The sequence below is a fragment of the Lolium perenne genome, chromosome 2, assembly GCF_019359855.2.
Source record: "Lolium perenne isolate Kyuss_39 chromosome 2, Kyuss_2.0, whole genome shotgun sequence".
In the NCBI taxonomy this organism is placed as follows: domain Eukaryota; kingdom Viridiplantae; phylum Streptophyta; class Magnoliopsida; order Poales; family Poaceae; genus Lolium; species Lolium perenne.
In genome coordinates, this window is record NC_067245.2 from 129,476,001 (window position 1) to 129,547,445 (window position 71,445).

Below are 71,445 nucleotides of genomic sequence, written 5' to 3' on the forward strand. Positions count from 1 at the left end.
GGAATTCCCCGGCAGATTTCAGCCTGCCGGGGAGCTCTTTTCTCTCTGGTGTTTTCCGCCCCGCAGAGGCGGCTGTGACTCTTTGTGACTATCCCCTCGAGCTTAGGTTTTCGGGACGAAGAAGTACGCGAAGGAGAGGAGGCCAGAGGGGGCTGTGGGCCCCCTCCCCACATGGCGGCGCGGCCAGGCCAGGGCCCGCGCCGGCCTATGGGGGGGCCATGGCGGCCCTCCTCGGCTCCTCCTTTTGGCTACCTTCGTCTTCTGGAAAATAGGATTTTCAGTATAATTTCCGTCAATTGTTGATCTTCCGAAATATTGCATTCTGACGGCGCTTTTTCCAGCAGAGTCCTGACTCCGGTGCGCGATTCTCCAATATCCATGAAACATGCAAAATAGATGAAATAACATAAGTATCACCTCTAAATATGAAATATATCAATGAATAACAGTAAATTATGATATAAAATAGTGATGCAAAATGGACGTATCAACGTCCCCGGGCGGCGATGCGCTGTTGTGGCTCGAGCGCGTCGGGGACTCTGGCCACGATGACCACTAGGCCTCTTCCCAGGCCGAGTGGGGGTCCGGAACCGCCCGCAGCAGCAGCCCGCAGCTCCGCCTCCTCCCTAAGGCGGAGCTGCCTCTCCTGCTCCGCCAGGCGCCTGGCCTCTTGGCGCATGTCCTACTCGTGCCGGCTCCTGGCCTCCTGGCGCATGGCCTCCTCCTGCTGGAGCCTGGCCTCGTCGCGCCGGCGGCAGGCCTCCTCCTCCTGGCAGGCCTGGCCGAGCAACGCCTAGGCCTCGGCATCCTCGACCGCCTACCGGGCCTCCTCCTCCATCACGTAGGAGCGGATCACCGCCGTGAACTGCGTCCAATTGGCCTCCTCTGTGATGGACAGCGCCAGAGCAGCGCGCAAGTCCGGGCCGTCGCCCTCCTCCGGCTTCGGCACCAGCGGCGCGAGTTGCGCCAATGCCACGCCGACACGGCCCGCATCCCCGATGTAGAGACCGCCGCCGGCGATTCGCCGGCTGCTGCCGGCCTTGTCGTCATTGGTGCCGGGAGCGAAAGCTCTCTTCGAGGCCATGGCGACGGAGTGGGGCGCGTGGGGTGGAGTGTGCTAGTGGGGAAGTGGACTAGATAGGAACAGTCCCCTCCTAGTCCACATTTAATAAGACAAGCGCCCCCATCGACAGCTGGGCGCAGGGATGCAAGCAAGCGAGCATGCGGACGCGCGAGGACACCACGTGCCATCCGCGGCCACACAAAACCTGGCCCATATTTAGGCCGGGTTTGGGTCGTCCTGGACACCGTGGCCATCCGCATTTGGGATGCGTGGCCGCGTTGGACCGCGACTTTGTCCGCCGCGACCCATCCGGACGCGCGGCCACGGGATGGGTCGCCGCGTTGGATGGCCTTAGAGCATCTCCAGTCGCGTCCCCCAAAGCGTGCCCAAAGGGATTTGGGGCGCACCAAACCAAAAAATCGTTCCCAGTCGCGTGCCCCAAAGCCTCTTTTTGTCCGGCGTGGCCCAATACGGTTTCCGACGCCCCGAGCCCGTCCCCGCTACACAGGGGACGCTCCGGGCACGCCGGACACAATGAAAAGCGACGCGGGGAGACGCGGGCCTGATGCGTCAGCGGCTCGGAAGCCTAAAACCCCGTCGCCTACCATTGGTCAAGCAACGATAATGGCGTCCCAGATTTCCCAGGTGATGCAGGGACGCGTCTCGTCGTGCATGACCACGTGGCTGTCCGCGCCGACGTTATTGTGTCCAACGACCCACTGCCGCTTTGCCTACCTGTCGTCGCTATACATTAAGAGCGCCCCTGCGGTTCTTGTTGATCCCAATCTCTCGCCACTCCCAACCTCTATCCAATGTTCTCGTCCTCCCGTAAGATCGCCGCTGCGAAAGGCTTCGGTCGCGGCAGCCTCACCGTGGCGGAGGCGTGGGCGCTGTACCGCGCGAGATATCCCATCCCGCTGGACATGCGCCTGCCAAGTAGCGGTGGGTGGAGGATGGCCGTCAATGGCATAGGTGTCCCGCCGCCGCCAGGCACGGATCGCTGGAGGGATGCCATCAGGGTCGGCTGTCTGGCCTCACCGCCGACGAGCGGGCCGATCCGACCTGGGCGCCCACCGGCAACGACGCCTGGTGGTTCGCCTACTTCCAGGCGCAGTACGACATGGAGATAAACAACACCACCAACCTCGCGGCCGATAGACGCGTCCTCTTCTGGGGCGTTCTGGGGCGCACCCTGGAGAATGTCGTCAACGACATCCACAACGGCCCTCCAAGGTTGGAGACGTCGTCGCCGCCACCACCATCTCCCGCAGCACGCTGGCAGCCAAGGAGGACGTACTCGTCCTCCTCCAACTCTTCCTCATCAGGGCCGGTGCGATCGGCGTCTTCCTCGTCGCACCGCACCGCGCCCTACACCGTCCCCAAGCGCGAGGTGAAGAAGGAGGAGTCGCAGTTCACGATGCCGCCACTCATCCCGAGTCACGGTGGCAGCGCCCTCCTCATCCCGAAGCCGGATGTGAAGGAGGAGCATGACGACGAGGCAATCGGGAAGGCGGCACTGCTAGCAGAGTACGAGCGGCAGCATTGCCTCATCGCGAGCAGCGACGATCCCGAGGACTGCCCAGGGTTGCGAGCGGCGTGCTTGGCATCGCTGAACGACAAGGACAACTGGGGGGGCGACCTCGACGCGACGATCGCCATGTCCATCCGCGACACTGGGAAGCTGCTCGTGGACCTCATCGACGATGGCGAGGCTGGACCAAGCGGCGCGGTGAAGGACGAGCCCGTCGACGAGCCCGAGGAGCGCGGCAAGGAAGAGGTCGTCACCGGCGACATGTATAACTTCCACCAGTACTACGACGCCCCCAGCCGCCGCAAATACTACTAGACTAGATTTAGTTTAAATTTCATCGAATTTTATTCGATCTATGTAATATATAGCAAGTTTATAAATTTGCTTAATATATAAAATTTTGGAGAGCAACGTCGCCACAAACACGTCCAAAACAAAAACAGGTCCCGCTCGGCACCCCGTGGACACGTGGGGTCTGCAGGACCACCCAGCTCCACCGTCGCACGCGGGCCAGGTCCAGCGCCACACCACTGCCCCCTTTCTCCCTCGTTCGTCGTTCATCGCCCCGAGGACTCCGCGCCGCACACAAAATGGCTAACGACACGTTAATTAGCAAGTTCAACCTTCGGGATGTTTCTCTCTTCCGTCTTTTCTCCTGTTCTCTCTCCCTTCCCGCGCGCGGACGCGTTCAGCTTCACCCAGCTGGCTTTGTCTCTCTCTGGTGCGTCTCCTGCCTTCGATGAGGTAATGTTTCTCTCTCCTCCTTTTCACATTGTTCCTCTAGCCACATTCAAATACAAGGTCTTGGCTAGATTATTGCTTGAATTAGTTAAACACACCTACTATCTTCTAGCCTTTTTTCATATGAAATTGAATGTTTTCACGAAATGAAAATCTAATAGAGTATTTGAAATTTTTGCCCGCTACCCCGTTGATATTTCCGGTATAACCACGAATCTTGGCGAGCCCATTTTCTGTTGTTGAAGTTTAATCTATTTTTCGCCATTGTCTTGATTGAACAAAAATGAATAGCCTGGATTTAATCTTTTATCAAATTAATAGATTGTGAGCACACGACATCAATCGAACAAAAAATTCGACTGGGCAAATTTTCATTTTATACAAACGGGGCATGGCGAGAGCGCTTACATGAGGGTGTTGGTTTTGTTGAAGCTTGTGAATTTTCAAGTATAACTTACTATGGTGTCATATCCAGTGGATCTTCTAGCAAGCTACAAAGTAATTCTACAAGAGACAAAAATTGCATAATGAGCCCATGTACTCCTAAGGGCATGTACAATGGGGTGATGTCAGCCTTCCCTTACGGATGACACGTCAGATTTTTGCCTAGTTGGAGGAGAAAGATTGAAGAAAGAGAAGGCTGCCTTCCCTTAGCTAAGGGATGATCCCTTATGAAATAAGAGAAGGCTATTTTCTCAATTGTATCATTTGTCTTCCCTTAGCAATCCAATTTACTTCTTAAATTTAATTGATTCTTAATTATTGCTAGGGATGACAATAAGAGATAATACATTGTACCACTTATATTTAGTGTTTTCTCTAGATAAGACATGCTTTCCCTACCATTGTACATGCCCTAACGGTACTTGAATCCAAAATAGACACATCTTTTTATTTGAAGTAGAGAATAATTGACTATCACTACCCAAACAAGGGATTCCAGAGTATTGTTGTGAACATTAGGGCATCTCTAGCCGATCTGATTTAGCCCTGATTTAGCCCCCTATCTGGGCGGACATCTTTTAACTCTTAGATCATCTCTAGCCGATCCCCTAAAATATAGAGGAGCAAACGGCGCCGCAAAATAGATGAGCAAAAATTTGCTCCTCTAAACGGTGGCCACCAGATCCGATTCCCTGTATTTCAATGCCGCATTTCACAAATTTCATAGAAATGAACTAAAACTTGCACATAATTCATACATTTCACACATAGTTCATACAAACAAACTGAACTTAACCGAAAATTTAAACTAAAACTTAAATGTAGCGGCCGTCATCGTCGAAGACGGAAAAGTAGAGGTCGTCGTCGGCGCCGCCGCCTCCTCCATTGCAGCGCAGCTCCTCGTACCTCGTGAAGTCCGCCGCCTCCTCGGCGACGCGCTCGGGGTTGTTGCAGCAGAGGTTTGCCATGTACACCTCGAGGCGTTCCTGGGCCTCGCGGTCCTCCCATGCGAGCTGCACGACGTGGCCGGGGGTAGGAGGCGCGACGAGCTCCGGAATAGGCTCGTCGGTGCCGAGGGGGAAGTTTAGCTCCCCACAGCCGCCACCGTGGAGGCGGACATTCACAATGTCGTGCCTCCACACCGCCTACATCGCCAACTGGAACGTCCCCAGCCAGATCCGGCGGCTAGTGTTCCGGTCGGTGATCTCGGAAACCCACGTCCCCAACTCGCGCTGCCGCACGCCATGGTAGCAGGTGTGCGGTGGCGGCGGGAGGTCGATGGGGTGGTGAGTACAGCCCTCTGCGCGCCGCGGTTGCCGCCGGCGCTGTGGATGAGCGGAGGGGAATGACGGCGGGAAGAACCTGCCATTTTTCGCGGCGCCCGAGAGGTGAATCGCAGCGGCGATGCGGATGGGGGAGGATATGCGAGTTGCACGGCCGCCGAGCAAATTGGCTTGCTCGGCTGTATATGCGCCGCTAACCGTTTCAGGGTTTCGGCTAGAGGTGGCCCAAACGGTTAGTGCCGCATATTTCCTCCTCTAAGTCTTTTTTGCAGTTCTGCTACAGATGCTCTTATATCTGCTCCTCTAAATAAAATGGGCTCCTAGCTGATCCCCTAAACTTAACTCCTTAAAAAAATTGTGCATACAAATCAATAGCAGAGTAATACAATCTACAGCATAGTCAACAAATCAATAGCTTAGTCTTATATTGCATAGATCATAAAACAAATCGATGGCATAGATCATAGTGCTCTAAACTCCAACATTGGAACGCACAACAAGAATATGCCACCTATTTAAGAGTGATGCTAGTGATCTACCTTCTCCACTTGTGTTGGACTTGAAACGGTCATGAAGTTGTTGCCAAAATTCCTCGAACGGTTGCTTTCCAGTTTTCACGTACAATGCCTCTTCAAGAAGATTTTGATCATTCCATGCGAAATACAATGCATTGTCCTCGTCCTCGGTCCATTCAAGTTGTCTCCTTCTGGACTTCACGGGATTACGGATTTCAAATGAAAATTTGTAAAAACGTCTGCATATATCCCCTAGCTCATTCACAAGAAGAAAAAAAGGCAAACAATACCTTGTAGGCATTGTGCCAAACGCCATTGGTGTGGCCTCGGGATGAGAAGGGAAGGACGCCGCTGACGCCAGATCCGGTGCTCCAATGATGGCGAGAGCTTTTTACTTCAACCGGCTCGGCCTCCTCCATATCCATATAACGGAACAACCGGCTGATGGGTATATGGTAAAGACTCGGGGTCTACCAGGCAACGAACGTAGGTTGTAGGGGTGGAAGGGAGGAGGACGTGGTGAGGCTCGCGGTCGCCGGCGTCTAGGCGCCGTCTCGCGCGAGGAAGGAGGAGGCGCTGGAAGAGGTGGCGGCAGGGTTTGGGGAGCCGACTCCTGAGGGAGTCGGGCAATGAACGTATGTTTATTGCTTGCCTCTTCACGTGAGTTTACAGAGGTATTTATAAGCTGAAAACCTAAAGATAAATGGGCTAAGCCCCTAATTTAGGCCCACTAATGGGCTTTTTTCTGCTATAGGCCAAACCGGTCATAACATCTCTCCCCGCCTTCTCAAACAGCTCGTCCTCGAGCTGAACGTCTGGAAACTGCTGGCGGAATTCCTCGAGCTTCTCCCAAGTAGCCTCCTCTTCGGGCAGACCGGTCCAGTGCACCAGAACATGCCACACGCCGCGACGCTGCTGCGCCTGCATCACCTTAGCCACTTTGGCTGGAGCTGGCAGAAGACGACCATCTGCAGTAGGGGGAAGGTCTGGCGTTACTGCCGGCGGGTCCCCGCGGTAGGCCTTGAGTAGGCCGACATGGAAGACGTCATGTAGGCGCGATGCAGCCGGCAACTCCAAGCAGTATGCGAGGGTGCCAACGCGTTCCAGCACGCGAAAAGGACCGGCGTAGCGGGGTCCCAACTTGCGCTTGGAGCGTGGGTCCAGGGACTGCGTGGTCCTGTGAAGGAGGCGCAGCCAGACCCAATCGCCCACCGCAAATTCCGCCTCGCGGTGATGAGCATCATAGTACTTCCGGGCCAGCTGCTGTGCTTGGAGAAGACGCTGACGCGCCTCAGTCAGTATCTCGTCGCGGGTGCGAAGCAGGTCGCCCGCTGTCTCGGTTTGAGCCGTGCCCGGTTCATAAGGAAGCATCGCCGGCGGCGGTCGCCCGTAGACCACCTCAAAAGGCGTGGCATGCAGGGCGGAGTGATAGGAGGTGTTGTAGCAGTACTCCGCCCATGGGAGCCAATCCACCCAAGCTCGTGGTCGATCGCCCGTCACGCATCGCAAATACATGGCGATCACCTTGTTGACCACCTCGGACTGGCCGTCGGTCTGAGGGTGGAATGCCGTGCTCATGCGGAGCTTCACGCCGGCCATCCGAAAGAGATCCCGCCAGACGTGACCAGTGAACACAGGGTCATGATCGCTGACGATGGATGACGGAAATCCGTGGAGGCGGACGATACCGTCGAAGAAGGCCCGCGCCACGGACGCAGCTGCATATGGGTGGCCGAGGGCGATGAAATGCGCGTACTTGGAGAAGCGGTCGACCACCGTGAGGATGACGGACTTGCCGCCCACCTTGGGAAGGCCCTCGATGAAGTCCATGGAGATATCTGCCCACACCTGGGAGGGCACGTCCAGCGGCTGGAGCATACCTGCTGGGCGCAGCGTCTCAGTCTTGTTCCGCTGGCACGTCACGCATGAGCGCACCAAGTCGCGAACAAGCGCACCATCCCCGGGGATGTAGAAATCAGCACGGAGGCGATGTAGGGTTTTCTGCACGCCCTCATGGCCGGTGGAGTGTGCCAGCGATAGGGCCTGTTGGCGGAGGTCGCCGTGGGCGGGCACGAAGATGCGGCGGCCGTGCAGCAGGAGACCGTCGTCAAGGCGCCACGGCGCCCCCAAGTCGCCATCGGCGAGGCGCCCGCGGAGTGTCTGGGCGTCCGCGGCCGTGGCCGTCGCGCGGCGAACGTCGTCGATGAAGGCGAAAGACGGCCCTGAACGGATGCACAGGGCGGCGCCTGCCGGTGCCGCGTCGTCGACAACATCCTCAGTGTCACGGCAGGATAGGGCGTCGGCCACAGTATTGAGGCGGCCGGGCCGGTACTCCACGGTGAAGTCGAAGCCGAAGAGCTTGCTGATCCACTGGTGCTGCGGAACTGTGGAGAGGCGCTGGTCCAGCAAGAACTTGAGGCTGTAGTGGTCCGTGCGCACCCGGAACGACCGTCCCCAGAGGTAAGGGCGCCAGTGGCGCACAGCCTGGACCAGCCCGATCAGCTCGCGCTCGTATGCCGCAAGCTTGTGGTGGTGAGGGGCGAAGGGTCGGCTGAAGAAAGCGAGCGGCCCCTCGCCTTGGTGGAGGACGGCGCCGAAGCCAATGCCCGAGGCGTCGCAGTCCACGACGAACGGCATGTCGAAGTCCGGCATCTGGAGGACGGGGCCTGTCGTGAGGGCCCGCTGCAGGGCCTGGAAGGCCGTCGTCGCCTCCTCGTCCCAGGAGAAGGCATCGCGGCGAAGGAGACGCGTCAGAGGCGCGGCGATGATGCCGAAGTCCCGGATGTACTTCCGGTAGTACCCGGCGAGGTCCAAGAAGCCGCGGAGAGCCCGCGGAGACTGCGGGGTTGGCCACGCAGCGACGGCGGCGACCTTGTCGGCGTCCATCGCAACACCGTCCGCCGAGATGACGTGGCCCAAGTATGCGACGGAGGTTGTGCCAAACGAGCACTTCGAGCGCTTGAGGTGGAGGCGGTGCGCTCGAAGCTCGTTGAAGATGATGGCCACGTGTTGTAGGTGCTCCGCCCACGATGCACTGTATATAAGAATGTCATCAAAGAAAACAAGCACAAAGCGGCGTAAGTAGGGGCTGAGCACGTCGTTCATCAAGGCCTGGAAAGTCGCCGGCGCGTTGGAGAGGCCGAAAGGCATCACCAAAAACTCGAAGTGGCCATGATGAGTCCGGAACGCCGTCTTCTCGATGTCGTCCGCATGCATCCGCACCTGGTGATAGCCAGAGCGCAGGTCCAGCTTGGTGAAGAAGCGCGCGCCGTGTAGCTCGTCCAAGAGTTCATCCACGACGGGGATGGGAAACTTGTCCTTGGACGTCAGGGTGTTGAGTGCGCGATAGTCGATGCAGAAGCGCCAGGTGCCGTCGGACTTGCGCACGAGGAGCACCGGGGCGGAGAATGGCGACGTTGAGATCCGAATAATGCCCTGTGCGAGCATGACCGCCACCTACCGCTCGAGCTCGTCCTTCTGCAGCTGAGGGTAGCGGTACGGGCGCACGGCGACAGGTGCCGTGTCGGGCAGCAGGTGGATGCGGTGGTCACATGGCCGCGCCGGTGGGAGGCCCTGTGGCTCGTCGAAGATGTCGCTGTGCTGCTGCAGGAGGTCGGCCAGGAGGGGGTGCGCCTCGTCGAGAGCTGCCGCCATCAGCTGAAGCTGGGGCGTCGTAGGAGTGGTGCCGCCGATGCCCGTCCACTGGACGCGATGGCCGCCCCCGCGCCAGAAGATGAGGCTCAGCGCGTCGAAGTCCCAAAGTATAGGACCGAGTGTGGACAGGAAGTCGACGCCGAGGATGAAGTCGTAGCAGCCCAAGTCGATGCCGACGCAGTCGATGGAGAAGTGCTCGTCGCCGATGAGGATGGGAACCTGCCGTGCCACACCCTGGCAGGCCAGGCGGTCCCCGTTGGCAACGGTGACGCTGAGAGTGTCGGTGCCGGAGGGCGGTAAGGCGAGGCGGCGCATGGCAGCCCCAGACAGGAAGTTATGCGTCGAGCCCGTGTCGACGAGCGCGGTGAGGCGCTCCCCGTTGATGGTCACCGGAAGCAGCATGGTCTTTGGCGTCTTGATACCCGCCAGCGCGTGGAGGGAGACGACGAAGGCGGTAGCGTCGACCGGCCCGTAGGTCGTGACACCGGACTCGGAGAGCGTCGACGCCGCGAGCTCGGTGGTGAGGGTCTCCACGTCCCCGTCGTCGACGGTCTCTAAGTAGAAGAGACGGGCGCACACGTGGCCGGGCGCGTATGTCTCATCGCAGTTGAAACACAGGCCCTTGCGGCGCCGCTCGAGCTGCTCGGCCGATGTCAAGCGGCGGAAGGGCCGTGTTGGGGCAGGGGCGCCCCCGATGGTGCGGCTGGCAGGGCCGGGCGTGGCGGAGCGGAGGCTGCCGGGGCCGGGGCAGCGCGTGGTGGTGGTCGCACGCCGCGACCGTGGAGCGTCTGCTGCAGGGCGAGGGCGCGGTGCTCGTATGCGCGGGCGTAGTACATGGCGGTCTGCAGGTCCGGGGTGTCACGCATCTCGACGTCCACGCGGATGTGGTCGGGAAGACCGCCGACGAAGAGCTCGGCGCGCTGGCGAGCCGTGACGCCCGGAGCGTGGCAGGCCAGCGTCTGGAAGCGGTCGGCGAAGTCCTGCATGGAGGTGGTGAAGGGTAGGCGACCGAGCTCGGCAAGGCGGCTGCCACGGATGGGCGGGCCGAACCGAAGGAGGCACAAGTCGCGAAAGCGCTCCCACGGCGGCATCCCGCCCTCGTCCTGCTCGAGGGCGTAATACCATGTCTGGGCGGCGCCTCGGAGGTGGTACGAGGCGATCCAAGTGCGGTCGGACGCCAAGGTCCGCTGCCCCCTGAAAAACTGGTCGCACTGATTGAGCCAGTTCAGGGGGTCGACGGTGCCGTCGTACGTGGCGAACTCCATCTTGGTGAAGCGCGGAGGCTGCGGGGCGGGCGGCGTGGTGGTGAAGGGCCCTCCCGCAAACGGGTCGATGCACCCGGCGAAGCCCCCCAGGGCTGTCGTGGACGCCGGAACCTGCAAAACAGTGGGTTGGGGCGCCGCCGTAGTGAAGATGGGGGCTCGGCCCACGATGGAATCGGCGATGGCGAGGGCGGAAAACGAATCTGGGTGATCAGCACCCCCTGCGGGTAGACGGAGGTGGGCGGCGGCGGCGGTGGTGGGGCGACCGGTCCCTGCAGGTACGTCCGCAGGTTCGAAACCGCCAGGGAGAGGTCGCGGACGGCCGCGGAGAGTTCCGCTGGGGAGAGGACGGGGGCGTAGCGGCGCTGCGGCGCAGCGACGCCCTCGGCGGCGACAGAGGCCGGTGGCAGCCCGGCGGTGGAGGCCATGGGCGGCCCGGCGGTGGTGACGACGGTGGCGGCGGGCGGGCTCGAAGACATGATCGAAACCGTAGAATCTGATACCAAATTGGTAGAGACTCGGGGTCTACCAGGCAACGAACGTAGGTTGTAGGGGTGGAAGGGAGGAGGACGTGGTGAGGCTCGCGGTCGCCGGCGGCTAGGCGCCGTCTCGCGCGAGGAAGGAGGAGGCGCTGGAAGAGGTGGCGGCAGGGTTTGGGGAGCCGACTCCCGAGGGAGTCGGGCAATGAACGTATGTTTATTGCTTGCCTCTTCACGTGAGTTTACAGAGGTATTTATAAGCTGAAAACCTAAAGATAAATGGGCTAAGCCCCTAATTTAGGCCCACTAATGGGCTTCTTTCTGCTATAGGCCAAACCGGTCATAACAGTATAATTTTTACTCCTCTAAACCGTATAGGGGTTTGACTACGTGCACCGCTAGGTGCAGTTTAGAAGAGTAAAACCGCAATTTTACTCCTCTAACCGTTTATAGGGGATCGTCTAGAAATGCTCTTTTATAATTTATTCATAATTTTTATGCCTTATTATGAAATTGTTTTCTCAAAGATTCATGTCCCTCTCCAGGTATTTTTTGGATCATCCAATAATGTGATTTGGATTGCAAAGGATGTCCTCTTCAGGAGAATGGTAGTATAGCTTCTGGTTCACCTTATTGTGGTGTTTTTTCTCATCCCTCATACAATGGGGAAACATGCTGCTGAATCAGGGACTAGTTTGCTCCTACATGGAGACTTGGACATACAGATAGTGGAAGCAAAATGTCTTCCCAATATGGATCTCATGACCGAAAGGATGCGGAAATGCTTCACTGGCTATGGTGCTTGCAGGACTGACTGCGGGAACTCTGATGCACATCCAGACGTGAGGAAGATCATCACTAGTGATCCCTATGTTTCGGTTTGCCTCTCGGGGGCAACAGTGGCACAAACTAGAGTCATTGCGAATTCAGAGAATCCTAAATGGGATGAACACTTCTATGTTCAGGTTGCTCATTCAGTTAGCAGACTCGAGTTTCATGTAAAGGACAATGATGTCTTCGGGGCTGAGCTTATCGGTGTTGCTTCAATACCGGTTGAACAGATCACACCAGGGGATATGGTCAGTGGCTGGTTTCCAATCTCTGGTCACTATAGTAATCATATGAAGGCATCCCCTGAACTGCATCTGTCTATCCAGTATAAGCCATTTGACCAGAATCCATTGTACAAGGATGGAGTTGGTGCTGATGGTACTGAGAATATTGGCGTGCCAAATGCTTATTTTCCTCTTCGCAAGGGTGGTAGGGTTAGTCTTTATCAAGATGCCCATGTTCCTGATGAATTTCGTCCTAACATTGAAATTGAAGGTGGGAGGGCATATGAACAAAATAGATGCTGGGAAGACATTTGTCATGCCATTGTTGAGGCACATCACCTTATTTATGTAATCGGGTGGTCTTTATATCACCCTATCAAGCTTCTAAGAGAATCAACAAAGCCTTTGCCCAATGGAGTCCCGCAGACCGTTGGGGAGGTTTTGAAGAGCAAGGTTCAGGAGGGAGTCCGTGTTATCGTGTTGCTTTGGGATGACAAAACATCACATGACAAATTTCTCTTGAAAACGGTAGGCTTTATTCCGCATTGTCTATTTTCTCACCCTTGAACCTCTTCATTTGCTGCTTGCCTGAAATGGCTATGTTTCAAAATCATGTTACTGCTTTGAACTGTTTGGCATTACATTTGTAGTTAAAATAACAAGAATGAACTGAACGATCTTTTCTAATATGTCGTTACTGGTTTGGGAGTTCTGAAGAATTGGGTGAATGATGCGTAGTTTCTGTTGTGTGTGGGTAATCTCTTGGTAGCCTCCGGCGTAGGGGTTACAAAGGACTCAGCTTTGGCATGCATTGTGCTTGGCAACATGCCATGAAATGTTCCCTTTCCTTTTCTTCCCGTGTTTATCGAATTTGTGCCAGAATCTTAGTTAACTTTTTTTTTGTCTCTCCTTGTTTTTTTTCCTTATGTTTCCATTGGGTTTCATATCTAGCCTACCCCAATTTGCGTGGCAAAAAGGATTTGATGTTGTTGTTGTTGTTGTTGTTGTCATCGAATTTGTAATAATATGGTTGTATGCATTCTTAGTTTGTGCAGAGGCTGGTGGTAATGAAAGCTTTCAATTTCTAAAACTGATAATTAATAACTTAGAAGATAGAATTTTTTTATACGCAACTATCTTCCCTCTTGTTTGATGTATCTGGTGTAAGTATAATCACTTGAACTTAGATAAGATTGTTGTCAACATAAATATTTAGGGAGCAAGAACCTGCAAATGCCTGTTGTCATTGTAGCTCTATACTTAAATAAGTTTTTTGACTAGGCAAATATCCAATTCGGGAACAAATCCATATGTCCAGATTGTTATGTCATTCTGAATACATGAACTTGTTGTTTTCTTCAGAAAAAGAATAGTCTGATAGAAATGGTGTAGGCTGCATGCAGGATGGACTCATGCATACACATGATGAGGAAGCTCGGAAGTTTTTCAGGCATTCAGGTGTCCATTGTGTGTTGGCTCCTCGGTATGCTAGCAACAAAATGAGCATTTTCAAGCAGCAGGTGTGGATGTTGCGTCTCCCTTCCCTTTTCACATAAATAAACTGTATCTGGAATCTGCATTTTTGCATATGAAGCTGTCACTTTAATTTACTGTCATGTGCGTTGACATATTAGATAGTCAAATAAATAAAACATCTTATTTGAGGTTGATGTAAGTTTCTATATTTTTTTGCAAACAAAGGAAATTGTATTGATTAAATCATGGGAGTACAATCTGGCAGCAGAGGTCCAGGACTTCATCGGGTCTTGAACGAGGCCAACACATAGTTCTAGTCGATGAACTGCCAAAGTTTCTCTATATAAGGGGACAGACATCGCATGTATCAATATATCAAGCTAATCAACTAGAACATCTCCTTCCTTGTTCATTGCCCTAACCTCTGTGCTACCACATTCCCTTACTTGTGATGTTCAGCTATTCCGATGGTGGTAGTTATTCCGTTATGGCTTAACCACCCATGGATGCATACATTTACTATGTGGGATATTTATTTTCTTCTTATATATTTATCTTGCAAGTCCTAAACATCTTGCATGTTATCCTATTGAGAAAGTTGCAGAACATCCCTACTTACCAAGAATATGCATTGCCATGCATCACAAGTGTAATGAATTCTTTTTTTTTTGCTCGATTCGGAGAGGCCTATATTAGACTCATTGCATGTAAAATTATTTTCATATTATGTTCATAATTCAAAAAATGAGAGTTGAACCTTGAAATATGTTGTCACTTTGAAAAATACTCAAATAGATGTTTCAGAATATTCTGTACAAAACATAGGGTAGAGTGATCACAGTAAAATCTATCTCCAAACTATCTCCACAAGGCCAGATTATCTATGCACGGTGGACTTGATTTGATGTGACCATATGAACAGGCTGCATAGGTACCACTGGTATGTCTTCATAACTTAATTTGACAAAATGAACATTCATAATGTAGTTGGTTCGGACACAGAAAATGTGTGGGCGCATTTGGGTGTGTGCTCATTCCCAACTTTTGAAAATTTCGAAGAATAATCATATGCTTACATTGTTGGATGAACTGGGAATTTTAAAATTATGTGTTTCATGTCTGGTCAGTTTGTTGCTCTATGGCGCATCTGTTTAAAAGGACGTACCCAGTGCTGAGAGCTCCCGCACTGTGCGGGGTCTGGGGAAGGTGTTAGTGGCAAGCCTTACCCTCACGAAGTGCAATGTGAGGAGACCGCGACTCGTCTATGGCACATCTGTTTATTTGCTAAAAAAATAAAAATATATATAACAATGTAGTCAGTTTACTTGCTCGGAAATGGTAACAGAATGTGGAAATGAAAAAAAAATTAACCAAGGGGAAGCGAGTTGATAGAGAGAAGTTTGGATTGAGATAGTGGTAGATTCAGACTAACAAGAGAAAAGGCGTACTGTGGGAGAAAATAATAAGGTTGGGCAAATAGTTGATGAGAGCAGAGAGATGAAACATCTGAGATAAGGATTGAAGGAACATATCTGCCTAACAAAGAGGAATGGTAGGATATACCTGAATACACAAGCCTAAATCAGTTCTGGGTCCACTCTCAATGGTTGAGCAAAGTGTCTTCAACTCTCTTGATCTCACATAGGCCCCATCATTTATAGGTTCACATATCATCCAACAATTCATATAAAAAATCTTCAAAATATCTCTGAACTTCGGTGTATGCTTTTTTGCTTTGTTCTCGAAGCACCTAGGTCCATGTGCACAGTTTGCGCTTGTTCAGAGTTATAATTCATGATACAACTTATCTACAACGAACCTTATGTATTCTGGGTTTCTAAAGCAAATTCTGTTCTCCAGGTTGTAGGAACTTTATTTACGCACCATCAGAAATGTGTCATTGTAGACACTCAAGCCACAGGAAACAATCGAAAAATAACAGCTTTTATTGGTGGTCTTGACTTGTGTGACGGCAGATATGATACACCAGAACACAGGATTTTCAAGGACCTTAACACTGTCTTCAAGGATGATTTCCATAACCCCACATTCCCTGTAATTTCTCTAACATCTGACTCATGTTTGTTCCCTCACTATGTTTCCAATTCTTCTAAGCATAAACCCTAGCCACAGCTAAGAAAACATCCTTTTGACATGCCTAATATAAAACATCCTTCTTTCCACATTTGCAGGTTAGTAAGTCTGATGGACCGAGACAGCCATGGCATGATTTACATTGCAAAATCGAGGGTCCAGCTGCATATGACATACTTACAAACTTCGAACAGCGATGGAGAAAATCTGCAAAATGGAAAGTCAGTGTCAGAAGAGCTGTAAGTTGGCATCATGATACCTTGGTCAAAATAAACCGGATGTCATGGATTGTTTCGCCCTCCGCAGATGAGTTAAATGCGCATGTTTGTGATGAAAAGGACCCAGAAAACTGGCATGTACAGGTATTATTCGTTATGCATACGTAAAAGTCATAGATGAATTACCTTTGTGCAATTACTCCTTTCTATTAGTCTATTAGATAAATCTCTACAACTTCATTTATTTTGGCTAGATTTTCCGATCCATTGATTCAGGATCAGTGAAGGGATTTCCTAAACTTGTTCAAGAAGCCGAGTCACAGGTAGTGCCTATTTTACCGGCCAGAATAGCTATGTAATATGATATGTTCATTTTCTTAAAAAAAAAGCTTGGATTTTCAACTTATCTAAACTTCAAGCTTTTTGTCAGAAGGTGTGTCTTAGCACTTGGGTTGCTCATTTATCCTTTGTTATGCAGAACCTTGTCTGTGCAAAGAATCTGCAGATAGACAAGAGCATACACAATGCATATGTAAAAGCCATCAGATCTGCACAGCACTTTATTTACATTGAAAACCAGTATTTTATTGGATCTTCATACTACTGGTCTTCACATAGAAGCGCAGGTAATGAAGTTGTTTCAGTTATGTTAATCTCATTCAAATGTTAAATAATTGAGTCACCATTCTTTCTGCATTGTTACATGATTTGGGTTGTGGAATCTTTCAGGCTTCACATGTTGCAGTACTAGAAGCATTGTTTAGTTCTATGATGAGGCTTGAGCCTCTAGTTGTTGTCCCAAATCACGAATTGACCCAAGATTAGTGGATGAGGGGATGGGAAAAGAGGGGAAATAAAACTCCAAAAGCAAAACACACTCACACAACCCAGATACAAGCCAAATTGAACTCCCTTAGCTGGTTAGACTAAACCAATAGAATCATCCCATGAAAAGACACAAAGGTAGAATTCATTGGGTGAGAGATTGGTGTAGGAATCAAACCCTAGAACATGAATGAAAGAGTGGATGCACTAGAATCATTCATGCGGAAAGTTGGATCCACAAGAGTAGCCTTGATTACATAGGATTTAGGGATCCCAGAGGTATATGAGACAAAGCTCAAGAGTAATCACAAATCTTAGTCTAGCCCTAGGAAATGGGGATACATGAGCAAATATAGCCCAGATTCAGTCAAGGGTAGTTTGGTAAAAGTGCTACTTAAGTTACAGCCACTCAGATGATGATCAACGGTCCAGATCTGAGCTCGAAATGCATGGAGTGGTAGTCTCGGCGGTACTACTGGTGAGAGTACCGGTAAACAACAACTCCTCGCGAAAACATACTCTAGGCTTGGTCGGGCGAGCGGTACCACGGCCGGTGGTACCGGCCATCGCCCGGCGGTAGTACCGGTCGTGGGTGGCCGATAGTACCGGTCTTGCTCAGCGCGCGCGGGCGACGTGGAGGTTTGGTGGAGTCTGGCCGGTAGTACCGGTCCTCGGTGGCTCCTGGCTTGCTGCCGGCCACCCTCTTCTCTTCATCTCCTCTCTTCTTGTCTTCTTCTCTTCTCTTCTTCTTCCTTGAGAATGGTGAGTTCCTCCTTTGCTGAATCTTTTCGAAGCTTGTACCTAACCACACATATAGCACATCGGCACGAGGTAGTATACCATTCAAGTTTGTGTCGAGGTCGAGTGTAGAGAGGATTGAGTTCACCTTGTCGTGTATAGCTTTCACTCGGGCTCGTGTCATCGGTCCACTTGGCATTGGTGTAGTGTCGTCCTTGGTGGGGCTACATCATCTCCACCCCCCTTGGGAAAGAGTGTCCTCGACTCTAGTTCCTCCTCATCTCCATGATAAGGTGAGAGATCCGATATGTTGAAGGTGTTCCTCACCAAATACTTTGACGTTGGTATGTCGATGACGTAGGCGTTGTTGTTGATGCGCTTGAGCACCTTGAAGGGATCATCTCCTCGTGGCTTGAGCTTGGAGTTGTGTTCATGTGAGAACCTTTCCTTCTGGAGGTGTATCCAAATGAGGTCATCTTCTTCGAATTCCTATCTTGTTGGTGTTGAGTCTTGTCGCTTTGCAAAGTACATGTTCTTGTATTGTTGCACTTGTATCTTCATGGAGTTTCTTCATGTTCAGGGCACGCTTGTCGAAGTCCATGTTGGTTCTCTCATGAAGTGGTAGAGGATGTCGAGTGTCGTTGATGGTTCGAAGCCATAGACGATAATGAATGGACTCCTTAATGCTGTTGAATGCTTTGCTCGGTTGTATGCAAACTCCGCATGAGGGAGACATTCTTCCCAAGTCTTCAAGTTCTTCTTCACGAGCGCTCAGAGTAGAGTGGAGGGGTTACGGTTGACAACTTCCGTTTGTCCATCCGTTTGTGGGTGTGAGGATTAAGAAAACAAGAGCTTGATTCCGAACTTGGCCATGAGAGACTTGCAAAGATAGCTCATGAACTTGACGTCTCTATCCGAGACGATGCTTGCGGGTATCCCATGTAGAGGAACAACTTCCCTAAAAAACAAAGTAGCAACATGTGAAGCATCGTCGATCTTATTGCATGGTATAAAGTGAGTCATCTTAGAGAAACGATCAACGACAACAAAAATGGAGTCATGACCATATCTAGTGCGTGGTAAGCCTAGTACGAAATCCATGCTAATATCGGACCAAGGAGCATATGGAATTGGTAAAGGGGTGTAAAGGCCATAGGAGTTTGTGGTAGACTTAGCTTGTAGGCACGTGGTGCAACGGTTGCAAGTCGTTCCACGTCTCGCTTCGTCTTGGGCCAATAGTAATGGGTGGAGAGCATGGAAAGAGTCTTGTGACGCCCGAAGTGTTCCATGAGTCCACCACCATGTGACTCTTGCAAAAACAACTTTCGAAGAGAAGACTCGGGTATGCAAATTTTATTAGCTTTGGACAAGAAACCATCATGCAAATATAAATCATCAAATCATTTTTCAATGTAACACTTGGCAACAATGGGGCCAAAGAATGTGTCGGTGGGGTGAAGTTCCTTTATCTCATCAAGTCCAACACATGAAAATCCAAATGAGTAAGCAAAAGGTTATTCTTGGGGAAAGAGCATTCGCCACTACATTGTTTTTTTCCTTTTTGTATTTGATTACATAAGAGAAAGACTCAATGAATTCAATCCATTTAGCATGCCTTTTGTTCAAATTGGCTTGGCTTTTCAAATATTTCAAAGATTAATGGTCGGAGTGAATAACAAATTCTTTTGGCCAAAGATAATGTTGCCAAACTTCAAGAACACGAACTAGTGCATAAAGCTCCTTGTCATATATAGGGTACTTTAGACGAGCACCGTCTAACTTTTCGCTATGATATGAAACGAGTTTGCCATCTTGCATAAGCACTCCACCAATTCCAAGTCCACTTGCATCACATTCAATCTCAAATGTTTTTGCAAAATTTGGTAGAACAATGATTGGTGCCTCGGTAAGTCTCTTTTTCAATTCATCAAAAGCGTGTTGTTGAGCCTTGCTCCAAACAAACGGAACATTATACTTAGTTAGTTCATTCAAGGGGCAAGAAGTGGTGCTAAAGTCTTTCACAAAGCGACGATAGAAATCGGCAAGGCCATGGAAACTTCAAACTTGGCCAATGGTGGTTGGCGTAGGCCAATTATGAATATCCTCAACTTTCGAAGAATCCACTTCAATGTCATTGGAGGAAACAACAAATCCAAGGAAGATCAACTTGTTTTGTGTAAAAATGCTTTTAGGAAGATTGGCATAGAGTTTCTCATTGCGTAAGATGCATAAGACTGCTCTCACATGTTGAACATGGTCCTCAAGATTTTTGCTATAAATGAGGATATTATCAAAATACACAACACCACTCTTGCAAAATGAGGTCTCAAGATATGGTTCATAAGACGCATAAAGGTTGAAGGAGCATTGGAAAGACCGAAGGGCATGACAAGCCATTCATAGAGACCAAGCTTGGTCTTGAATGCCGTCTTTCATTCGTCACCAATGGCCATTGATGTCTACGCACGCTTCTATTCTTGTAGACAGTGTTGGGCCTCCAAGTGCAGAGGTTTGTAGAACAGCAACAAGTTTTCTTTAAGTGGAGGGTGATCGAACTAAGAGAGGTGGACGTCAAAGATATCCCTCTCAAGCAACCCTGCAATTAAGATACAAGAAGTCTCTTGTGTCCCCAACACACTCAATACACTTGTCAGGTATATAGGTGCACTAGTTCGGCGAAAAGATAGTGAAATACAAATAATATGGATGATCGTAAGTAGTAATTGCAATCTGAAATAAAAATGGCAGCAAGCAAATATGTAGCAGAACTGGTTGTAAACGGTGTTTCGATGCTTGGAAACAAGGTCTAGGGATCATACTTTCACTGGTGGACACTCTCAACAATGATACCATAATTGAATACATAGATATTATTACTTCACTATGCTACTCTGAACCACTCTCCAAACACAAATTCACTGCGTAGGTCTGCATAAGCATTCTTTAAAGTTCGCATTCCCAATATATGGACGCCCCACGCTGTCACTTTGAGCATACAAAGATGGTACTAACTAGTCACCACAATTCATAAGTATTTCTATAAATTAAGCTTAAGAAGCAAACACGGTGTGCACACTGTCACCTTCACATCATTGGACAAGGTGTTCCTGGAGATCACATAATAAAACCACTTGAGTAGCACAATAGTTGAAGAATGACATCTACTTATTCAACTAGATTACAATGCTCATGATCATATAAAGATCATACATGGAGAGGTAGATAGACCACATAGCTACCGGTAAAGCCCTCAGCCTCGGGGGAGAACTACTCACTCCCCATCATGGGAGTCAGCAATGGCGATGAAGATGGCGGTGGAGTCGATGGAGATGGCTCCGGGGGCAATTCCCCATCCCGGCAGGGTGCCGGAACAGAGACTTCTATCCCCTGGATCTTGTCTTCGGCGACGGCGGAGCTACAGAATCTTTCGTGGACGAAGGCTGATTGATTTAGGGTTCACACGGTCGGAAGGCTTCTTATAGGCGGAAGGGAGAGGTCGGTGGAGGCCAGGTGGCCCCACACCACCCCTAGGCGCGGACAGAGGCTAGGCCGCGCCTAGGGTAGGTCTGGCCACCCCTGTTGCCTTTCTCCATCTCCCCTGTGGACTTTGTCTTCGTTATGGAAAAATATTGACTTCGGTTTTTATTTCTTCCAATTCTGAGAATATTTCATGTACAACTTTTCTGAAATACAAAACAACAGAAAACAGGGAACTGGCGCTGTGGCATCTTGTTAATATGTTAGTGCCGAAAAATGTATAAATATGCAACAAAGTGTGAGCAAAATATATAGGAATTGGTGCAAAACAAACATGGAGCATAAAAAATTATAGATACGTTTGCGACGTATCAGCATCCCCAAACTTAACTCCTGCTCGCCCTCGAGTAGGTAAGTGATAACAAAATAATTTTTGAGGTGACATGAAGCTAACACAATCTTGATCAAGTTATTGTAAGCATTGTGAGAAAGTACTCTAAACATAAACATGATAGATATAATTCTAACAATAGAACTTAGAAATTATGTTACAACATGAGAAGTAACTCAAACAAAGGATCATGAATAATTGTGCATTGAAAGCAACTGTTTGTTTATGAGCATAGAGAAAACATAACAAAGTGGTACTCAACATGTCCTTTATGAAGTAGCAAAACAGAAATGCTAGGACACCTTCAAGTTCAAAGGGTGACTAGATACAAGTAATTTAAGAACAAACAATAGCATAATCATGAATCAATCAATAATAATTTTGGAACTATGCACATTGCACTAAGAATAACAACTATGCTCTCTTAATTGGTGCATAAGGAAGAAGGTGAAGACTCAACATAAAAGTAAAAGAAAGACTCTTTGCAGAGTAGGCAAGATTAACAAGTTAAACCTTTCAAAAAATAAGATACTTATTAGCTTTGAGCTCTCATTGCCCCTATCATAAGCATCTTGAATGGTTAAAGTTAATGTGATGGCAAATATGAGCTATATGCTTGATAAATCACAAGTTGAAAATCTTGTGCCCCTTGAATATGAGTACCTAAACCTCATGCTACTCGACTTAGGTCCCAAATTAGTTCTTGTCATTGTAAGTATACATGTACATCGAGAACCGCCAACGGGGTACCTCTTGCGCCATGATATGGAAGTACTTTTGTAGGAGCAATCCCATGCCAAAATGAAAAACAGACAATGAGCATCTCAGCAATCTTTTTATTTACTATGGATATAGCTTTTTTTATTGAAAATGCTTCATAGAATGCTCACTATGGTTCGCTGTAAATTACCACCATGAATGATGCAATGGCTTAGATTGGCGGCCCAGGCGTTTCTCTAACACATATACAAACCCCATGGACGTACATGTTTCCATTTTGTTTCGTACCGCTAGGCATCCATAAACAAAAGAACATGACGTCAACTAAATATGAATAAGTACAATGTTGAAAGTGTTTCCCATGAAAGCATGGTTGTGCTAACTACCAACTCGCAATTTGCAAACATATAAATGTCATAAGATAGTCACAATGATCAAGTTTATTAAGTGCAAGAAAGTATATGTGCCATCAAGTTCGTGAGAGCTTTACTAACTTATTTTCTCATGAAAAAATTTAAGTTGAAAGATAAATAAAAACATGATTGATATACTTGAAATAGCAATAATGCTAGTAGGTAGATGTCGTTGCCTAATCGACGGTGCCTCGGAGGAGGGATCCTCACGAGGGGGAGAAGAAGTTGGGGTCATAGGACGGAGTGCACACGGGACGGTGGTACGCGATTTACCCAGCTTCGGAACACCTGCACGATGACAGGGCCTACTGCTGCTTGTCTGGAATTATCTGGGCGCTTTCGCGATGTTACAATGAGTTGTGGTTGTCTCGCTTCTAGCTCGAGATCTCCCCTCAGGGCTCCCGGGATCCGGCTTATATAGGCGTCCGGATCTAGGGTTTCTACGGAGAGTCCTACCCGGAATACAAGTTGCCTAACTACGGAATATTACATTGCCGTGTACGTCAAGGATCCACCTATTCCTAACTTGTCGTCATGGATCCGGCTTCCTTCATGGGCCTGCACGGATCTGACTCCTGGCATAGACCTCTTCGGATCCGGGTACCTCTGTAGGTCGGTTCGGATCCGGGTACCTCCGTAGGGCGGTTCTGATCCGGGTACCTTCGTAGGGCGGTTCGGATCCGGCTACCTTCGTAGGGCGGTTCGGATCCGGCTACCTTCGTAGGGTGGTTCGGATCCTGCTACCTCATAGGTCGGTTGGGATCCGAACCCTTGTTCCTGGGTTGGACATCTTCCATCTTGATCGACAACAACTGGGCCGCTCGGTGGGCCATATGCCATCACCACCATCCGTGGGCCACCCGGGCTTGCCGGAATCGGACCATGTCGATGGTATACCTATGAAGTATATCCACAACAGTAGATATGGTGAACATATTTGGCAAACTTTGGTTTTTGGGAGTTGGATGCACGAGTAGAGATCACACACAGTATAGACGAAGGCTAGCAAAAGACTGGGAGCGGTCAACTAAGAGAGCAATATGCATAGCGACAAACCATTATTACTCAAAGCAGAAAGTGATATTACAAGTCAAAAACTAAATGATCATAGAGGCTTTAGTTGACTGGTTTGTAGTCATAACATGATATAAGCATGTGCCAAGTCAACCCAATAAAGCATCAAAGGAGAATACCATAATATTATGCTTTGTATGATGGAAACAACACATGATTCTTTCAATAGCACATTATGCACTCTCAGCTATTTGAGACAAGTCATGCTACAACAATAAATACTAAGCATATAATAAGAATAACATCCAACATGACATTGCCAAAGTCTATGCCACAGTCTAGACAAGCTTCCTTTTGCATCACTATAAACATGAAACATTTTACTCGTCTCCAACACCAATCAACTTATTTGAAATAACTCTCAGTGATGAAAATCAATATGGACCAGAGAGATAATCATACATAAATAAAGAAAACTAACGAGCTCTGAACATAATTCGAGTGAAAGAACAAGAGCTAAACGCAGTAGTAGAAAACTAGAACACTCGCAGAACAATACGAGCGAAAACTAGAGCGTTCTATGCAATTAAAATAGAGCGTGTCTCTCTCCAAAATAAATATGCCGGGATCCAACCGTATGATACAGCAAACAAAACTAAACTAAACTAAAAACAAAAATAAAGACGCTTCACGAACAACACATAGTGCATGAAGCAATAAAAATATAGCGCATGGAGAGATGACCTGTTGCTTTGTTGATGAAGAGGGGCATCCCCAAGCTTTAACGCTTGTACCTCTTGGATATTTCTTGGGGTGACATGGTCATCCCTAAGCTTGAGCTTTTGTCCATTCTTCATCTCATTACATCAATCTTCTCTCCCTACACTTGAAAACTTCCTTTATACAAAACTTCACACAATTCTTTATTAGCAGAATTAGTACAATCAAAATAAACGAATCCTATTGGGTTCATTTCTAACATATATCAAACATCTATTAAAGCACTAGCTACTGTAGCAACCTCTTCAAAAATCCTTTGCTCAAAAGAACTAAAAAAGGAAGAGATTAAGAGGCAAACGCAAATAGTGGCAGAAATCTGTCAAAACAGAACAGCAGGGTAAATATCGATTTTTTCGAAAATCTTCTGTTGCTCAGCTCGAAAAGTGTACAACTGACGAAAGTTAGATAATAACCTGGGGCATATTCACCAAAATTGGCAGCTTAAAATTCCGCTCTGGCTGTTCATACGAATTTTTATGGTGACAGCATGGAATCTGTTTTCAGGACAACAACTTCCCCAAATCATACTTTCTTCCAATTAGAGGCTATTCTTGGCACAAAAACGAAAAAAATGATAAGGAGAGGTTATTACAGAGGTAAAAACTTCCAAGACTCAACAAAAGAAAAATTATAGAAATTAAAAATGGGTTATCTCCCAAGAGTGTTTTTTTAATTCCTTTTAGCTAGGCTTGTAGTTTGAGAAGATGCTCACATAAGAATAGAAAATGAAGCAAAAGGAGCATCAAGGAGCAAATATGAAACACATTTAAATCTAACTCACTTCCTCATATGAATCTTGTACATAAATAAATTCACAAAGAACAAAGTGACAAGCATAAGAAGATAAAACAAGAGTAACTTCAAAACTTTCAGCATATAGAGAGGTGTTCTAGTACCATTAAAACTTCTACAACCATATTTTCCTCTCTCATAATAACTTTCAGTAGCATCATAAATAAACTCAACAATATAACTATCACATAAAACATTCTTATCATGAGCCACATGCATAAAATAATTATTACTCCCCACATAAGCATAATCATTCCTGTTAATTGTAGTGGGAGCAAATTCAACAAAATAGCTATCATTATTATTCTCATCACCATAATTATCAAAGGAGCCGTATTGTAATCATAATTAATTTTCTCCTCAATAGTAGGTGGACTGAAAATAACATAATCATCATATATTGGAGGCATAGTATCATCATAGCAAATTTCCTCCTCTAAAGCTGGGGAACTAAAAAGATCATTTTCATAAAAACTAGCTTCCCCAAGCTTAGACTTTCCATAGCATTAGCAATAATGGTGTTCAAAGAATTCATACTAATAACATTGCTACTAGCATGCAAGTAAAGTTCTATAGGTTTTTTAATTTTCTCTTTGAACACCTCATGTCCTAATTCAAGATAAATACTATAAAGCTCTCTATTTTTTGTTGTTGTTTTCCATTAAGCCTAACTAGTGAAAATAAAAACCAGAAACAAAAAGATGTAATTGCAGAATCTAAAGGAAATAACTTTGAGCACTCACCAGCAACTAAAAGACTTAGTAGTCAGAGGATGCGAGTATCTTTTACCTTACCTCCCCGGCAATAACGCTTGAAAAGAGCTTGATGTCTACGCACGCTTCCATTCTTGTAGATAGTGTTGGGCCTCCAAGTGCAGAGGTTTGTAGAACAGCAACAATTTTTCCCTTAAGTCGACCACCCAAGGTTTATCGAACTCAGGGAGGTAGAGGTCAAATATATCACTCTCAAGCAACCCTACAATTACGATACAAGAAGTCTCTTGTGTCCCCGACACACCCAATACACTTTTCAGGTGCATAGGTGCACTAGTTCGGCGAAGAGATAGTGAAATACAAGTAATATGGATGATTGTAAGTAGTAATTGCAATCTGAAATAAGAATATCAGCAAGCAAGCATGTAGCAGAATTGGTTGTAAACGGTGTTTCGATGCTTGGAAACAAGGCCTAGGGATCATACTTTCACTGGTGGACACTCTCAACAATGATACCATAATTGAATACATAGATATTATCACTTCACTATGCTACTCTGAACCACTCTCCGGTTTGATAATAAACACAAATTCACTGCGTAAGTCTGCATAAGCATTCCTTAAAGTTCGCGTTCCCAATCTATGGATGCCTCACGCTGTCACTTTGAGCTAACTAGTCACCACAATTCATAAGTATTTCTATAAATTAAGCTTAAGAAGCAAACACGGTGTGCACACTGTCACCTTCACACCGTTTGACAAGGTATCCCCGGAGATCACATAATAAAACCACTTAAGTAGCACAATAGTTGAAGAATAACATCTACTTATTCAACTAGATTACAATGCTCATGATCACATAAAGATCATACATGGAGAGATAAATAGACCACATAGCTACCGGTAAAGCCCTCGGCCTCGGGGGAGAACTACTCACTCCCCATCATCGGAGTCAGCAATGGCGATAAAGATGGCGGTGGAGTCGATGGAGATGGCTCCGCGAGCAATTCCCCGTCCCGGCAGGGTGCCAGAACACTTCTGTCCCCCGGATCTTGTCTTCGGCGGCGGCGGAGCTACAAAACTTTTCGTGGACGGAGGCTGATCAATTTAGGGTTCACGCGTCGGGAGGCTTCTTATAGGCGGAAGGGAGAGGTCGGTGGAGGCCAGGTGGCCCCACACCACCCCTAGGCGCGGGCAGAGGCCACGCCATCTCACTTTTGGTGTGGGGCCACCTGGCCAGGTGCCTTGCATATGAGCACATAGTGCAATATGGTGGATGGGTTGTCTTGCACTTCTCTCAACTCACTTTTGGTCCGATGAGAACACTCTTCATCTCACTCATATTTGGCTTCTCGCGCTCACTCTCCTTTAGGTGGATCACTCGCTCACCTCTCAAGTCACCATGATACTTTTGTTGTTGTGCCCTCGCTAAAGCCTTCACATTATCCGCGATTATTTGGCTAGGAGTCATTTATTTGAGAACCTGCAGCAGAATCTGCGTGTCATTGTATTAAGCTTCAGAGAACGCCAAAGAATGGCTACAACACACCACACACGCCAAGCGGCTTACAACACACTCCAAAAAAGACAACAAGCATACATTGTCCACCCTCGAGCCAGAGCTAGAAATGGCGAGGAGACAACACCCTGAGCCTCAGGACCACGTCACGACCAAAGAAAACGCCACCCAAGCATGACCAAGAACTCCGAAGCTGCCCGGGCCAACGTACATGTACTGCCTAGAGAGAGCGGCGGGAGGATGGCAGGGACCAGGCAAGCTTCGAAAGGAGTCGACGAGGGGGAGTGTTGGCAACAGCGTACATAGAGCTCCGGAGCCCCACATCTAGAGTAGAGGCCAACACAAGCAATGCATCACCACCTAGCCTCGCCGAAAAGACCGGCAAGACCACCATCTTCACATGCCACATTGGGACACCCCTCGAAGCCTAGACAGCGCCTCCAAGAAGGGAACGACGTATCATGCTGCCGCTGCATAGTCCGGCAAAACAGACTAAGGGTTTCCCCCGGCCGAGGTGATGGAACGATCAGCCATCGACCACACCTCCCAGAAGGGAGTGGCACCTGCAGGCGTCACCTTAGTCAGCACCGGAATACTCCAGGCAAGGTTTTAACCCTGGCCAAAGACCGTTCCGCCGATAAATTGGAGAAGAGCAGGAAACATGTAGCTTGCTTGGACCACCACCGGGGAAAACAGCTTGTCGCCGGCGAGGAGAACATTGAGAACCACCGTAGTAGCCAAACTCGCCAGAATCGAGACCAAGATGGCCAGAATCTGGGCGGAGTAGGGCCCACCGCCGGAGCAACAACCCTGTCCACCACCGGCACGAGAGGGCGACCAACACGGAAGCCTGCAGTGCCCACGTCCGAGCGGCGACCAAGATGCAGAAGCGCGAGGCGACCCGAAGCGTCGGCCCGGAACGAGCCCGCTCCGGCCCAGATCGAGCCCGCACGGGCCAGCTGCCGCCACACAGCATGGGGTCCTGAAGCTCGTCCCACAGCCACCAGCCCTCACACAGACGCCTCGCCAGCTCGCTAGCCACCGCCGGCTCGCCAGCTCATCGACCGCTGCCGTCGCGCACATGCCGCCTAACGTCGCCCTTCCGCTCACAAACGCGCTGCTAGGGTTGTGCCCCGATGCCCTCCGCCTTTGACGGCCGAGCGCCGCCACCACCGCCGGCGTCGTCGGCGGCGGCGGTCGAGGGGGAGGGTGCGAAAAAGGTAGTTAGGCTAGGGTTTAGGGAGCTTCCGGGGTCGCCCGAGCGAGGCGACCCGGGTGGTCAGGTTCGGCTAGGAGTCATTGGGCGAAGCTCAAACTTCTTGTCTTTGACCTTGAAGGTGTAGGCATTTGAGTGACCATCATATGTAGCCTTTTTATCATAGTGCCATGGCCGGCCAAGCAACATGTGGCAAACCGTCATTGGAACCACATCACACTCGACGGTGTCTTTATAAGGACCGATCTTGAAGGTGATGGTGACGGTGTGTTAGATCTTGAGATTGCCCTTGTCATTCAACCATTGGACATGGTATGGATGTGGATGCTTGTGGAGAGAGAGGTTGACCTTCTCACACAACTCGGTGCTTGCTAAGTTGTGGCAACTTCCTCCATCAATGATGACTTTGATGGACTTTCCTCCAATGCCGGCACGGGTTTGGAAGATGTTGCACCTTTGGTCTTCTATAGCTTGTTGTTGAGTAGTCAACACCCTTGTAATCACAAGTGAAGGACTTGGATAATGCACACAAAGGAGGGGGTCTTCTCCACTTTCTTCATCATATTCTTCTTCATTAGCTACGGCGGCTTGGACGAGAGCTTCATATTTTCCTTCACTTAAGGTCTCTATGTCACCATTCTCCAATGTGATCATGACCTTGGTATTCTTGCACTCAAAGGACTTGTTGCCTTGTGTTACACACTTGAAGCATGTGACATTGCTAAGTCTCGTTGATGCTTTTGAAGAGGTGGTTGAAGGTACCGGTTGCTTCATGCGACTTTGTATTGTCGGTTGCTTGGATGGCGTAGAGGAAGATGATGCTTCACACTTGTTATAGGAGTGCTTGGAGTGAGCTTTGAGGAAAACTAGGACTTGGTCATATTGTACTTGATGTCCTCATTCACTTGTCGCTCGCCCTTGGAAAGTTGGTGAACCAACTCAACAATGGTTCAATATGGTTGGAACTCGACAATCCTCTTGATTGGGTAGTTGAGACCATTGAAGTATCTTGCGATTGTTTGGTTCTCGGATTCTTGGATGTTGGCTCCCATCATGGTCAACTCCATGTCCTTGTAGAATTCCTCAACGGTCTTGGTGCCTTGCTTCAATTTTTGTAGCTTGTTGAAGAGGTCGGTCTTATGTAGTGAGAAGGCACAAAGCGGGCATGCATCTCTTCCTTCATCTCTTCCCAAGTATCAATTGGGGGTTCACACTTTTCTTCCCTTAGAGTGACCAGTTGCTCCCACCAAGTGTTTGCATAATCTTCAGATTTAAGTGATGCCATGGCCACCTTCTTCGCACTGGAGTAGTTGTGGATGCGGAAGATCTTGTCAACCTTGAGCGCCCATGAGAGGTAGGCTTCGGCGTTATCTTCACCTTTGAACTTGGGTATATTGAACTTGAGCTTGCCATACATGTTTTCTTCATCCTCTAAGTTCCTCCGGCAAGGTCGCATGGCTTCTTCTCTCGCAACTTGTTGTGGGCGAGGAGGTCTTCCGCGGTTGGTGTTGCACTTGAACGTTTGCTTCACTTGGTGCGCGCTGATGGTGTTGGTGGCGATCTTGATGAGGTTGTTGAGGTTCTTGATGATGTCCATGATTGCTTTCCTCATCTTGACCATTTGCCAGATCTCCTCTTCCACGTTGGTTGTGTGGTGGATGATTCCGAAGATCACGCCTAGGTTGTTTTTGGTGATCTTGATCATCAACATCAACATGTGGTTCGCGATGAGGCACCGGGTCCATGTAGAGGATGACGTTGTCTTGTGGTTGGTCCTCACGCCCATAGTGGGCATGGCGATCATGTTGATGGCGGTCATGGATTTGTGCTTCTTCTTGTTGAGGACGCTCATATATTCGAACATGTCAATGAGGTTCTCCTCGCCTTGAGTTGGAGCGTGATGACTCGTGACGGTCATGTGAGTAGTAGTCTTGTGAAGAGCTTGATGATGAGGTAGAGCAGTTTCGGCGGCAGTGACCCAAGTTGTTGATGGCGTGCTCGAGGCTCTCCATGCGCCGCTCCATGTTCGCATCGTTGACTGGCATTTGGCGATCCAACTTGTCCGTGGCCCCGTGAAGATGGGCCATATCTTGGTTGACGGTGGTGAAGTTTTGGGCGACTTCTTCATATTGCTCATCGATGCGAGTCTCGAACAATACGAGGCGCTCGTTGAACTCTTGGCGATGTGCCCATAGATTGTGCTGGGTAGCCAACCGCTCGTTGTCGTGGAGGATTGCATCCTCCCTTGCTTTTTCTCCGTTCCTAGGCATGTTGTCAACACAAAAGCTTGGTTGTGGATGTTAGAGTTAGTAACTACCTCCAACCTCACCTTAGAACAACCGAATTGGATAAACTAACAAAACCAAGAGAGAATTCAATTTGTATCGGGTTACACACACAAAAATACACGCAAAAGCTAGCAAATATGGAGGACATGTAAGGATGGTGGAAAGCCAAAAGATGAAATTCGAAATCAAGTTTGTTGTTAAAAGTGGGTGAAATCCAAAAGTCAATGTCCAAGTGTCGATCACCAAAAACACGGAAAGATGTGGAACACACACACGAGATGAACGGGGTTAGTGCGACCAAAGAAAGAGCGGGAAAACAAGATGGCCTACAAAGACCGGCTCGATGTCACACTAATGCAATGAGAAGCAAAGCTTTGGTTGCATTAAAATGAGAGACATCAAGATTCACATGTGGCCTCTCTTCCCATCTCTCTTTTCCGCTTAAAAGCTTTTGACTCTTTTGTACTTGGTGGCACTTGCAGTCTTTTGCTCCTTTTTTGTTTTTCCGGCTTTTTCTCGCACTATGTTAGAGTGAGCTTTGCTTTTTCTATGTTTCCGCACGAGTGCTTGCTTATAATCTTTACTCCACACTACACACACCCTCACAACCGGGGCCACATGCAATGTCTCACAACACTCGAAAAGCAATGCTCGATAGGATAGATCGCAAAAGGAAGAGGGGCTACAAGGAATTGCAAGTTATACCTAGATGGTTAGTAGGCGGTGATGATCGCACAACTTGCGAAGATGGTGGTGGTGTCCAGAGTACGGTTGCAAATCTGGGGTGCCGAGGTCGTCTTCGCCTTTTTGCGTCGTCGCTGCGGGTTAGTTTCACGAACAAGGCACTCAAACCAAACAAACAACCACAAAAGCAAATTTGGCGGAAAGTTGGTGCAGTCAAGAGGAATTCCGGTGATGCCGGTTCTGTGGCCGGATATTTCCGGTGACGGTTCCGATGATGCCGGTTCATTCCGTTGGGAGTTCCGGTTTGCAGGTTCTCTTGCTGGTTTGTTCCGCCGGTTTCACCACTAGATCTGAGTTCGTGATGAACTTGACGAAAGTTAAAACGTCGGATTCAAAGGGAAATGACCAAATTGAAGAAGGGGAGGGTTAGGGATGGGTAAATGAACACCAAAGACAAGTTTCAATTGGATCAAAACCACCAAAAACTGAACGAAATCTCAGATCCATCCAAGGCAAATTTAGGCTTATTTTTTGGGATTTTTTTTTGGAAATTTTCTAGAAACGAAATTGGGGGGTGGGGGTCAAATTCGTGGTTGCTGAAACCATATGATGAGACTTGAGCCTCTAGATGTGGTCCCAATTCACGAATTGACCCAACAATTCGTGGATGAGGGGATGGAAAAAGAGGGAAAACAATACTCCAAAAGCAAAATACACCCACACAACCCAATACAAACCGAATTTGAACTCACTTAGTTGGTTAGACTAAGCCAATAGAGTTATCCCAGGGAGAGACAAAGGTAGAGCATGAGCGAGAGAGTGGAAACACTAGAATCACTCATGAACAAAGTTGAATCCACAGGAGTAGCCTTGATACATAGGATTTGGGGGTCCTAGTAGTAGATGAGACAAAGCTCAAGAATAAACTCAAATCTTCATCTAACCCTAGATCTGGACGACCCAGCAGTATATATAGTACGGAGAGGCAAATAGGTAAAACACAAGGCAAAATCGTAGTTTGAATCACAGGAATCGATGAGTTCCGGTGTTAAAACTGGCACAGCCGGACTGTGCGCTGAAATGGTTCCGGTGAGGGGCTAGTGGAGGTTCCGGTTTACCGGAATGGGCTACTGTAATCCGTTCCGGCTAATCCGGCTTGATTCCGGCAGACCGGTCCGGTTTGCTTCATCTCTTCTTTTCCTCGTTCTTCTCCTCTATTGATGGCTCGGCTTTTTCTTGGGGGTCTTCTGATTACACATAATGTATTTGTATGAGGTAGCAAGCCATTTAAATGGAGATTAGGATCAAGCATGGTAAGAAGCGAATTCACCTCTTGTTGTTGGTGCGTGCTCACGTCATAGGTCCACTTGAGGGACTAGTTGGTCTTGGTGTAGTCTTGACCTTAGGAGGGGCTACATCAAGAAGTAATGTTCATTAAACACACCGTATGCAGCATTCATAAATTAACTGCATGTACGAATGTACCGGATTTCTGACATTGCACAGCCTCGTGGTCATGTATTTCATCTCGTATCCAACCAGAACCAAAAAGGTAATTCAACCATATTAACTACATCCTATATTATGTGCTAATTGTAGAGCAGACTTCAACGCCAGTGATATCAACCTCGCGCGTTTCCATGTTCGAAAAGTCCGTGTCGCAAACTAATAAGCTTATATTAACATGTATGAAAATCGGCAAACGAATAGTTGAACATTTCACAGCTTTTATGATGAAAAAGAAAACTATCTCCTTAGTTTATTTGTTGCGGGTAAGTAGCGTTTCAGTATGCATTATCTGATGATATCTCATTAGGCCAATATGGGAATCCAGCTCATGTTTGAATACTCTTGTGGGAACAGGTGCAGAGAACCTAATACCAATTGAATTGGCCATAAAGATTGCAAGAAAGATCAAGGCAAGGGAGCCGTTTACTGCTTATATTATTATACCAATGTGGCCTGAAGGCAATCCGACAACAGCTGCTATGCAGGAGATCCTCTTTTGGCAGGTTTGTGCCGCTTCGTCATATTTCAGTTTTGTCATGAACTCAATCTCACTGACCTGATATGTTGGTCGTTTTATACCTTCAAGGGGCAAACCATGTCCATGATGTACAAGATTATCGCAGACGCTCTCCGAAAGGAAGGGTTAGATGATGCCCATCCACAGGAATACCTGAACTTCTACTGCCTTGGTAAACGTGAAATCACAAGTGATTCTTCGACGACAAGCCATTCTAATGAGAATTCCCCCATGGTAATTGTCTTCTCCTTGATAAGTCGCTCAAAATATATCTAACCGATGAGCTTAGTATGAAACGGTTGTTTTTTTCCGGTCCAGCGTCTGGCTCAGAAGTTCAGGAGGTTCATGATCTACGTGCACTCGAAAGGGATGATCATCGATGATGAGTTTGTGCTTATTGGCTCAGCCAATATAAACCAGAGGTCCATGGATGGGTTGCGGGACACCGAGATAGCCATGGGCGCCTATCAGCCTCACTACAGCTGGGCAGGAAGCAGAGGCCCTCCACGAGGACAGGCAGGCCTCACCTATGAAACTCTGCAAAAATATGGCTAGAGTTGTTGAATCTCTTTTAGCTATTGTTTTCTATCTGCAGGTGTATGGGTTCCGAATGTCGCTGTGGGCAGAGCACCTGGGCACGGTAGAGGAGTGCTTCCGCCGGCCACAATCCATGGAGTGCGTCCAATTGGTGAACCAGATGGCAGAGGATAACTGGGCGTGCTATGTGTCGCCCCAGATGGTGGATATGAAGGGGCACCTCATGAGGTACCCCATCAAGGTCGAGAAAGACGGACGGGTGGGGCCATTGCCTGGGCATGAGAGCTTCCCGGACGTCGGCGGCAAGGTGCTCGGCACTCACTCCTCGCTTCCCAACGCTCTAACAACGTAACAGATGATCCTTGGCATGGGAAAGAATAATATAACTAATCGCTGGAGCTTGAAGAAGCCCTTCAAACGTGGCTACCGACCTTCAGAAGAGGGAGACGAAGTTGTTTGTGAGAAACTCACAATTAGTTTAACTGTTGCATATACCGCCTGACTTTTAGCGCTGACCATTGTATTATGGGCATGTCTAGAGAGCGCCCGGGCGCTCGTACGTAAAGTTGAGCAGACCCTCTGTATTAGAAAATTCATCTTCCCCACTAACGAAAACGGAAAGATTTTACAATTTCCTTGGATTCTAAGCGCACACACGCCGGTTTTTCTTCCTAAGCGCGCAGCGCATGCGTCGATTTGGCCAGCTGTTAAACATGGTAGGCCAGCTAGATGTTATGGAACATTTTCAAAAATTCAAAAAGCTATAACTTTCAAACTGTGCGTTAAAATTACGATCCGTTTACATTTCTGAAATCCTTGCGATAAGTTTCGACTATAGTTTCTAAGAACCAACTTTAGTGCGTGATAGAGCAATTTTGATTCGCGACTAAGCAACTTTGGTGCGCGACGAAAAAATGATAATACAACATAGATAACAACAAATTCGGTGACATGCTATACACCGACAGTCGACAACTTAGAAAACAACCACAAAAGCAACAAGCAACTTCACAACAATAGACAAGTTTACAACAACCGATGGTACTACATCAGAAACAACAGTAGGCAACTTCGTAGCAGCGGCAGACAATTTTGAAGCTGCGTGAAGCAACTTCAAAGCAGAGGTAAACAACTTCGCAACAACATGAGGCAACTTCAGTGCAGTGGTATGCAAATTTGGATAATAATAGACAAGCTCACAACAATCATTGGTATTGAAACAACAATAGGAAACTCCCATGGCAGCAGTAACTAAAGTTGCTTTGCAGGGTATCAAAATGAGAAAATTCCTTCTATGACACTCCTTTAAAATCACATGCCTTATTTGACACTGGCCAACATTTTCTTCCCTACATGACATGTTTCCTTAAATTTTTGCCTCTTATGACACTGCCGTCACTCCCATCACGTTTTTCCGTTAGTTTCCTCATGTGTAGACTAAAATATCCCTCTGTGTAGAAGACCAAATTTCAGTAGCGTCCATGAAACCCCTCCATCCAGTTCCTCTCTCACGTGCGACTGAACCCTAGACCTGGCGGCGGAGACTGGAGGTTAGGGTGGCCATGGGCCGTGTTGCAGCAGAGGGTGTCGCACCAATCGCCGCGGCTGCGAGCGGCCATGCCACGGCGTCGGGCGGCCATGACGCGGAGGCGGGCAGCCATGGCGCGGCGTCGGGCGGCCAGGACACGGAGGCGGGCGGCCATGGTGCGGCGTCGAGCGGGCAGGACGCGGCGGTGGGCGGCCATGGCGCGGCGGCGGGTGCCCACATGCAGATTAAAATCCGACCCAAATGCTGTTGTGAAGGTGGGCAAAGGCAAAAAGAAAAGGTTTGCTGAAAATATTGTTGTGGTGCCACCTGACAGCCCAGCTATGTGCACTAGAAGCAAGTTTCTAAACCCTGTGAGCCCTGCAATGAACACAAGGAGCAAAAGAAAGCTCAGCTTGTGATTCTCATATTCTTAAAATAAAATGTACTAGTAATTGGAAGAGGTTCTTTGGTGCTGATCGGTTGCATGTATATTTGACCTCACGCATGTGTGAACCGCTTCAGGTTTTACAAAGAGTGTCTTGACTACAAAGTGCACTTGGTGTTATTCAGGTTTTACAAAGAGTGTCTTGACTACATGATACTAGATGGACCTGGCGCGCTCTGCCACTCTGTCAACCGCAAATAGCTTTTTAGATTTTGCGGTGTGACTGCTACTTTGCAGCCGCGTTATATGTATAACTTTTTCGGTGGCTGGGTGAGCAGTATGGTCTTGTGACCGGAAAAGATTTCTTTTTCAACAATAGTACACCTGCCCTTCTCTCAAAGGATGCTGAAACTTTGGGATTTGCTGCTGGGGACATAGGCATGTGCAATAAATATATGGTGTTCATAAACAAAGAAAAAAAGAATGCAATGTAGAATGTGTAGGATGAGCTTTGACAAAGGAATAACAAGATGGCACATCTCCATGCGTTGCTTCATGTTTCACATCAAAGCAAGATATCAATGATAAACTACATGTGCTCATGAGTCTACAGGAAATCAAACGAAAACGATAAGCAATTACAAATAAAGTTTATCACAATGTCATTATGATCTTAATGCATTGCACATGTGATGCAATAAAAAAATGCTAGAAATTATGTTAGAAGGATCAAAATATATTTATGGAGAAAAAATGATTTAAAAGCATTACAAATTCTGAAGGACCAACTGAACAACAAATCAATTCACCAAGAATAGTTTCCACACAAAAAAAGTAATGCCATGCTTCATGAAAGTCTACAAATATCAAAAGAAAATATTACAGGAAATCTCAGTATTACATGCGGCAAAAATAGCACAGTCTACCCACCATGCTCTTGCCTTGGCAATGAATATACCAAATGTGCTAATTGATATAATCAAGGAAGATCAGCTCCAGTCATAATTTGACAACTACCTCTAAGTACAGAATGGACAAAGTTAGAGATTAAGGGTACTACAAAAAAAATATTAAATGATACCAAAAGAGGTCATAGACGACACTAAGGGAATGGCATTCTTGCAGAATTTGTGAATCAAGAGAAACAAACATATATGAGTAACTTTGATAATTAAAACAACTTAAAATTTGTTAAGACTAAGATATATATTCAGCGAAGGTTCGATGTATCAAAAAAGATTCCAACTACTCAACAATTCTCACCTCCTTTTAGCCATGGCCATGACCAAAGAACTGGAGGCAGTCACTTAACCTATGAAAACAATCATAAAAAATAGCATTTAAATATGCACAACAACCAACTTCTGTGAGAACAAAAATCTAAGACTTTGGTAGCAGTTAAAGTATGTCAAATATAATACAGTTTTGTTTGTGGCTGAACAGACCTTTTCGTGAATAAAAAAACTATGATACGTATTTGTATAGAAACAACGGAGATTAAAAATTAAAGAACCCTAGTTGATAACTCATTTCACAATAAAAGCTATTTTATTGTACAAATACGATAGTGTAGATCTAGTGAATTTCAAATGTCTTGAAAGCAACTGATCACTATAAGAACTACCTTTTTTTTGGAGGTAAGGAATTGGAAGTTAAGGTGATACAAAGCATAGTGGCTAATCCTATATTAAGAAGCGCATTCAGAGCACTACAATTTTGTAATCGCTGGATATAATTAAAATAGAACTTTGCAATCAACAGAGCTATCATACACCTAAGTTCATGTGAAGAAACAAATTTCAGCAACTTATGCAGGACATGCCAATATGATATAATTAAGCATATATGTTCTGTCAAACTACACAATTTAGCTGTTGCAGAAGTAAAACAATGCGTTAATTATACCCACATCGAAGAATTTCTCTATAAGATCTAATTTACACAAACTTGCTTATGTCAGGGTACATGTTTCTTTGTAACTTCAGACCGAAGTTCAACTTGGTGCAATGCAGGTAAAAGCTGAATCAACGCCATGAAATTATATATGCTGGAATACCGCCAATGGCAGGTTTAAACCATCTCCTCGTATATAAGAAAAATTTCGAGCATTTGAAGTTTTAAACCATGTACTTTGATCTTAATTAGTGGAGCAAACATCTCAGTCTTGTTTCAACTACTGACTATCACAAAATCACTAATGAAAATAAAACGTATAAACAGATAAGTGAGTAGGCATTAGCTTTGATAGCTTTCAAGCATACATATAACTGATTATTTCAGATGATATCTACGTGAATAACTATACGGTGACCTTATGAACAAAGATGCAGATGTTAGGAGAGTGAAGGGGAAATAAGGGAGCCAAACGGGGCAGTGGTGGCGATATTGCCGGTGCTGTCCGGTGACTTTACGTTGACTCTTTATACGATCTGCTGTTGGACATGGTTGACCGGCCTCCACCAGGCCGGGCCTATTCATCGACGATGCAGTGTATGCTGAAAGAATATATTAAGTGTATGTCCCTTCCAATATTCTTGGCTAGGTCCTATCTACTGCTACCATCGTTTATGCTCACTGAAGATCACAATCCGGGGGAAAGAGATGGAAACAAAAGGAAGCCAAACTCTATCCTTACCTTTGCTGCTAGTGGGATCCACAATAGGGATGTTAGGAATGCCCACAGGCGCTCACATCCTTGGGAGCTTAGAGCTCTTTAGGATGTATAATTTTGCCTATATTTAACTTCTTGTAGAAGATATTAATATCAAATCTGATTGCCACGTTGCTTTTCGTGAGACTTTCTGTTTTATTGCTGTAATCCTAGTCCTCGTCACTCTCCTTTACAATTGGGTATAAAGAAAGTGCTCACTCGAGGAAATCTTTCCGGATGCGCTACGCCTTACAGCCTTGCTTGGCAGGCCTATTGACTACTTTCCATCGATTAAGGTTACTCCGTGCAATTGAGTTACACTTCTAGGGCTGAAGCCTTAGACAACTCTCTACTGGTTCTATTCTTACAGACATGGATGCAACAAATACCTGCTTAAACTCTGTTTATTTGCAATTTTTCCCAGAGCACTAGCTAAAAGCTGGCCAGAAATAGTTACATAAAATTCAGGCAGAGTTAACTGTAGTTATGAACATGGAGTGCTAGTTCATGCTTTAAACCGAGTGTAGGGTCTCTAACTACTTGACATAGAGAACTTCCAGGAAATGAAAGGTGTACTACTGGGGAGAATTTTATGATAGACAGTTAGACATTATGAGCAAAACATAAGTACTGTATCAAGTAGCACGACATGCCTCACGAAGCGGATCCTACTTTTGCAACCAGAATCATAGGCCGAGTACCTAAAAAATTAAGGCAAGATGACTCTGTTGACACAACAGAACTTACGGTCGTCAGATAACTCTGTTTTATGCCTAATTTAATTGTTTCAACAGCTGAACACATGCTTTTCTCCAAGAATAGTGTTACTTGAAAAAGAAACTGTTCAAAGAGGACCAACCTGCCTGCCCTGACATGGATTCAACTTAGTTTATTGCCTAAGTTTATTGTATAAAAGGTTCAACTCTCAGCGCTAGATTTCTCATAGAGTTGTGCAATAGTGAGTTAGTAACTAACCTGCCTGACGTGAACCAGCGGCTCACCCATGGCAGAAACGATGTCGGCAATCTTAGCTTGGGCATCGACGAAGGCCTGCCGCACCAGGGCTCAGCAGAGGTTGGCCTGGCCCACCTTCCTCCTATCCTCCTACTGTAGCTCGAGCAGAATCTTTTCCTTCGTGGCGTTCTGTTGCCTCGTCCCAGATGATGTGAGCACACACAAAAACGTTTTAGCTATCCTTTCAAAACAATGTGACTTCAAAATATACTCGATGCTGGCAAAGAGTAGCAGATTACTCTTCTAGAATTTTCACGGCCACGGATTACTACATATAAATGAGCTATTCTTAGATTGCATTAGATTCAAATTATCTAACAGTACCAGATATCTTGTGCAGTGCACGAGTTCTAGGTTTTTGTGAAAGTACTGAATTCCAATCAAATTAACCAAATCAATTATTTTCGTGATGTTGCACAGGCATAAATATGAAAACTCTAGACAGACCAAATAGCGCACAATCCATCCAAATTAATTCTTCGATCCATCTACCTTGTTCTTGATTGCCCATGTAATTACCTAAAACTAAGATGGGAAGGGAGAGAAGGTAGAGGAAACCATACCTCCGGCCAGTGTGACCTGAAGTCGGGGCGGACACCGGAAAAATCTGACCAGTGACGGACCGGAGCTTCAAAGGGGACAGAGACGTGGGGCCCGTGACCTCCACGGCGGCGCTGCCGAGCTCGCCGACGACCAGGAGGTCACGCAGCACGTGCATGGGGATTGGGACCAGATGGGTGGGGGGAGTGGGGGGTGGAGGGGAGGAGGAGGCTGGCGACGGCGCTAGTGAATGGCAAAAGGAAACGGGAAGACTGGAGGTGGATGCGACTGTTTTCCGCGTTGAACCAGCGTGTCGAAGTTTTTCTTCCGCGTGAAAGGTCGGTTATCTCTGGGTCACTGACAGTGGGTCTCGCCCTTGGATCAACCACACGCAAGCAAAACCCTGGGAGCTTAGAGCTCTTTATAGCCCTACCCAAGGTCGACACTACATCAAGACCGACAAGCCCTCCTCGTGGCCCAATGACACGAGCTCGAGCCCAAGCCATACACCAAGAGGTGAATTCGCTCATTTTCACGTATGCATTTGATACCTTTTTTGGATGGCATGCTATTTCATGCAAATACCTTGTGTTCAATCAGGTACATCGGTCAAGACACAAGCCATGGAGACCAAGCCAATGGAGAGGGAGCTGAAAATGAAGAAGATGGAGCTACAGCGCCCCAGCCGGAACTTCCGCCCAGATTCCATGTGAAGAGCATCCAGCCGGAACATCCGCCCCGAGAGACCGGAACTTCCGCCCACCAGAACTTTCGCTCAAGTTCCGCTCTTGTTCCGAAAATGCGCCAAAACGCCCCGGGATGTTACGGCAAGGAAATTGGTCGTTTCCGAAACTAGGCCGGAAGTTGGCCGGAACTTCCGCCCCGACCGGAACTTCCGGTCTTCAGGACCGGAACTTCCGCCCAGATACCTCCAAGATGCTGTCCAGCCACCCAGTGAAAGGAATCCAACCGGAACATCCGCCCAGGACGACCGGAACTTCCGCCCGACCGGAACTTCCGCCCCCTGAGGCCGGAACTTCCGCCTACACGCGTTTCAGCACCAAAACTGGCAGATTCAGCATGTAACTTACCCCTTCGCCCCACCAACTATAAATAGCCTTGTTGGCTCAGATCTGAGATTAGACTTGATGTGAAATTAAACCTGAGCTTTGCTCTTGACCCTTGTGGGAAACCCTACCATAGATCTTAGATCTTGTACCCACCCTGGCTCCTTATCGAATCCTATTGTATCTCTTTGGTGACTTCTATCAATATTGGTCTTTTGCTTGCACTTCTACCTTTGGGTCTTTTGCTTGCACTTCTATCGATTTTGGTCTTTTCACCCTTCTAGATCTATAGGATTTCGATTCGTCGATCTTTTTGCGGGACTTCTACCGAAAGGTCTTTTCCTGCAACTTCTATCGAGTTGGTGGTTCGGGCCAACGAGGACAAACTGATTTGTGTGTGTGTGAGTTTGTATCCCACGATTCCCCTCCGCGTGTTTCTTCGTGTTCATCGCGTTCTTCCACCTCCCCCACGAATTCCACCCAAATCCGTGAAGATCGGGCACACCCTTGGGCTTAGCCCTTATCATATGGTATCAAGAGCTCCTTGGTTGCCACGGATTTGACCCCCAGACCCCCAAAAAATTTCTTGAGAAAATTTTCAAAAATCCCTAAAATAGCCACAAATTGGCCTTGGTTGGATCTCGCGATTTGTTGAGTTTTTGGTGGTTTTGGTCCAATAGAAACTTGTCTTTGGTGTTGATCTGCAATTCCCCCACCTTCCCACTGCTTTTAGTGCCAAATTTTCCGCGAATTCGAAGATTTTCGACCCGGATTTCCGCCCAAATCGAATAACAGCCCGCAGATCTGATTGCGACCGGAAGTTCCGCCCGGCAGGACCGGAAGTTACGCCCCCAGACACCGGAAGTTCCGCCTGGCCGAATTTTTCACAGCTAACTTCGTTTTTCGCATTGGTACTATCCCTTTTGTGTTTGGACTTCGGTTTGAGTGCCATTTCAGCTACCAGAAAGCTTCCGCAACATCGACAACGACGACGGCACCCCGGGGATCCAAGCGGTTCATTTGACACCTCCACCACCATAGCAAGTTCAAGATCATCGGCCACCATCATCAAGTGGTATAACTTGCCTCATAACTTGTAGCCCTAGCCTCTTTTGCGTACCTTTCCCATCGAGAGTGGCTTTCTAGTTTTGCGAAGCATTGCGCAAGCGTCCCGACCGTGAGGGTGTGCGTGTGTTGAGCAAAGCTACGAAGCAAGCTCGTGTGAAAAGATAAGCAAAAGAAGTGTGACATACTTACATAGATAGTAGTATCCTTGCATAGTGAGAAAAAGAAAGAAAAATACAAAAAGAAAAAGAGTGTGAGTGACACCAATACACAAAAGAGTCCAAAGCTTATAAGTAAAAGAGAGAAAAGAGAAGAGAGGCGTCTTGCGCAAATCTTGTTGCTTCTCAATTTTAGCGTGACACCGAGCTAGTAGTCTTCGTTTGGACCAATTTTGTTCGTGCTCATTTTCCTAAGTCGCGCTAACCCCATTTTGTCCCACGCGTGTGTTCCACATTGTGTATGCCTTTTGTGATCACCTCTTTTGACTTGTGACTTTTGGATCTTACCCACTTTTGACAATAGACTTTTCGTTTGGTTCTTCCATTTGGCTTTCCACATCCATACCTAACACCATATAGAGTTTTTGTTTTGTGTGTGTGCATACATATCGGCTGTCCTACGTCTTGAAACACCTTTTCGATTTTGGCTTGCAAGTTTTGACACTTTTGGTAGTTTTTCCTAACCACCCACCACATAGTTCTTGTTTTAGTTGTAACCATGTGTAGTGGAGAAGGGAACCAACTACCGATGATGCGCCACCAACATTGGATAGCTACTCAAGCCGTCCACTCCAAGCTCAATGAATTTGAAGCAATGATGAAAGATACCGCCGTCCGCTATGAAGAAAGAGCTCAAGTGCAAAGGATAGACCTCAATAACCAAGTTCAAGATCTCAATGAGAAGATTGAAGCTCAAGGCCAAGAGTTGAAAGCAACACTCGCCTTACAAGGTCAAGAAACAAGGGAGATGAAGACGGCGTTGGACAATATCCTTCACACACTCAATCGCCAAGACAATAGGAGACACCACTCAAGGTCTTCACGCTCTCAAAGTTCAAGGTCACGAGCTCCTACACCGTCTCACCATGATTCCAATGAAGACCCACGCCATCATAATGTGGATGCTCTAGTGCTTCAACAACAAGCTCAAGAAGCGGAGCAAGCACGACTTCGACTTGTCCAAGAACGTCAACGCCTTGAAGAAGAGCGCCTTCAACAAGAGAACCTACATGCTCAATTCCAACAAGAACAAGAACGCCTTCGACATGATCAAGAGCTAGTTCGTGCAAGGGAACAAGAGCGTATCCGCAATGAACAACAAGCACTTGAAGAACAAGAACGGAAACGACAAGTACAAGAAGCTCAAGCTAGAAGGCAACGCCTTCATGAAGAGGAAGAAAGGCAAGCACATCTGATGCGGCCTAAGGCCACGTGGGTTGCCCGATCTCACGAATTGACCGAGGGAAAGACGGGGAGAGGAAGAACACGAAGAACATGGCGAAGAACACAATGAACACAAGCGAACGCACGCAACACAACCCGATACAATTCCGGTTTACTCCCGATAGCCCGAACCACTATCCCGATAGAATCTCTCAAGGGAGAGACACGCGGTAGAATCCCCGAGAGGAAGATCGGTATATGATCGGTGGAATCACACGAGTGAGAGACCGGTGGTAGAATCACAAGTGTGAGAGACTAATCATATAAGGAGTGCCTTGTACAATAGATTTTGGTAATCTAAGGAGGGGGTTACCCTAATCCCAAAGGGATGGTGGAGGCATGAGCCTAATTCTCTCAAGTTCATTCCTTACCTAATGAAGGGGGAGGTGGGAGCCTATATATAGGGAGCCACTAAGGAGGGGTAGTTTAGGGAAACAAAGGGGTACATGGGCCTTGGCCCGAATTGACTTGTGGCATGCGTCTTCTCTCCTAGGCGACCTCGGACGCTCTTCTTCCTTCTTCTCTTCCATGCCTCCGTGACCTCGGCCTTGAGTGTGGTTCTTGACGTTGCGCACATGATGAAGCAAAGACCGTAGGTCGGGCTCACTACAAAAGAATCGGCATGTAGAGACACTATTTTGGTCCCGTAGAGACACTTAAATTGCTGCTACATAGTTATAGAGGCACTTTCCATATTGTCTCAAAATTGTCACTACGGGCGGTGTCTCTACGTGGTAAGGACAATAGTAATAATGTCTTTACATTTTAGAAGACATAAAATAGGCATTATATTGTGTCTCTAGAGTAAATAAATGAAAAGAAACCATGTGAAAAGCGATACTTGAACTCATGACCTTAGTGATTAAGACTTATTCCATTAACCATCTCACCCTTTCACAAGTATATGGTGATACTTGGAACAAATTTCTAATTAGTATTATCCACCATGACCCAAACATAGAACAAATGTCTCTAGAGAACAAGCAAAATGCCTCAAACATTGCCTCTAGATAAAAATTAAAGACATACAACGAAGTGTCTCACGGGTTGCCTCTTGATAATTTATTTGTGACACCTTGGAGTGTCTCATAAGTTGTCTATAGAATGAAAACTGCAACCCCTTACAGAAATGTCTCAGCTAATGTCTCTACATATGAGACTATTTCTGAAGTGTCTCAAAAAGTGCCACTACAACATGCAAAGTGTCTTAATGTGATTTTTAAAGAGGCAAAGTAGGAAGTGTCTCTAGTAAAATGTCTCTATGGAAGGTTTTTCTTGTAGTGGCTACATCATCTCCCCCCACTTGAAAAAGAGTCGTCCTCGACGATGAGTCTTCGTGAATGTGTAGAGGAGGTAGATGACACCAACGCTTGAATGTTCCTTCACTTGTCGAGAGCCCTATCAATAGCACAAGAAAAGCAAAGGAGCAATCAAAGCGTAGCCAAAGTTCATTGGATTTAGCAAGAGATCGCAAGTAGAAGGAGGTCACCTTAGCAAGATGTCGGTGTGCTCTCATTGAGAGATCTTGTGTAGTCGAAGTGTGCGAGCGAAACCATTCATTGGAGCTCACTTGTATCATGCTCTCAAGAGCTCTTTTTGTCAACTCGTGCTCAATCGAGGTTGACATTGAAGTTTGGGTACCTACACACATGTTAGACAACAAGAACAATGTGTGTGCATGGTATATGAACACATCATCCATCATGATGGTCCATTTCTTTTGCACATCACCATTAGCATTAAGCAATTTACCATAGTAGATGTGGTGAATATGCGGAGTAAACATGGGAACATGCTCAACATGGATATATGCAAAATCTCCAAAATGTGAGAGAGCTATGGGGGCAATCTCATGCACAAGCAAATTAACATCATTGCAAACCAAGCATTGGAAAGAGCAAGTGTTCAGTATTTTGGTTGCATTAATGGGAGAATATTGCAAGCATGTAGCACAAAACATGTTCAAGTTTGTATCATAGCATGGCATGGTCAAATTGTCACAAGCAACTATTTCCACATGATCAACAATGGTGGTATCACAAGTATCACAAAGGAAAGTGAAAGAAGCATATGACATAGCAATAGGATCATCCAACTCATGCAAGCACTCACAAATCATCATGTCCACTAGTGGGATCATGGCATCATCAACACCCATATATGTACCTTTGTAGTTCCGCTCATATGAGGTAGGTGTTGTGGAAGAGGTAGGCTCGATGTGGCCTCCATGTTCATGTTCAATCAAGCATGGTGTGATATCATCTTCTTCATGCACCATGTACATCTTCTCCATGATCGGCGTCTCGTCATCCATGGTACCTAATGAGACACAAGAAAACACACTAGAGGTAGAGGGTAAGTTGTTAGAATTCGAAATGGCCTCACATGACCTATCAACTACCACTCTCATCTCACTCGGTGTATCACTCGTGCTCGCGAAGTGGAGGCACTCATCAAGCTCACATATAGTGGAGTCGCTCATCTCACATATAGTGGAGTCGCTCATCTCACATATAGTGAAGTCCCTCATCTCCATGGCAATGGCGCCGTCGATGTCCGAGCAACCTAGCAAAGAGGAAGACAACACAAGAGGAGTAGAGGTTAAGTTGTTAGAAATCGAAACATCCTCACTCGACCCATGGTGTGTATCACTCTTGCTCTCAAGGTGTTTGAAGTATGCGTTGCACTCGGCTTTATCTTTGGGTGTCATTTGGGCTTCTCGAGCATCTAGCTCGGCGAAGTATGCTCTCATCTCGGAATGCTCTTGTGGGGTCATCATGTATATCTAACTAGGATAGGTCTATATGTATGGTGGAAGGAAAACTACACAAGTATCCCACCTTTCAAGAAAGTATCGGAAAAATGGTTCAAGTCAAGAGCAAAACCAAAATGTATCGGGGTTACTCACACACACACTCAAAGCACACGCAAAAGGCTAAGAAACACTATATGTGGTGGGTAAGGGGTGGATAGCAAACGAAAAAGATCAACGGAAAAGTCTATTATCAAATGTGGGTAAGATGATGAGGTCTAAGACCCCGTTTGTGGCCCGATCTCGCGAATTGACCCGGAATCGAAAGGGGAAAAGAGGGGAAACGAAGAACACGATGAACACGACGAACGCGAAGAACACACGCACGCACACCAACCCGATACAATCGATACTTACCCCCGTGGCTCGATGGACCACGCCAATAGAATCACCCACGGAAGAGACCGCGGTAGAATTCCGAGGTGAGAGACCGGTGTTGGAGACGGAGATCGGTGAGGGAGAGAGAGTGCACCACACTAGAATCTCACTCACAAATCCAATCAACAACAAGGGTTGCCTTGATTACAGAGGGATGATACCCTAGGGAGACAAAGCTCAAAATCTATTCTAAGCCAAATCTTGTCTAACCCTACAAATGAGGAGCACGAGAGATACATATAGCCAGATTCAAGTCAAGGGTAGTTTGGGGAAAGAGGTAAACAAGTTACAGCCGCATGATGGCGATCAACGGTTCAGATCTGGGTTGATTTACGTGCGGGCGGTACCACGGGCGGTACCTCCGGTGGAGGTACCGGAAAGCCTTCAAATTGGAGAGCAAATGTCCAGGGTACTTGGCGCGCGAGCGGTACCTCGAGCGGTACCTCGGGTGGAGGCTCCAGCCAGCCCCTGGGTGGAGGCTCCACTCGTGGTACCGGTCTTGTGCTTCCTTCCCGCATGGAGAAAAGGCCTAGAGCGGTACCTTGGGTGGAGGCTCCACTCGTGCTTGGGTGGAGGCTCCACTCGTGCCTGGGTGGAGGCTCCACCCAGAGGTACCGGTCCTGCCTTCTTCCCGCGCAGCGATGTGGAGGCTTGGGGAAGATGTGGCCGGCCTGGGTGGAGGCTCCGGCCAGGGATGCCTGGAGGCTCCGGCCTCCCTTTGGGTAGAGGCTCCGGCCTCCCTTGAGGTGGAGGGGCCGGCCTCCTTTGCTCTTCCTTCTTTCTTCTTCTTTCCTTCTTCTCCCTTGTGCAAAGTGAGTGGTTCCTCTTCCCTTCCTTGAGCATGATGAACTCCTCCATTGTGAACCCTTGTCGATGTTTGTACCTAGTAACACAATGAATATCGACATGAGGTAGTACTCTATCCAAGGGTGTACCGAGGTCGAGGGTAAAGAGGATTGGGTTCACCTTGTCATGTATCGCACAGGTTCGGGTTGTCGGTCTACTTGGGGGACTCCTTGGCCATGGTGTAGCGTCGTCGTTAGGCGGGGCTACATCATCTCCCCCCCCCCTTGGCGAAGAGTCGTCCTCGACTCTTGTTCCTCCTCATCTCCATGTTGTGGCGAGAGGTCCGTGATGGTAAACGTCTTGCTCACCAAGTACTTGGGAGTTTGTTTGTTGATGAAGCGGTCGAAGAAGAACTTGGGGAAAAACAACTTGCGAAGGGAAAGCTTGTGGATGCCAATTTGGTGATCGGCGAACAAGAGGCTCTCAATCAAATACGAAGCATCAAGTCATTTCTCCAAGAGGCATTTGGCAAAAATGGGAACCAAAAGAGTGTCGATGTATCCAAAATTTGGTGGGGCAAAAGTTTGTGCATGTAAAAGTTTGGTTTGTAAAGTGTTAAAAATGTGATGTGTAGCATTGTCCCACACAAATGGAACAATCAAAAGGCAAGTATTGGCGGCAAAATTTGGGGCAAAATTGTTATATGCAATGGCAAAGGGATGGAAACTTCTAGCTTGGGAAAGTATGGTTGGCGTGAGCCAAGTATGGGTATCCTCAAGTGTCAAAGAATCCATTTCAAGTGCTAAAGAGGAAATGAGAAATCCAAAGAAGAGCAACTTTATGAGTGACATGTGGCACAAGATGCATAAGGTGTCTCTCACATGTATGACATGGTCCTTGAGATTCTCGGATTGTATGATGATAACATCAAGACATACAACAACCATTGTGCCAACAAGATGTGTCAAGATATGTTGCGAAAGAAGCAAAAGAGGTGACGAGGCATTGGACCAAACCGGAAGCTCGACAAGACAAGCCGGAAACACACGAGGGCGAAGGCGTTTGGGAACATACCCTTTGGCATGAATCCCATGGGTTGGATCATGTATCTCGTCCGTGTTGGGGTAGCTCTCAATTGCGCGTTTCGTGAGCTCATGCTCCGTAGCGGTGGAAGTTGTCATTCGGGTACCTATACACACAAAAGATAAAACAAAAAGCGTGTGTGCATGGTAGAGGAACACATCATCCATCATGATGTTCCATGTCTTGTGCACATCACCATTAGTGTCAATCAAGATAGTATGAAATGCATGGCGATGGTGCATATGGCAAGAAGGTGCATTCATGGCATGTGGTAACTCATGATCATCAACAAGTGAGAAGGCTATGGGGGCCATCTCGTGGACAATGAAATAAGCATTCTTGCATACCAAGCATAAGAAAGAGCAAGTGTTCACAATCTTGGATGCAAGGATCATTGAAGAGTGTAAACATTGTGGGCAAAGCATGCGGAAGCTAATGTCATCCTTGTCATTATCATTGCAAGCAATACATTGGAAAGAGCAATTGGGCGACATATTGCAAGCAATCGTAGGAAAATTGAAACTCTCATAGCATGGCATGGTCATGGTATCACACGCAATCAATTCCACATGGTCAACCATGTTATCAAGCAAAGCATCGCATGGGAATATGAAAGTAGCATGTGACGTGGCAAATGTATCATCAAGATCATGCATGCACTCATAAGTCATCATGTCCACTAGTGGGATCATGGCATCATCAACACCTATGTTGTTACCTTTGTAGGCCGACTCATTTGAGGTAGGTGTTGTGGAAGTAGGAGGAGCCATGTGGTCGACATGTCCATCTTGGAGCAAGCATGGTGAGATATCATCATCTTCATGCACCATGTACATCGTCTCCATGAGCGGGAACTCATCCTCCGTGGAACCTAGTGCAACATAAGAAGACACAAACGAGGGAGAGGTTAATGTGTTAGCAAATGTGATGTCCTCCATGGACCTATCATCTACCTCTCTCAACTCACTTTGTGTATCACCCATGTCCTCCAAACGGAAGCACTCAAACTCACATATGGGGTGGAAGTCACTCAACTCACTATCACTCTCACTCAAGTGGGCTAAGTGGCTCTCATGCTCACATGGGATTTGTACCAACTCATCAATGAAGCATAGGGGAGTAGGCTCGACTTTCTCATCTCCATGCGCCTCCTTGGTTGAAGGGAAATTCCCATGCTCAACCATCTCAACTCCATCGCCTCCCAAGTCGTCCTCCATCGGTGGCGCCGTAGTGTTGTGGAGAGCTAGGCTCGGATCCACATCATCCTTGCGATGGCCTTGGAGGTCTTCATCTTGAAGTGTGGGCGCCGTAGGTTTCTTGGTGGCTTGGGCTTGTAGCTCGTCGAAGTAGAGCGTCTTGGCGCTTGGCTTTGTGCATTGCCATGCCTCGTGACCCTTGGTCTTGCACACCTCACATAGGAGATTGGGACATTCCCGTGGGCGGTGGCCTTGTTGCTTGCACTTGTAGCATCGGAGTCCATAGGCATATGACGAGCTAGGGGCCATTGTGGTGGTGGCACAAGAGGTGGAAGTTGCCGTATGAGGAAGGTATGCACGATGTGCACTTGCCATCCTTGGAGTGGTAGGCACCCTATCATGGTGTTTGTCGCCTACATGTCGAGGCTCTCGTCTTCGTGCATCATCACCATGGCTTGAGTGGTGTCGTCGAAGACTTGTGGATGATGTTGGTCGACGGCGATCATGAAGTGGCTTGTGGCGGCGAAGCTCATGTGGTGACGTATGTCGATGTAGACCATGAGGTGGTAGTGGTCGACGACTATCATGAGATGGTGTGTGTCGATGACGATCCTTGCCATGCCTAGATGATGGCTCATGCAACTTGGCATGTTGCTTGCGGCGCCTTGTGGAGCTTGGAGAAGAGTGTCGATGACGATCATGTTGAGGACGCTCTTGATGCTCCATATGGTGTACTTGAAGTCGACGATCTTGTGCATAAGCACTCTCATGGTGGCGCCTTGTGGAGCTCGGGGAAGTGTGTCGATGACGCTCATGATGGGGACGCTCTTGACGATCCATATGATGGTGCCATCGTGGAGGTCCTCCATCTTCATATGTAGCTCCATTGGCCATGTAGGGGTATGTGGGAGCACCGGCGTTGTTCATGGTGAAGTTGAGGTGAGGCTCCGCCACGGTGTCGATGTCGTAGGCGTGGCGTTGCTCCACCATGTTGTTGATGCTTGTTGAGCCATTGTCGATGTAGAGCTCATCGAAGTCGTCCTCAAGGTGGCGCTCCACCATGTCGTCCATGTCGATGATGCTAGGGGAGCCATGGTCGTTGTCGAGCTCCTCGATGTCGGAGATGTCGGTGATTCTTGGTGAGCTATGGTCGGAGTAGAGCTCCACATGTTCCTCCACATCCGCGGTGCTTGAAGAGGTATCCTCCTCGAAGTGCTCCGTGTACTCCTCCGTATCTTCTTCGTCGCTATCCATGTTAGCACGACAATATCTATATGGTGTATGTTAGTGGAAGAACAACACTACCTCGCATTCTTACCGTGGTATGACAAGATCGGGGAGATCCAACAAAACCGAGAGTTAGAACAATTGTATCGGGTACTCACACAAAAGCACACACAAAAGCTAGCAAATATGGTGTTAGGTGAGTATGGTGGAAAGCCAAAAGACGAAATCCGAAATCAAGTGTATTGTCAAGAGTGGGTGAAATCCAAAAATTCAAATGTCAAAGTGATGATCACTATAAACACGGAAAGTATATGGAACGCACACACGAGATGAACGGGGTTAGTGCGACCAAGGAAAGAGCGGAAAAGTGTAAGAAGCCCTTAAGCAAGGGTGCTCGGTGTCACACTAACACAAGAAGAGATCAAAGCTTTTGTTGCAAATGAAGAGACAACAAGATTCACACGTAGCCTCTCTTCTCTTATCTCTCTTTTGCTTAAAAGCTTTTTCTCTTTTTGTATATGGTGGCACTTGCACTCTTTTGTATCTATGGTGGACACTTTTGTATGTATGATGGCACTTGCACTCTTTTTGTGCTTTTTTTTCACGCTCTATGTTAGCGTTAGCTCGCTTTTGCTATCTTGCCACACGAGTTTTGCTTAGAAGCTTGACTCCACACTACACACACACCTCACAATTGGGGCCACGTGCAATGTCTCGCAACACTCAATAAGCAATGCTCGATAGGATAGATCGCAAAAGAAGAGGGGTTACAAGGTGGGGAGCAAGTTATACCTAGATGAAAATGTTAGGCGGTGTCGGAACACACAACTTGCGATGTTGGCGGTGGTGTGAAGAGTACGTTTGCAAGTTCGGGGTGCCGAGGATGTCGTCGCTTGCTTCGGAGCTGCGGGTTAGTTTCACAAACAAGGCACTCAAACCGGAACAAGCAAACACAAGTTAGGAGAAAAGTCGGGTCAAAGTATAGCTTGGCATCGATGGCGGTGGTATGCCGATGGTGATATCAGTGAGCTCGCGGCGGTGGTGGTGGTGGTGGGGCAGCGGCGATGTTTGCCGGTGGTATGCCGATGGCGGTATCGGTGAGCTTGCGGTGGCGGCGGTGGTGGTGGTTTGCCGCGGCGGTGTTTCCCGATGGTTTGGGGGGGGTGGCGGTGTTTGCCGGTGATTAAGGGGGGTGGTTGTGTTTGCCGATGATTAAGGGGGTGGCGGTGCTTGCCGGCTGCAGAGAGGAGTGGTGGTGGTCGGCGGTGGTGGGGCGGAAGTGGTGGTGGTGGCCGGCTTGGTAGAGGGTGAGCGGTAGTGGAGGGTGCAGCCTCCACCCGGAGGTACCGCTCGTGCACGGGTGGAGCCTCCACCCGGAGGTACCGCTCACACCTTCTTCTTCCCTGGGAGCTCACGCGAGGCCACCTTTCTCTCTCCTGTTCTTCCCCAAATCCAAATCCAATTGACCCAAAACTCGAAAATCGAAGAAATTTGTGGATAGAAAGTGGGGGAATTAGTAGATCAACACTAGAGACACCAAATCCATGGATCAAAACCACTCAAAACGCAACCAAATCACAGATCGGTCAAAAGGCAATTTAGGGCTTTTTTTTGGGGATTTTTGGGGAAAAATTTTAGGGACGAAATTGGGTGGGTGGAGGGTCAAATCCGCGGAAACCGAAGGCTATTGATACCATATGATGAGGTCTAAGACCCCGTTTGTGGCCCGATCTCGCGAATTGACCCGGAATCGAAAGGGGAAAAGAGGGGAAACGAAGAACACGATGAACATGACGAACGCGAAGAACACACGCATGCACACCAACCCGATACAATCGATACTTACCCCCGTGGCTCGATGGACCACGCCAATAGAATCACCCACGGAAGAGACCGCGGTAGAATTCCGAGGTGAGAGACCGGTGTTGGAGACGGAGATCGGTGAGGGAGAGAGAGTGCACCACACTAGAATCTCACTCACAAATCCAATCAACAACAAGGGTTGCCTTGATTACGGAGGGATGATACCCTAGGGAGACAAAGCTCAAAATCTATTCTAAGCCAAATCTTGTCTAACCCTACAAATGAGGAGCACGGGAGATACATATAGCCAGATTCAAGTCAAGGGTAGTTTGGGGAAAGAGGTAAACAAGTTACAGCCGCACGATGGCGATCAACGGTTCAGATCTGGGTTGATTTACGTGCGGGCGGTACCACGGGCGGTACCTCCGGTGGAGGTACCGGAAAGCCTTCAAATTGGAGAGCAAATGTCCAGGGTACTTGGCGCGCGAGCGGTACCTCGGGCGGTACCTCGGGTGGAGGCTCCAGCCAGCCCCTGGGTGGAGGCTCCACTCGTGGTACCGGTCTTGTGCTTCCTTCCCGCATGGAGAAAAGGCCTAGAGCGGTACCTTGGGTGGAGGCTCCACTCGTGCTTGGATGGCGATCAACGGTTCAGATCTGGGTTGATTTACGTGCGGGCGGTACCACGGGCGGTACCTCCGGTGGAGGTACCGGAAAGCCTTCAAACTGGAGAGCAAATGTCCAGGGTACTTGGCGCGCGAGCGGTACCTCGGGTGGAGGCTCCAGCCAGCCCCTGGGTGGAGGCTCCACTCGTGGTACCGGTCTTGTGCTTCCTTCCCGCATGGAGAAAAGGCCTAGAGCGGTACCTTGGGTGGAGGCTCCACTCGTGCTTGGGTGGAGGCTCCACTCGTGCCTAGGTGGAGGCTCCACCCAGAGGTACCGGTCCTGCCTTCTTCCCGCGCAGCGACGTGGAGGCTTGGGGAAGATGTGGCCGGCCTGGGTGGAGGCTCCGGCCAGGGATGCCTGGAGGCTCCGGCCTCCCTTTGGGTAGAGGCTCCGGCCTCCCTTGAGGTGGAGGGGCCGGACTCCTTTGCTCTTCCTTCTTTCTTCTTCTTTCCTTCTTCTCCCTTGTGCAAAGTGAGTGGTTCCTCTTCCCTTCCTTGAGCATGATGAACTCCTCCATTGTGAACCCTTGTCGATGTTTGTACCTAGTAAAACAATGAATATCGACATGAGGTAGTACTCTATCCAAGGGTGTACCGAGGTCGAGGGTAAAGAGGATTGGGTTCACCTTGTCATGTATCGCACAGGTTCGGGTTGTCGGTCCACTTGGGGGACTCCTTGGCCATGGTGTAGCGTCGTCGTTAGGCGGGGCTACATCATAAGATCCAAAGTCAAATCTCAAGTGTGGTGATCTATGTCAAGGAAACACAGAAACACACACAACGGAGAACAATGGGGTTAGCACGACCAAGGAAGTGAGCAAGTGACAAAGATGGTCCTAACGAAGACTATATGCTCGGTGTCACGCCAACACAAGAGAGACCGTAGCTTGGTTGCACAAGAAGGAAGCAACAAGATTTGCAGAAATGTCACTCTTATCTTTTCTCTCTTAGTGCTCACAAGCTTTGCACTCCTTTGTATCGGTAGACACACACTCTTTTCCTTTTTTTCTCTTTTTTTTCACTTTTTTCTATGCTTAGAAGCTTTTTTTTTCTATGTATATGTCACGCTTTTTCTTCTTTTGTGTATCTTTCTCACCGAGCTTGCTTCGGAGCTTTGCTCAACACAACGCGCACACACCCTCACGGTCGTGACACTTGTGCAATGCTTCGCAACGCTCGGAAAGCCACTCTCAATGTGATAGGTACGCAAAGGAAGAAATGGGCTACAAGGGGTAGGGGAGGCAAGTTATACCTATTGACGTTAGGCGGTGTCAAGCACACGAACTTGCGATGATGGTGATGACGATGGTGTCGAAGATGCGCCGGAATCCGGGGTGCCGATGCCGTTGTCGCGGTGTTGATGTAGGCGCGGAAGCGGTTCTCACGGACCAAAGGCACTCCAAAACGGAAACCGAGCAAAATAAGTCAATGCCCGAAAAGTTGGGTCAAAACGAGCGGTCAAAAGTTGGGTTCCAAAAATCGTCAAAAATTGAGGGTAGACTATGTGGAGTATTTGGGGGATGCTGTTAAAATTTGGAGTCAAACGGGCGCCGGAAAGTTGTCAAAATTTGGGGCAAAAAAAAGAGTCAAAATGGCGAAATCCGGTCATGGGGCCGGTTGGACCGGATCCTGGGCCGGACCATCCGGTGTGCCGCCCGGTTTGGCTCCGGTCCGGTTGCCGCTGATCTTCCGGAAGGAAATCGTGCGCGAGTAGCAGAGCAGCGGCCGGGCAGTATGCGCGATGCTGGGAAGAGGCGGGTCTGCGCGTGTTGGCCGGCAGGGGCGAGCGGAGCAAGGGCGTGCAGGAGTTGTGTGGGATGGTGATGAGTGAGGCCGGCGTGGTGGATGCGCGGGGTCGACCGCGTGGTGGGGCGCTGCTGTGGGGCGCTGTTGCGGCTTGGGATGATGGGCGCGCTAGCTGCGGCGGGAGCAGCGAGGTGCGGGGCAGGGCCGAGGAACGAGGAAGGCGCGCGGCCAGGGGAGATGTGGAGGAGCAGCAAAGCAGCCGCGGGCGGGAGAGGCTGGACTGAAGCTGGCGGCGGCGGTGAGCAGTGCGTGCGGCCGTAGCTGGGTAGCAAGGGGCGTGGTACTGCGCGGGGCGGGAGGAGCTGGGCGGCGCTGCGGGCGCGGTGGGTGGTGCCAGTCGGGCAAACGGAGGTGGTGGCCGGTCGGGTCAGGGTGAGCGGAGCTGGGGCGGGATGGAGCGCCAGGCACTGGTGCGATATGGGCCGGGAGCGGGAGCAGCTTGGCGGCGTGCGGTGCCTGCTCGCAGCCGAGGAAGGAGCCAGTGGCGAGGTGGGCCTTGCGGCGGGAAGGCCAGGCGGGGTCAGGCGGCGGCGCGGCGCTGGAGGCTGCGCGGAGAGGTGGGGCCCGTGGGGGCGAGCGGCGCGGACCCTCGATCTATTTCTGGCCAGGAAGAACACAGTATGAACAGCCACGAACAGGACCAGAAAATTAGCACAAAAATTGCTCAGATCTGGACGAAGTACAAGGAATTAGGCTACAAGAATTGGGGGATTGATAGATCAGCACTAGTAACACCAGATCCATGGATCAAAACCACAAAAAACTCAACAAATCCGGAGATCAAATTTCGAGCTATTTTTTGGGGCAATTTTTTGGGAAATTTGTTTTTGGGCGAAATTGGAGAGATTCGAGGGTCAAATTCGTGGCAACCTCTACTCTGATACCATATGATGCGGCCTAAGGCCACGTGGGTTGCCCGATCTCACGAATTGACCGAGGGAAAGACGGGGAGAGGAAGAACACGAAGAACACGGCGAAGAACACAATGAACACACGCGAACACACGCAACACAACCCGATACAATTCCGGTTTACTCCTGATAGCCCGAACCACTATCCCGATAGAATCTCTCAAGGGAGAGACACGCGGTAGAATCCCCGAGAGGAAGATCGGTATACGATCGGTGGAATCACACGAGTGAGAGACCGGTGGTAGAATCACAAGTGTGAGAGACTAATCATATAAGGAGTGCCTTGTACAATAGATTTTGGTAATCTAAGGAGGGGGTTACCCTAATCCCAAAGGGATGGTGGAGGCATGAGCCTAATTCTCTCAAGTTCATTCCTTACCTAATGAAGGGGGAGGTGGGAGCCTATATATAGGGAGCCACTAAGGAGGGGTAGTTTAGGGAAACAAAGGGGTACATGGGCCTTGGCCCGAATCGACTTGTGGCATGCGTCTTCTCTCCTAGGCGACCTCGGACGCTCTTCTTCCTTCTTCTCTTCCATGCCTCCGTGACCTCGGCCTTGAGTCTGGTTCTTGACGTTGACGCACATGATGAAGCGAAGACCGTAGGTCAGGCTACATCAATATCAAGAGTGCCAGATCATCAATGTTGTGCAACCTCAACGTAATGGTGCACCACGCCTCAAGGTCAAGATAATCGTCGCCATTATGATGATCGACCTCATGGTAGAAGACCACCTCCAAGGGAGAGAAATGAGGAGTTAAGTCTTCACCAAGCATCAAGTGAAGAAAGTGTGATGCCTCGACACTACCACAACAATGATGATCAAGATGAAGGTCATGGAAGACCACCTCCTCGTCAACAAAATAGAAGCAACAATCGAGATGCTCAAGGTCCAAAACCTCAACTTCAACAACGTCAAGAACATGGTGAAGAAAGACCACCTCCTAGACGCAATGACCGTAATGAGGAAGAAATCTTTGGGAAGCTGAAGTTCACCGTGCCCAAGTTACAAGGAGAGGAAAACCCCGATGCATACTTATCTTGGGTACTCAAGGTTGACAAGATCTTCCGCATACACAACTTCTCTGAAGCAAAGAAAGTAGCCATGGCATCACTTGAGTTTGAAGGATATGCAAATGTTTGGTGGGAAGAAGTAAACAAGAAGCGTGACAAGGAAGACTTAGAGCCCATTGACACATGGGAAGAGATGCAAGAAGTCATGCACAAGCGCTTCATGCCCAACCACCACAAACGTGACCTCTTCAACAAGCTCACTCAACTCAAGCAAAGCTTCAAGTCCGTTGAGGAGTATTACAAGGAGATGCACATGACCATGATGAGTGCCAATGTGGACGAGCGAGAAGAGCAAACTATGGCAAGATTCTTGAATGGATTGAACATTCCCGTCAAGAGGATAGTGGAATTCTTGCCTCACACCAACATGGTTGAGTTACTTCATCAAGCTACAAGGGCCGAGTGTCAACACCCGGATTTTTAAGTCCGGATGCCTATTATATCATTCATCGCAATCCCAGGAATATTGTTGTTGCGAGGCATAATAGTTAAGTATCATAGTCATCATTCATTACAAACCATATTGTCTTACAACTTAAATCACATGATCCATATTACACGAATAGTTGATCTATTGATCAACGAACAAACACAAGTTCATAGTGGAAGCGTAAAGATAAATGGACTCTCTAGTCCACAGGCCAACGCTTGACGTCGGAAGACTCCTAGTTGTCGTAGGCGTCCTGCTGGTCATCTCCTTGGTAGTTCTGTTCATCTTCATACTCTGGCCATTTGAATAGCCAGGGAAAAGCCGTGAGTACATTAAGTACTCGCAAACTAATAATAGTGTAAGTGCTAACAATTCTAGTAAGGGGTGCTAGGCTCTAGTTTATTTGCATAAAGCCAATTTTAGTTCACAAGTATTTGAGAAAAGACTTATTCAAGTGCTAACTAACACAAGTGGGAACATTAGTGTCATTCCCACAACATTCGTTGTGATTCACAACAAGTCACAAATTCACCATTCATTTCACCAACATTTTCAAGAATCTGACATCGGAAACTGTATGGCCTTTCCAACCGTCCGTAACCATGGACACGGCTATACAAATAGGTTTGCACTCTGCAGAGGTTGCACACTTGTGCCACAACATTTGATTTCATCCGTCGGGATTACCCCGAATCATCGTAACACAGTACGCGGATCAGCAACCATAAACTTTCACTTACAAACCCTAGTATGAGTACCTCTCCCCATGAGCTTGGCCTCCCAGTGAAGACCAACTGTCAACCTGGGAACTGCACAGGGCTTGGCCGTACAATTCACCTCAATTCACATCATTTCTCAACAACGGAGGCAGACTCAAGCATAACCCCTATGATGTGTGTTCAGAGGGAACCCATACTAAGATGCATAAATTTCCAGTTAAGCCCTACCCATAATCATGTATTGTGGGGGTACTCAATATTGGAAAGGTATCGTATTCAAACCAATATCAGTTTTATCAAAAATCACAATCTTCTGTTGGTCATATTCACCTTCAAAAATTCATTCAATGGAATGACTCATCATTCCAAGGTTTCAAATTCATTTCAAGTCACATGTTCCCATCTAGAGTAGTCAAGTTTTAATATTTAGCACTAGCACTAATCATGAGGGGTGCTAATCTTGCTTGGCTAGCTTGAGACTAACTTTGCTACTCTAGTAACCTTCTTTAACTTAGACCAAAGTTAACTATAAAAGTAACTCTTTGAATAAACAAGTAAAAACTTGTAAGGTAGAAACTTGGGATAGGCTTATGGTAAGAAAGGTAAGACTAAGGGTGCCTTGCCCCAAAAGGGCTTTGCACTTTGCAAGAATATTAGCTTGCCTTGGTAGTGGTCAAAGTTCTCCTCCTCCTCCTCTTGGTAGCAACCTTATTCCTCCGGGTATTCTCCGGTGCTAGCGTCTAAATTTGAATACGAGTATAATCACTCAACAAATTAAATAGCTAGTCTAAGCATCACAGATATTCACACAAACTATTCTAGTCCCACAATTACTACCATTAGATGCATTGGTTTTCTTTATTAAGGAAAATAATTTCCTCTCATTACATATGTAAATGATAGTTTCCATATAGTTCTTGAGAAATAATTTCCTCTCATTGAATCTTCTTAAGATTTAATTTCTCAAACAATCATACATGAAATCATGTTGACCTAAGTCAACCATTCATCATCATCATTTGAGAAAATGATTTAAATGAGGTAGACCACCTCACACTATTTAATAATGCCTAAAATGAGAAAATAATTTGCATAATAGTTTTGGACAATATCACTTAAGTAAACTAGCCATATAGTCCATTATTTAAACTAGGGCATGATCATACAAAGTGACCACACCATATTGTTGCAGAAACAATTAGTGTAAGTTAAATGTGAGCTATTGGAGTTGGAATTAACTAAATATCTCTTTTGGTTGATTTTTAATATTTATTTGAAGGTGCAAAAGTCCCTGACTTAATATTTTTGTCACTTTATTTCTGCAACAGATCTCACATTGAGACCAGTGGCAAGTTGTAGATCTTTTCAGTAGCTTTCCAACAACGTCAAATTTGCTAAATTTGGCCAAGCCAAACAGATTCTATTTAATTTCAAAGTTAGGTCCAGTATTGAATTTGATTTGAAATTTATTAAACGAGATTTGAATAAAAGGGCCGGCGGGAAATGAACTTGGGCCGAAACAATTCAAAACAGAGAAATCCAGGCCAGCAGCGCATCTCGTGCGAGTGGGCTTGCTGACAAGGTGGGGCCTGCCTGTCAGCGACTCTTTAAACCCGAAACGGTATGGATCAGTGCGCTGCGTTGGATTATAACGAGATCTAACGGCCGAGGGTCGTCGTCTTCTCCGACGAGAGCCCGATGGTCTGGCGGCGAGCCTAGGGGGTCGGAGGGCTAACCAGTGGTCCGGCGGGCGGCGGCGAGGTTCAGGGCGAGGTTGTCGACGACGGTGAAGCAGCCTGTAGCAGTGGCGGAGCTTGGGGCGGCTCCAATCGACGGCGATTCCTCCAGGGCTTCCGCGGCTCCGAGCTTGCGATTGCGGCAACTTCGGCGGCGATTGGGTGTGTGGCTTGGTCGTGGAGAAGCAGATATGGGAGGAGAAGCTGTTGGTGTGCTTGGTTTGGTCCGGGGAGGTCTCTATTTATAGATGAGAGGAGGTGCTGCGGGGCAGGGTTGGAGTCGACATGGGTGCGGCGGTTCCGGCGAGCTAGGGAGCTAGGCGATGGCGCAGGACTGTTCTGCGGTTCCTGACGAAGCGTTTGGCAGCGACAACGCGTTCGGGCGGCGTCTAGTTTGCTCGCGTTGCTTCCGTGTCTGCCGCAGCAATGGCGGGATTTGCTCATCGTCTCCGGTGGCGGCGGTCCAGGGTTTGTGTCGCGCGCGTGTCCGACGGGATCGTGCTGTCACGGTGATGCTCAACGCGTATAGGGAGGGGCCAGGGGGTGCTTGTGCTGGCGAGGCGGCAGGTGGCCAGTGTTGCCCGTGGTGCGCGCGTGTGCAACGCGACCGGCATGCTGGGTCGATCTGGGCGCGCGATCTCCGGCGAGCTGCTGCTTCTTCCTCGACAACGGCGAGTGTAGGCGGTGCTAGGGTGGTGCGGTGGCGCGTTTTGGCAAGGTGGCCGTGGCCAGGGAAGAAGAGAGGAGAGGGTGGCGCGACATGTGTGGAATGGCCGGCATGGCCATGCACATGCATGCTATGCTTGCCCTCCTAGGGTTCCTATGCTTGCATTAGTGAGAGAGGGAACCAGGGGACAGAGGGGAGTAGTTTGGGGCAGTAGGTTGGCTTAGTGCACTATTTGAAATAGTGTTTGCAATGATTCCATATTTGAAATTTGCAAAGTTTGCCCAAATTTGGTTGAGCTCAAATGGATTCAAAAATTGAAAGTGGTGCATTTGGTTAAGTTGTAATTGACCAGAGACAACTATGTGTGGTGGTGGAATTTTAAAAATCAAAGAATTGCAAAATTTGACAAAGTGAGATTGTTGCTCATATTAAAAAGTCTTAACTTTGCATGCGCATAGATTTTGATTCAAGATGAATTTGGCATGGTGGTCTTTACCAAAGTTGTTCACATTGATGTGCTCTTAGATGAGGTGCAAAGAATTGGGAAAGTTTAGTTTGCAAATTTTGAATTGCAAGGGCTCAAAGTAGGGATCAGACTATAAATGGCACATTTGACCATTATCATATGTGATACCATTTTGAGTTTGAATTTGATTTTTTTTGTGTTTCTTTGATTCCAAAAGTTTTAATAAGTGTTTAGTAACATAATACAACTAATGGTGAAGACCAAAATGGTCTAGGGTAAAGATTTGCAAAAATGGCATAAACCATATGTGAGGGTTTTTAGGGTTTTATTCTTATTTGATTTCTTTCTCTTTTTGATTTATTTGGTTTGTGATCTTCACTTGATCACATTAGGGTTTTAGGGTTTAGCACATAAACATAATAACAATCATCATGGCATATCACTCAAATGCACAAGTCCTATGCATGGGACTATATGCAAATAAAAGTTTTTGTTGGCTCTGAATTTTGAATCTCTGGAATTCTTCTAACTTTCTTTTATTGAAATTTGGGATGTTATAAACCCTTCCCCCTTACAAAAGATCTCGTCCCGAGATCTAAAAGAAAGTTAGGTACTAAAGAGATCTGGGTACTCCTTCTTCATGAAGTCTTCGCGTTCCCAGGTGGCTTCATCTTCAGTATGGTTGCTCCACCGAATCTTCAGAAACTTGATGCTTCGGGTGCGGGTGGTTCTGTAAGCTTCCTCCAAGATGCGAATCGACACTTCGCGGTACGTCAGGTCCTTGTTGATATCCACCGATCGGTGATCGATGTTCTTGAACACTTCGGTCTTCTCAGGGACTTCAAGGCACTTCCGGAGGAGTGAGATGTGAAATACGTCGTGCACAGCCGAAATTTCTTCTGGTAGCTCTAGTTGATAAGATACTTCGCCTCGGCGACTCAGAACTTTGAAGGGTCCGACATATTGGGGTGCGAGCTTTCCTTTCAGCTGAAATCTCTGCATTCCTTTCAAGGGGGATACCTTGAGATAGACAAAATCTCCGATCTCGAAGGTCATCTCCCGGCGTCTCTTGTCGGCGTAGCTCTTCTGTCTTGATTGCGCCGTCTTGAGGTACTCACGGATCTTGCGCACTTTCTCTTCGGCTTCACGAAGAACATCTGGTCCAAAGACTTGGCTTTCTCCAACTTCCGACCAATTAGAGGGTTACGGCATTTCCTTCCGTACAAGGCTTCAAAGGGGGCCATCTGTAAGCTGGCTTGGTAGCTGTTGTTGTAAGAGAATTCTGCGCAAGGTAGGCAGTCTTCCCACTTGGATCCATATTCCAGTACACATGCTCTCAGCATGTCCTCTAATATCTGGTTGACTCTCTCAGTCTGTCCATCGGTCTGAGGGTGATAGGCGGTGCTGAAATTCAGACGGGTTCCTAGTCCTTCATGCACTTTCTGCCAGAATCTTGAGGTGAATTGTGATCCTCCATCTGACACTATCGACTTCGGGGTTCCGTGCAGGGCGACTATTCTGGAGATGTACAGTTCAGCTAACTTTGGGCCTTGGTATGTGGTCTTGACGGCGATGAAATGGGCTACCTTGGTCAGTCTATCGACAACTACCCATATTGAATCATTGCCTTTGCTGGATTTGGGCAAACCGGTGATAAAGTCCATTCCTTCGGAGTCCCACTTCCATTCTGGAATCTGCAGTGGCTGTAGCAGTCCTGCGGGTCACTGATGTTCCGCCTTGACTTGTTGACAGATGTCACACTTGGCGATGTAGCTGCCGATTTCTCTCTTCATTCCCTGCCACCAGAATTGTTCCTTCAGGTCTTGATACATCTTGGTACCTCCGGGGTGGATTGAGTAAAGGGTGTCATGGGCTTCTTTCAGGATGACTTGCTTCAAGTCTGAGTCAGATGGTACACAAAGGCGTCCTTTGTACCAAAGAACTCCGGCTTCATCTACGGTGAATCCTGGTGCTTTTCCGGTGGCTATCTGTTTCTTGATTCCGTCGATGCTAGCGTTTCCTTTCTGGGATTCCTTGATTTGGCTAACCAAGGTGGGTTGAAGCTCTATGCTGGCTAGGAATCCTTCACTAACAAGTTCCAGTCTAAATTGTTCAAACTCCTGAAACAGGCTAGGTTGCTCGATTGCGATCATGGAGTTCAACTGACACGGCAATCGACTCAAGGCATCCGCTACCACATTGGCCTTGCCGGGGTGGTAGTGAATCTCAATGTCGTAATCCTTGATCAATTCGATCCATCGGCGTTGTCTCATGTTCAGCTCTTTCTGGGTGAAGATATATTTCAGGCTCTTGTGGTCGGAGTAGATCTCGCATCGATTACCCATGAGGTAATGACGCCAAACTTTCAAGGCTAGGACAACGGCTGCAAGCTCTAGGTCGTGGGTTGGATAGTTCTGCTCATGTTGCTTCAGCTGTCGTGAAAGGTATGATATCACTTTGCCTTCTTGCATCAAGACACATCCAAGACCAATCTTGGAAGCGTCGCAATAGACGTCAAAGGGCTTGGTGATGTCCGGCATGATCAGGATTGGGGCTGAGGTCAACCTACTCTTGAGTTGTTGAAAACTCTCTTCACATTTGTCAGTCCATTCGAACTTCTTGTCGTTCTTCAACAGTTGGGTCATTGGTCGAGCGATGCTCGAAAAGCCTTCTACAAATCTGCGGTAATATCCGGCTAATCCAAGAAAAGCGCGGACCTCGGTTTGGGTGGTTGGGGCTTGCCATTCCATAACAATTTTGATCTTGGCGGGATCTACGGCGATTCCTCCTGCAGACAAGATATGTCCCAGGAATCCTACTTCCTTCAGCCAAAACTCACATTTGCTGAACTTGGCATACAACTGGTGGTGTCTAAGGGTTTCTAGGACAGTCTCCAAATGCTGTTCATGTTCCTCTTCGGACTTGGAGTAGATGAGAATGTCGTCGATGAAGACAATGACAAACTTGTCCAAAAAGTTCATCAAGATCTTATTCATGAGGTTCATGAAATAAGCGGGGGCATTGGTTAATCCAAACGACATGATGTTGTACTCATACAACCCATATCTGGTGGTAAAGGCAGTCTTGGGGATATCTGTGGCGCGAATCTTCAGCTGATGATAACTAGTCCTAAGATCTATCTTTGAGAAAACTTTGGCTCCGGTCAACTGATCAAACAGGTCTTTTATCTTGGGTAGGGGGTATTTGTTCTTGACGGTGACATCGTTAAGCTTACGGTAGTCTGTACATAAACGAGTGGCACCATCCTTCTTGTCCACAAACAACACTGGTGATCTCCAGGGGGATGCACTAGGTCGAATCAAACCTTTCGCTAACATATCATCGATCTGCTTCTTCAGCTCCACAAGCTCTGTGGGGTTCATACTATAAGCTCTCTGCGCTATAGGTCCAGTTCCGGGGATTAACTCGATATCCCGATCCAGGGGCATACTGGGTAGATCATCCAGAAACACATCAGGGTATCGACAGCCGACCCTGATTTGATCCAGAGTTGGCTTGGCTACACTTTGGTTGCAGGTAAATTTTCTGGGTAGTCTTTCAGAGACATGTTCTACTAGGATACCGGTGCTGCTAGTCATGGTGATGGCTTTCTTGGCACAGTCAATCAAACCATGGTGTTTTGACATCCAGTCCATTCCTAGTACGACTTCCAAACCTTTGGTTCCCAAAATTGTCAGATTGGCATAGAAATCTACTTCATGGATTTTGATGGGTACATTTTTGCAAAATTTTCTGGCTTTGGTGGTTGATCCGGGAATTTGAACTATCATAACATGCTTCAAACTGATAGGTTGAATTTTACTTGTGGATGCAAAGTCTTTGGTGACAAAAGAATGAGATGCTCTGGAATCAAACAATACTCTGGCAGGTACGGAGTTGACAGAGAACATACCCAGTACAACATCTGGTGCTTCCTGGGCTTCTTCGGTGTTCATGTGCAAGAGACAGACGTTGCGGTTATTGGGGTTGTTGGGGGCGAACTTCTTGCCGGTGGAGACACGGCGTTGTTGCTGAGCAGGTGTAGCAGTGTTGCCTGCGAGCTTGGCGAGCCTCTTGGGGCACTCGTTGGAGTAGTGTCCCACTACACCACACTCATAACAAGTGATGGTGGCCTTGTCCTTGGTTGCAACGGGGATGGCGTTGCTTCCGGTTCTGGGGGCGGTGTTGGTGGTGTTGTTGTTGTTGGGGGCTCTGGGCGGAGCGCGGTTGAAGTTGTTGTTGTTGTTGTTGTTGTAGCTGTTGTTGCTGTTGTGGTGGCCTCCTGGCCTGGAGTTTCCTCCACTCCAGTTCTGATAACCGGGGCGCGAGTTCTGCATCTAGGACTTGTTGTTGTTTCTCGGAGTGAAACCTCCGCTTGAGCTGGGGCGATACTTCGGGGCGTTGCTGGGCCCACTCTGGTGCATCATGAGGCGTTTGCGGTTCTCATTGGCTTGGTTCAACTTGCCTTCCATCTGGATGGCGGAGTCTACTAGGGCTTCAAGGTCGGCGGAGGGGATGTTGACGAGGACAGTCTGCATTTCATCATGCAGTCCGTTTAGGAATCTCTCCTGCCTCTTCTCGGTGGTGTCGGTCTCGTCGGGGGCGTACCTTGACAGTGTAAGGAACCTGTCGCGGTATTCTACCACCGTCATGCGGCCTTGCTTGAGTTCGCGAAACTCATCCCTCATCTTCTTGATAAGACCCGGGGGCACATGGTACTTGCTGAACTTGAGCTTAAAATATGCCCAAGTCATGAATTGACCTCCGTTCATGGCATGGGTGCTAGTCCACCAGGCTCGGGCTGGTCCGGTGAGATAGTGGGTTGCGAACAAGACCATCTCGTTGGCTTCCACTCCGGCTACTTCCAAGTTGTTTTCCATAGTCTCGAGCCAGTCGTCGGCATCGAGGGGTTCTTCAGTCTTGCTAAACACCGGAGGGTTGGTGTTCTGGAAGTTCTTGAGCTTGGATCCGGGGTGGTCATGATTTCCCTGGCCTTGGTTGGCAAGGTTTTGCAGGGCTGCGATGTTGGCTTGGCGTTCAGCTCTTTCAGTCTCCCTGTCAGCCATCAGGGTTTGCAGCAGTTGCATCATGGCATCGTTGTTGCGATTGGGAGGGGCCATCTGAACATAGAGAAGATCATGAGATAAGAGGGAAATTTCTATGGTTTATTTTGAGTAAGTTCATAAAATTTGAAACTTGAAGTCTTTTCATGACAAACACAACATTCATTCATTCATTCAACACACATTACACGCTAACACTTAACACTTCCAATGGTTTTTAGAACCATTCTCTCATGCTACGATACAACGGGCGGGATATAACTCACACCTACATAAGTGATCAGGTGCAACTACTCATCCTCGTCATCGATCGGGACGAAGTCGTCGGGTCCTGCCTCCAGGAACTCGTAGTCCTCCTCCTCGGTGAACTCATCCTCCTCAAAGTCGTCGTCGTCGCTCAGGAAGGCTCCTCCTCCCTGAAGGTCGATACCCCCGTCGTCCTCCTCCATCTCTCTCAGCTGATCCTCCTGGGCCTTGACAGTGGCCTCAAGAGATGCTATCTTGGCGCGAAGGCGCACAATCGTAGCGTCCTTCTTGGCACGCTGCTGGCGAAGGGTCTTGCAGTCGTTGGCGAGTAGCTTGATCGCCTCACCCTGCTCGATGATGTGAGCATGGGTCTGGTTCGCGTACACGCGGGAGGCGTCCAGATCCTTCTGAGTCTGGTAGAGCATGAAGTCAAGGTGCTAAGCATGGTGCCTCAACTCCGGGTGCGGCTGCAGCTCCATGGGCACTCCCATGGCATCACGCCTCACGAGATGCGTGAAGCGAGAAGCGAGGAGGCGCACCACGTTCTGTCCACAGAGACGCGCAAGTGCCTCCTGAAGGCCACGTGCGAGTCCATCGAGCCAGTTGCTCTCGAGGAAGGAGAAGAGGATCCTCTCCGAGGAGGCTCCATCTTGCCCCTCAAGTCGGCAGTGATGATCCACTGCAACTCTCCTCCAGGCTGGCCGTCCACCTGAATTCCGTGGAACTCGGGGTGTGGGCGTCCAAGGAAGTCCGAGACGGCGTTGAGGTCGTGCTCGAAGATCAAGCTTCCCCCATTCCCAAGCTGGTAGAACTTGGTGTTGATGGGTTCATTCGGCTCCATCTGAAAGTGAAATGGATGAGTAAGTTAGAGAGTGAACAAGTGTGGCAAAATTTTAAGTAGATTCAAATAAGGAAGAACATGATTCATCAACTTTTGAAAAAGTCTCAAAGACACGAGTGTAAGTAAATTTTCACAAATATCCTCTTCATTTGATTTCAAAGTTAAGTTTTTCTGAACGTCCATTCTAACTAGGGTCTTCTAAGGTCAAACAATGGCTCTGATACCAACTTGTCAACACCCGGATTTTTAAGTCCGGATGCCTATTATGTCATTCATCGCAATCCCAGGAATATTGTTGTTGCGAGGCATAATAGTTAAGTATCATAGTCATCATTCATTACAAACCATATTGTCTTACAACTTGAATCACATGATCCATATTACACGAATAGTTGATCTATTGATCAACGAACAAACACAAGTTCATAGCGGAAGCGTAAAGATAAATGGACTCTCTAGTCCACAGGCCAACGCTTGACGTCGGAAGACTCCTAGTTGTCGTAGGCGTCCTGCTGGTCATCTCCTTGGTAGTTCTGTTCACCTTCATACTCTGGCCATTTGAATAGCCAGGGACAAAGCCGTGAGTACTTTAAGTACTCGCAAACTAATACTAGTGTAAGTGCTAACAATTCATTTCACCAACATTTTCAAGAATCTGACATCGGAAACTCTATGGCCTTTCCAACCGTCCGTAACCGTGGACACGGCTATTCGAATAGCTTTGCACTCTGCAGAGGTTGCACACTTGTGCCACAACATTTGATTTCATCCGTCGGGATTACCCCGAATCATCGTAACACAGTACGCGGATCATCAACCATAACCTTTCACTTACAAACCCTAGTATGAGCACCTCTCCCCATGAGCTTGGCCTCCCAGTGAAGACCAACTGTCAACCTGGGAACTGCACAGGGCTTGGCCGTACAATTCACCTCAATTCACATCATTTCTCAACAACGGAGGCAGCCTCAAGCATAACCCCTATGATGTGTGTTCAGAGGGAACCCATACTAAGATGCATAAATTTCCAGTTAAGCCCTACCCATAATCAGGTATTGTGGGGGTACTCAATATTGGAAAGGTATCGCATTCAAACCAATATCAGTTTTATCAAAAATCACCATCTTCTCTTGGTCATATTCACCTTCAAAAATTCATTCAATGGAATGACTCATCATTCCAAGGTTTCAAATTCATTTCAAGTCACATGTTCCCATCTAGAGTAGTCAAGTTTTAATATTTAGCACTAGCACTAATCATGAGGGGTGCTAATCTTGCTTGGCTAGCTTGAGACTAACTTTGCTACTCTAGTAACCTTCTTTAACTTAGAACAAAGTTAACTATAAAAGTAACTCTTTGAATAAACAAGTAAAAACTTGTAAGGTAGAAACTTGGGATAGGCTTATGGTAAGAAAGGTAAGACTAAGGGTGCCTTGCCCCAAAAGGGCTTTGCACTTTGCAAGAATATTAGCTTGCCTTGGTAGTGGTCAAAGTTCTCCTCCTCCTCCTCTTGGTAGCAACCTTCTTCCTCCGGGTATTCTCCGGTGCTAGCGTCTAAATTTGAATACGAGTATAATCACGCAACAAATTCAGTAGCTATTCTAAGCATCACATATATTCACACAAACTATTCTAGTCCCACAATTACTACCATTAGTTGCATTGGTTTTCTTTATTAAGGAAAATAATTTCCTCTCATTACATATGTAAATGATAGTTTCCATATAGTTCTTGAGAAATAATTTCCTCTCATGGAATCTTCTTAAGATTTAATTTCTCAAACAATCATACATGAAATCATGTTGACCTAAGTCAACCATTCATCATCATCATTTGAGAAAATGATTTAAATGAGGTAGACCACCTCACACTATTTAATAATGCCTAAAATGATTTAAAATCTCCAAGTATTTCATGTGAGAGGATTTGACCAGTGGTCCAACCTCATATGAATGTACTTGGGACAAGATTTAAATGAAGTAAAATACTTGATATAATTTTCATAATAGTTTTGGACAATATCACTTAAGTAAACTAGCCATATAGTCCATTATTTAAACTAGGCCATGATCATACAAAGTGACCACACCATATTGTTGCAGAAACAATTAGTGTAAGTTAAATGTGAGCTATTGGAGTAGGAATTAACTAAATATCACTTTTGGTTGATTTTTAATATTTATTTGAAGGTGCAAAAGTCCCTGACTTAATCTTTTTGTCACTTTATTTCTACAACAGATCTCACATTGAGACCAGTGTCAAGTTGTAGATCTTTTCAGTATCTTTCCAACAACGTCAAATTTGCTAAATTTGGCCAAGCCAAACAGATTCTACTTAATTTCAAAGTTAGGTCCAGTATTGAATTTGATTTGAAATTTATTAAACGAGATTTGAATGAAAGGGCCGGCGGGAAATGAACTTGGGCCGAAACAATTCAAAACAAAGAAATCCAGCCCAGCAGCGCATCTCGTGCGAGTGGGCTTGCTGACAAGGTGGGGCCTGCCTGTCAGCGACTCTTTAAACCCGAAACGGTATGGATCAGTGCGGTGCGTTGGATTAAAACGAGATCTAACAGCCAAGGGTCGTCGTCTTCTCCGACGAGAGCCCGATGGTCTGGCGGAGCCTAGGGGGTCGGAGGGATAACAAGTGGTCCGGCGGGCGGCGGCGAGGTTCAGGGCGAGGTGGTCGACGACGATGAAGCAGCCTGTAGCAGTGGCGGAGCTTGGGGCGTCTCCAATCGACGACGATTCCTCCAGGGCTTCCGCGGCCCCGAGCTTGCGATTGCAGCGACTCCGGCAGCGATTGGGTGTGTGGCTTGGTCGTGGAGAAGCAGAGATGGGAGGAGAAGCTGTTGGTGTGCTTGGTTTGGTCCGGGGAGGTCTCTATTTATAGATGAGAGGAGGTGCTGCGGGGAAGGGTTGGGGTCGACATGGGTGCGGCGGTTCCGGCGAGCTAGGGAGCTAGGCGATGGCGCAGGACTGTTCTGCGGTTCCTGGCGAAGCGTTTGGCGGTGACAGCGCGGTCGGGCGACGTCTAGTTTGCTCGCGTTGCTTCCATGTCTGCCGCAGCAATGGCGGGATTTGCTCATCGTCTCCGGCGGCGGTCCAGGGTTTGTGTCGCGCGCGTGTCCGATGGGATCGTGCTGTCACGGTGATTCTCAACGCGTCGAGGGAGGGGCCAGGGGGTGCTTGTGCTGGTGAGGCGGCGGGTGGCCAGTGTTGCCCGTGGTGCGCGCGTGTGCGACGCGAGCGGCATGCTGGGTCGATTTGGGCGCGTGATCTCTGGCGAGCTGCTGCTTATTCCTCGACAACGGCGAGTGTAGGCGGTGCTAGGGTGGTGCGGTGGCGCGTTTTGGCAAGGTGGCTGTGGCCAGGGAAGAAGAGAGGAGAGGGTGGCGCGACATGTGTGGCATGGCCGGCATGGCCATGCACATGCACGCTATGCTTGCCCTCCTAGGGTTCCTATGCTTGCATTAGTGATAGAGGGAACCAGGGGACAGAGGGGAGTAGTTTGGGGCAGTAGGTTGGCTTAGTGCACAATTTGAAATAGTGTTTGCAATGATTCCATATTTGAAATTTGCAAAGTTTGCCCAAATTTGGTTGAGCTCAAATGGATTCAAAAATTGAAAGTGGTGCATTTGGTTAAGTTGTAATTGACCAGAGACAACTATGTGTGGTGGTGGAATTTTAAAAATCAAAGAATTGCAAAATTTGACAAAGTGAGCTTGTTGCTCATATTAAAAAGTCTCAACTTTGCATGAGCATAGATTTTGATTCAAGATGAATTTGGCATGGTGGTCTTTACCAAAGTTGTTCACCTTGATGTGCTCTTGGATGATTCAAGATGAATTTGGCATGGTGGTCTTTACCAAAGTTGTTCACCTTGATGTGCTCTTGGATG

General features: G+C 47.8%; 2 protein-coding genes across 6 annotated transcripts; one reads left to right on the forward strand and one right to left on the reverse strand.

Annotated features, from left to right (window-relative positions):
* The first annotated feature begins 3,106 nt into the window (after positions 1-3,106).
* Positions 3,107-34,618, forward strand: LOC127333461 (phospholipase D delta). Of its 3 annotated transcripts, XM_051359839.2 has the most exons (11): positions 3,108-3,338; positions 11,518-12,555; positions 13,431-13,547; positions 15,364-15,558; positions 15,696-15,959; positions 16,070-16,138; positions 16,294-16,441; positions 33,249-33,397; positions 33,481-33,645; positions 33,730-33,927; positions 34,007-34,618. In XM_051359839.2, exons 2-11 carry the CDS (start codon positions 11,635-11,637, stop codon positions 34,298-34,300), a joined length of 2,520 nt encoding a protein of 839 aa, XP_051215799.1. In that variant the 5' UTR covers positions 3,108-3,338; positions 11,518-11,634; the 3' UTR covers positions 34,301-34,618. The 3 variants fall into 3 exon arrangements, with proteins under 3 accessions (XP_071682359.1, XP_051215799.1, XP_071682360.1); XM_071826258.1 differs by lacking the exon at positions 15,364-15,558 and having other exon boundaries at positions 3,107-3,338; XM_071826259.1 differs by lacking the exon at positions 3,108-3,338 and having other exon boundaries at positions 12,418-12,555; positions 13,420-13,547.
* A 494-nt stretch (positions 34,619-35,112) lies between these two features.
* LOC127333463 (uncharacterized) lies at positions 35,113-40,353 on the reverse strand. 3 transcript variants are annotated; one of them, XM_071826260.1, is made up of 4 exons: positions 40,089-40,353; positions 39,487-39,654; positions 37,125-37,173; positions 35,113-35,854 (listed from the first exon to the last, which is right to left on the reverse strand). In XM_071826260.1, exons 1-3 carry the CDS (start codon positions 40,241-40,243, stop codon positions 37,131-37,133), a joined length of 366 nt encoding a protein of 121 aa, XP_071682361.1. In that variant the 5' UTR covers positions 40,244-40,353; the 3' UTR covers positions 35,113-35,854; positions 37,125-37,130. The 3 variants fall into 3 exon arrangements, with proteins under 3 accessions (XP_071682361.1, XP_051215801.1, XP_051215800.1); XM_051359841.2 differs by lacking the exon at positions 35,113-35,854 and adding an exon at positions 36,568-36,880; XM_051359840.2 differs by lacking the exon at positions 35,113-35,854 and having other exon boundaries at positions 36,568-37,173; positions 40,089-40,352.
* Positions 40,354-71,445: the final 31,092 nt, after the last annotated feature.

Excerpts from the sequence above, each read along its gene's own strand:
- LOC127333463 (XM_071826260.1), bottom strand. The coding sequence starts at position 40,243 with ATGCACGTGCTGCGTGACCTCCTGGTCGTCGGCGAGCTCGGCAGCGCC. Across the intron at positions 39,655-40,088 it reads TCAGGTCACACTGGCCGGAG|AACGCCACGAAGGAAAAGAT; the intron begins GTATGGTTTCCT and ends ACGAGGCAACAG. Across the intron at positions 37,174-39,486 it reads CGCTGGTTCACGTCAGGCAG|GTTAAGTGACTGCCTCCAGT; the intron begins GTTAGTTACTAA and ends TTGTTTTCATAG.
- LOC127333461 (XM_051359839.2), top strand. The coding sequence starts at position 11,635 with ATGGGGAAACATGCTGCTGAATCAGGGACTAGTTTGCTCCTACATGGA. Across the intron at positions 16,139-16,293 it reads TTCAAGAAGCCGAGTCACAG|AACCTTGTCTGTGCAAAGAA; the intron begins GTAGTGCCTATT and ends TTTGTTATGCAG. Across the intron at positions 33,398-33,480 it reads AGGAGATCCTCTTTTGGCAG|GGGCAAACCATGTCCATGAT; the intron begins GTTTGTGCCGCT and ends TATACCTTCAAG.